We start from the raw sequence: 60,607 nt of genomic DNA on the forward strand, positions 1-60,607 counted from the left end.
ACCGCGGCGCGCAGGGGCGGAGCAGCAAAGTTTGAGAAACCGCCGGCCAGGGTCAAGAAATACCCAGTATCTTTTTGCCGCACTTTGTTGGGTCCGAAAATGCCATGGTCAGGGCATATACCGTACCCCCGGCCAGTTGGGCACGCGCACCGGCACATGACGGGAGCCCGGGCGAGGGCCAGCAGGCGCGCGTGGCGCCGCACTGTCCATGGCGAGGTGTGGGATCCACCGCGCCGCGCCCAACCGGCAACGAACCGTGAGAAGACAGCAACGGCTAGTTACGTCCGGTCGCAGCTGCTACATACGGTTGGCAGATCGCCGCCGCGGCCTTCGATCGATCGGTTTCGCCGGGCGAGGGCGTCGCCGCTGATCGTCACCCGGGTCCTCTGCTCTCCCGTCGAGAAGCTTTGCTTGGGTAGGAAGGGTACTGTGCCGGCAAGTTGAGGCTCGCTTGCACGCACGCACGCTGGGATTCCTGGCCGTTGCCGGGGGGGCAGGATCGCAGCGGCACCCCTGCCTGCCGGATCGCGGCCGCCGACTCCTCCCGGCCGGCTTCCCTCGCACGGTTTCCACATGGGCTTGCTGGGGAATGCAGGCGCCCGAGCGAACGGTCGATCGGCCGGTGTCGTCCAATGTACGCACTGGAATTCGCGAGCTGCGGTACGCCGCGTCAGAAGCTCTCAGCTGCGCGTACGTGTACCCTGCGGGCAAGTCCGTTCGCAGCGTACGTAGATAGATCTCTTGAGATCTGGATGAAGTTAGCTACCGGCTACTACTGGTAGTAGCAAGTACAGAGGATGGGTGTCGTGCGAGCAGACAGATCAATAGCTTGCAGGACTGGGCGAGTGCCGTCGCATTCAGTTCCACGGCGCCGATCGAGCCGGGCGCATTCAATCCGGTCGCGTTCCTTGCGAGGACGGGCACGGGCGGGTTAGTTCTGTTCTGGCCCCCGCCGGAGCTGCCTCGCCGTGAAACGAAACCAACAGTTCCGCACTTGCACGAGACCGTTCCCAACCACGGAACGAGACCGGTGCACGGGCACGTACGTTGAGCACCCGGCACGCATTGGCCCCGCCGGAACGCGCGTTCGGCCGGCGTGTGGTACGCGTCTTCTCGATCCGGCGGCGGCCACCGGCCACGGCGCCGTACGCCGAGGCCGGCAGCCGCCTTGACGCCCGGCCCCGTCCCTCGCGGGCAGAACTTGTCCGGCCACGATTGGCCGGCCGGGACGCGTACGCATGCATATTCATATTCATATTCATTCGCTCATGCAAAAGCCGTTTTTACACTGACACCGTGCGTGGACATCGCAGAGCCGGCCGGCCGGCCGGGTACCCCTTTTCTTTTTTTTTCCCCTCTCCGGCGAACAAGGCTGCAGCGGAGGAGCAGTAGTTTACGGCTCGCCACGCGCGTCGCCGCGTGGGGGGTTGGTGAGCTCTTCTCGTTCCGGGTGGCAGCAGGTCGCGCGCGCGCATGTCAACGACATGCCCGCACGGGGAGGAGGGCCGGGGGTCGTTCGGTCCGCGCGTCGGCGCGTGGCTTTCCAAACCATCCCTTATTCCCGCTGTCTTCGAGGCACCTGCGCGCCACCGCCGGCCGGCCGGCCGGTGGCGGTGGGGAGGGGAGACAATTATGTACAATTCGGAGCACTTTTACGAACATATACTACCTCTGGAATAGGTGAAGACATCGATTGGATTGCGTTCTGGCTGTAGAACTAAGGGAGAAAGGCTATCATGGCTACCTCGTTCGGATCGTGGTGTTCCATTGACATGCTCGCGGGCCGTCACGTGTTCACTGTTCTCTCCGTTCCAATCCAAATTATAGATCGTTTTGTAGAAGAGGCAAAATGATATGAGTTGAGAATTTAGGGAAGATAATAAGTACTAGCGCATTTTAACGCCGATACTGGACTGCCGTGCGCAGTGGTTCGGCGTGCAGAGCTAATAGTCATGGCACTGATCCATATGATTTAGTTACCTTGCACCATGATGTTTTACCAAAAATACACTAGAACCATACAATATATGCAACGACCCCCACGAGATCCCAAGTATATTTTGTGGCACCATTTTTTCTATTTCGTACATACGTTTCCATACATAGTGTCACACAAGAACAAATCGGTGGTGAAAACATGCACGCACAAACACCATCTCTTCGATTGTTAGGTCGAATCTGAGTGGCTAGATGCAAGACGAGAGTTCGGCCGTCTGCTGGACACAATCAGTACCTTATCACGCGCCCGTAATCAGTCAGGACTACTGCTACCTGCTAGGCATCTCGGCTGATCAACCGTTGGACGCTGCTAGCTGCAAGGACGATGCGCTTTGCATTAAACCACTTCAACCACCACCGGAGTTCAACTTCAGTCGCTTCGCATCATCTCGGACAGACTAATAATCACGAGTTTAATGGGCGAGCAGGTACACGCACTGTACAGCCGAGCTCCTTAAACTTTCAGTAGATAGCAGCAGCAGCTGGTAAGCGAGTGCAGCAAGCGCATGGGCATGGACCATGCTGCTGAAATTCTTTTAGCCCCCCCGCGACCACGCAGCAGAATCTTTCAGGTACCCAACACGGCGATCCGAGCCATAGAAAATCTGAAAGCGCACCGCCGATCGAGCACTTGTAAATTCTAATGGCTATCGGGCAACAAGATTAGCGACTGCTACGGAGCATGCGTCACAGGGATGGCCTCCTCCAATTTGCGTGTGGTATAGATATACAAAGCCGCGGCCTCCAACTTGTGCGACAGGGTAATATTCAATGCCGTCGTCCAAAACGATCCACTGTTTGGGTACAAGGAGAAGATACTGCTTGCTTGCTGTGCTTGCATGAGGGTTGCAGGGCCACTATACAAATCTTATCCCATCACTTCTTTTACTGGTGGTGCACGCGTAGCGGTCTGGCGGAGAGATACCGTACCTCCTCCGGCTCCTATTGGCCACTCGCAGCCTAGAAACGCTCACCTTTTTTTTTTACTGCGTCAGCATGGAGCACAAGCTGCGTATACTACAGCTGCACAGGCTATAGATAGATGCATGCACTCTAATCTGAGTATCTGACTTGCTGAATAAAGTCTAGTTCTGTTGAAATGCAGACCAGTAGCTGGGTTCGTGCACTATTGATGTATCACAACAGTACACAGTTTGGTAGTGGAGTCATAGTATCTTGCTTGCTAATGCCTTCTTATTAATTGGATTGGACTTGATGAACTGTCAGCCTAGGATGCCTACTCTATCTGCATCACACCGATGGGTGTGATCCGGAGCCAGGCACGTACTACCAAGCAGCGGATGTAACAGTATTAAAACTGCCGGTGCAAGCAGTAGTGGGCAGATAGTAGTGTGGTCAATCAGCATGCAGTACCACCAGAACCTCACCTGTTTACTTGTTTTTCTGCTGTGGACCCAAATTAAAACTGCTCTAGTTTAATTCTGCCGAGTCGTTACGGCTTTCCATTCAAAGATGCAATTTTTTGAGGTCAAATCCTAAGCTATAATCTTTTTAAAGTATTCCCCAAATCCAATCACTTCTTGCCACGCAACAGAACTTTATGATTTTTCACATGAAAAGAGGGTACACGCAACGACCACGCTAGCTACGAAATAAAGGCTGCCCAACAACAGTAACCGCTAGCTAGCTGCGCAGAGAAGGGCACTGCACATAAATCTCTCAAGGACCACGCTGCCGTCCTCGGTTCAGAGGTAAAGCAGCTGCGTTAGTTTCTCCATCCATTCGTGCTCCCCAGAAGATCGGGAAGGATATACGCACGTACGTACAGTGCAGTGCGTGTGAGTGTGATGCAGCAGCACGTGACAGGGGAAAAAAGGCACCATCGAGCTGGTGGCAAATTCAAGGCAATACAGGTAGAAGAAGTTACACCTTGAATCTTTCTCAGAACGAACGCAACCAACCTTAGATATCAATTGAAGTTGCAGCGGGTAAGAGGGAGTTTGGCAAGAATCTGTGGAGAGCGTGCATTGATACAAATAAGTTTGGAGGCTGTGCCGGGTCATGTGACTACAAAAGGAGTGGAGGGGCCGGGACAGCCGTGACTGTGAGCCGGGTCATGTGAAGGAGCGTTGTGGTGGCCAATGGGCATGGTATGTGGAACTCATGTGAACGGGCATCTGATCCGAGCGGTGCTGCGGTGCATGATGCGTTGGGCATTGGCTGCTGGCTCGTCACAGAGAGCATATGACTCCTCCCAACACTCTGACCCCTCTTCTTTTAATTTACAGATGGTACTATAGATACATGCACGTAGCGTGCAACTTGTGGACACGGCGTCCGTCCCATGGAGCAAGTTTGAATCCCTGGCCCTTGTGTTGGCTAGCAGCAAAATGAAACCGGTGCACCACATCAGCAGATACTACGGTCTTGGTAACTTGTACATTCACATATCATTTCCATCACCTTGTTAATGTTAGATCGGTAATGTAGATCCAAGTGTTGAACTATCAAATTTTCAGGCGACGTGAAGAAGACATAGGATCCCTTGTAATCCACGACCTAACGCTCGTGTAGCCAAAAAAGAAAAGAAAATAAAAGAAGAAGGACGACACTTTTTTTCGATGGTGAACTAGGTAGGCTCACTTGATGTGATCTCGTGGACAAAAGGCGACCTTGAACACTACTCTAGTAACTCAGAGCATAATAACAGTACGGACGATCACAGGAGTGGGTAGTACTTGGCGCTGAAGACACTTACTCTCTTAACCAAACCCAGCAATCTAATCCTCAATCGGTAACCAAAACAAAAAACAATCACGGCCGTACGCACGCACGCCGGCCCATCGGATCTGCAGAGAGACCAGCCAATAATGAGCCGCTGAATTGCGCAAGCACCCCCTTTCCCGGCTGGCGAAATTCCCTCCTTTCTCCCCTCCGGCACGCTCGTGTTCTTCCGCCCTTCGCTTGGAATCGAGCTGGACGTTGGCAGCTAAAGGCCACGGGGGTTAGCGTAAAGTGACCGTGCCCATCACGGCCATCTGATGGCGTGCTCATGGGATGGGATGGGAGTCCTATGATTATGATCGGGGCACGCATCGGATTCCATTCCATCCCGTTCCAGCATGCACCAGCGGGAGGTGGAGACGGGAGAGGAGGGAGGAGGAGCTGGGCGGCACGTGCGAGTGGGGGCGGGTCGCACATGGGCGGGCGCCTTGACCTTAGGGCTGGACACCTAGGAAAGCAAGGGATTTGTAGCCTGTACTTGCCTTGATGCCATTGCCTGTTCCGCTGATGATGGGACTTGCTTGTGTGTGTGTGTGTGTTTTCTTTTCCTTTGGTGTCCTCCATTTGGTCACAACTCACACGCGAGCACGTGACAGCGGTATGGCTGGCACGGGTGGAGACTCTTCCGTGTATACGTTCAAAAGGAAAGTAGTCGCTAATGAAAAGGATACTGATCAACTCGCTAGCTTTTGTTGCGCATGGCCTATACTCTCGTGTGCATCGATGTAAGACGCCTGTGTGCGTTACCGTAAGCGGATTGCGTTGCATGCAGAACTGTCACCGTTGGGGGCGAAAAGCTCACAACCAAAGGCAATCCACGGCCGCCGCAGGCTCGGTCTGAGGTTGTAGCTTGCAGAGGTTGTCCTACGCAGGGCAGGGGCGGATCATGGATCGCCATAGCCTTGGGGCCCTTGCGAGGCGGGGCAGGCAAACGACTAGTACGAGAGTAATGGATAGGGAACGAACCAGTCGGGGACAAAAAACCGACAGGCCGCCTATGGCGGAGATTCCCGTTCCAGGCCCGGCCGGCCCCGGGCGCAGCACGACTCGCGCCAAGATTATTACCCGCCCTCTTCCAGCCGGCGCGCATGGCACGCCCTGCCCTGCGGCCTCGTCCGGTCCAGAACCATCTTTACTGCCCCCCTTTTCTGCCGCCTCTTCAATACCGGGATCGCAAGAGGATACGAGAGATTGTGTGTGGGTGGTGCCGGCGGCTGGGCGAGTGGAGTGCGGGTGGGGAGAAAGGATCGCGATGGCATCATCCGCCGCGCTCGCTCCGCCGCCGTCGTCACATGGACCGGGCGCGGAGGGAGGGGAAGAGAGAGATGGCTGCGCCGGCTTTCCCGGGCAGAGCCCTCCGAAAGCGCACCGTGGCTTTGAGTGCGGCCGGAGCAAGGGATGATCGGCGGATGGTGGCTGGCGGCGCCTGGAAGGAAAGGTCCGTGCCCAGCTGCCGGATCGGCGCACGGGGAAGGGAAACGGAGGCAGATGAAAGGACCCGGTCTCTTCGGTGCCAAACCACCTGCACCTGCCTGCCCGCTTCTTCTTTCGTCGGGAGCGCGCGCGCGGCCTGCTTGATGATGATGGGAACGTTTCGCTGCTCCGTTCTTTTCGCTCGCTTCCAAGCCAAGCCGCTCTGCCCGGCTCGATCGGGGAGGGTTCCCAAATCTGGGGTAGCGGGGCGTGCGCCCGTGCACGCCCGGATGAGGATGGAAAGCTGAAGGGGTGGTGAAAGCGAGGAGGACGGTAATCATGGGATCGCGGGACAACGGACAACCGCGCCTCCCTCCTCGGCAGCCTGCAGTACCAGCAACGCCGCCTTCTTCGGTTGGCGCGTGCGGTACAGGACCGCGTGCTCTCTCCTCTGCTCCCCTTCTTTATTTTAAAAGGAAAGAGTAGAGGTGGCCCAGGCCAATGGCCCAAGCTAACGCCCGGCCCAGAAGCTCTACTGGGCTATCTGGACTGCTGGGATGTTCACGGCTCAACTGACATCCGATCGTCTGTTTAGCAGAAGAGATGGAATCATGAAGAAGCGGACATGCAGTGCACTGGCATCGCTCCATTTACCAGCCTAACACAATGACAACAAACAACATGAATAATGGTCATCAAAGAAATGCTGAGACGGCATTTCTGATAACTTTACAATGGCTCCGATTATTGGTTCATTTATTCCGTTCAATACAACAAGGGTGTGTAGTACAGAACATCACCGGATCACCTTCGCCTGGATCCCCTTGCCTTGCGTTCAGTGCCCCTAGTACGCTTTGTCTTGGCTTTCGGTACGGCGCACTTGGGGCACAGCCAATCGTCGTCGGGGACAGCGTCCAGGGGAGGGTCGCAGCAGTCGATGTGCATACCGATCCCACAACCGGTTTCACCGTCCTCGTCGCCACAGATCAGCATCACCTCTCCCCGGTCCTTGCGCCCGCACGCCGAGCAACTCAGGTCCTCCGGATCGTCTTCGTCTTCGTCTTCCGACTGTTCCGTCTCCTCGGTGGCCATCTCGTCCTGGTTCTTCTTGAGTTTCTCAAGGGACTTGTTGGCCAGATTGTTCGTCTTGAAGAGAACATGTCGATCGAGGGGGTGGCCAGGCTTGCAGACGTACTCAACCAGATAATCAGCACTGACACAGGGAATACCGTGCCTGATGAATTCCTGAACCCATGCGTCTGCTCTAGGTATGCTCGCTGATACCACGGCAAAGTCAACTCCAGAGTCTAGAAATCGAGTGTATGGTGGTGATGTTGCCAAAATGGTGCCATCACCAGCTTTTACAGCGCGCTTCACTGTATCCTGGCAAGAAGAGGAACACTAAATTTAGACAGAACAAAACAAAATCAGTCTGGCAAGTATAAAGTTATATAGACACCTACAATGTGAATTAGTTTCCACAGACACCAGTGTTATAAGTCTTGCCAGATGAGTTGATTAAGCAAAGAACTCTTACCAGCGTTGGTAATATGAGCTGTCCATAGACAACGATCTGCATTCCGTAGAAGGCACCATGTCCCATCTGTTGCCTTATATTTCGCCATTTTCTGGGTGCGTCAAAGCTGATTGTTTCTCCATCATTAAGGCCTGTACCAAACCATTCAAATGGTTCTTCATCCACAAACTTGCCTGCCTCAATGCACGACGTCAAGTACTCTCTTTTGAGTATCCACCTAATTGGAGAAAGAAGCTGAGAGCATTCAGATTTTGTGAAAAGACAGAATTTTGCTACACAATCCTAGAATGATGATAAAATGTTAACATAATAAACTAGCAAATAATGTTCATTTGTTCAGTGAATCCATACAGTTGCATGCATATCTCACACTGATAAAGGGCCATACAATAAATGTTAAGAAATACTTTAAGATGTAGAATCTTAATAACCTAGATCTTTGTTCTAACCTGCCTGCTGCAGCTGCTGCAAAGAACTTCTCGGTTCTCCTAAGAGGATCTGGGGCAATGAAATGTGTTGCTTCATATGTCCAATGATGTGAATCCCTACAAACTCGTCCCTTCAGGCGTCTAAGAATTGAGCGATACTCCCTTCTCTGCTCACGATCTCCACTCAAAATAAATAATGAAGGTTCACTCAAGGTCAAGGCTCCAGATTTACTTCCTTTTACCCTTTGGTGTTCACTGAGCACTAGTGTGCGTTTCTCAATTGATTTTGCATCAGATTTGGAACACAAACTGCCAGTTCTATTTGATTTAGAGTTGAGATTACTACAGTCTAGTCTGTTCTCCTTTTCATGATATGAAGTTGGAACTTTATTTCTTTTGCTGCTTCTCAACTTAGAATTGTGTGGTCCTTCTTGCTTGTCTACAGTGCCAGAATCTTGGCAAAACAATCCAGAAACATCCCTTATCACATCCTTATTGGATTTCTCGGAGTCCTGATCAGCAGTTACTTTGTTGATATTGCATGAAATCTTTTCGGCTCTCTTTGATGAGACAGCTTTTGCTACTGATGCAATGGCAGTACCAACTTTGCCACACTTACTACCTGACTTGTCTTCTACAGTTTTCATTTTCCTCTTGGGAACTGCATTCCTAATTCTGGCATTCGATATGGTCTTGGGGGTAAGTGTTCCACAGTCACTAGCACTTGCACAACTAGAAAGATTTTTAGGGCATTCTTCAACATTGTCTGAGGGAAACAAATCATCAAACAATGAACCAGTCGCCACTGTCTCGCTTTTGTCAACCAGTGTTTCATTGCTTGTGTTGGTGTCAGATTTCCGTGACCTCTTAGCAGCTTTATTACTTACTCTGGTGCTTGGTATTTTCTTCGGCGAATTTCTTTGATGTTCATCAGCATTTTGAATGTCAAAGAACTTTTTGGGGTTTATCTCAATATGTTCTTGAGAATTCACCTTACTGAATTCCAATCCAGAAGCTAGCCGTGCGTCATCTATCTTGGCGCAAGCATTTCGTGTCCTCTTTGCAACAATATCTGTTACTCTACAAATCAGTGCTTTCTTTGGAGGATTTGTTTTGAGTTCAGCTGCACTTGCCGAGCTGCAGCCACTTTTAGAGGCTGGATCAGCATGTTCATGAGGAAAACCAGGCCACGACTCAGAAACAACTTTCTTACCACTGTTAATAGGTGATCCTTCAGCCTCAATACTAGCACCTCGAGGCCTCTTGGCACCTGCATTCCTTCCGACATGAGTTGCTACTTTCTTTGAATTACTGGTTTCACCAAGAGCATTTCTTGAAGTGTCTTTAAATCGTTTTTTGCCTTCTTTCACACTGGCAACAGACACCACTTTCTCAAGTTCAGAATTTGATGCCACTGCCACTTCATTATCATTGACTTTGAGTGGATCAGTTATCTTGGTGCCAGCATTTCCAGAAGAGGAAACGACGTGTGAAATACTTGAACTGCGTACAGATTTGTCATGTGCCTGATCCTTTGTGCAGGCACTTCCTATCTCGTGCAAGCAATCTTGATTCACTGCATTACCACTACCTTGTGTATCTTCCCTGTCCTTATTTTGAAAGGAGAAACTGGACCTTGTCCTTCCGTCTTGAACAGTGGGTGAAGGACTCGTGGATTTGTTTTCTGCCATTGCTTTGAGTGACATTCTTGCTTTCGGCAAAGATTTTACATTCTTATCACTTGAAGAAGATTCAGGAAGCTTGATTCCATTAATGGGACCACCATGCTTGATAGAAGTCTTCCTAGATCTTGTTTTTCTGCTTGTAGATAAGCTAGATTGTTGCTTTCCAAAACTTAAAGCATTAGCTTCGGCATCAGATGCATCACTGAGCCAACTAACAAATGGAGAATCTAAAGGACCAGTTTCGGAAACCGGATCTTCCTTTTGCAAGTTTAGGCTAGATGGGGACACTAAGCTTTTCCTTTTCTGAGCATGTGCACCATCTAGTCCATCCGCAGTCTTTATATTTTCATTGCCTTTCATGCTCTGAACGTCAGCATGCTCAAAAATCTTTTGATGTCCCATTTGTAATGAAGAAATATTGGAGTCAGCTCTTGGTGTGCTTTCTTCAGCCTTCTTAGGTGATGCCATATGGTTAACTGAACGCCCTTCTGGTAACAATGACTTCCGAGAGGCCTTTTTAGAGTTCCTTGTGTTCTTGATGCTGTTGGATTTGGAATCACCTCCTGATTTTGGATTGGACTCATGATTGGTGACCATGTCATCAGTAGTTAACCAACAAGCACCTGTGACATCAGTACCTGAGGGTCCATCCTTCTCCTGATGCTGCCATCTGTTAACTTTTGATGAATCGAGATCATTCACAGACTGATTTCCTCTCGAAGGGCTGGTCAATAAGACTTTAGCAACATAGATCTGGTCATGACTGGTAGAAGATTTTCCAGAAGCATTATCCGTATGGACATTTAGAATGCCTGGAGTCCCATTCAAGGTATTTAAATGATAATTACTAAAAACAGTCACTTCCCTTGAGCTTGGAGGGCCTAGAATACCACTTGCAAGGTCCTGTGTCTTTACACCAACATATTTTCCTTCAGCTTCCTGCAGAGGGCTATTTATGTTCCTTACTACAGAGTTATCTCTCTTTTGACTGAGGCCGAATGAAGTTTGAATGGGTGCGAGGACATCATCCATTGCAGAAACTGCCAATAAATTAGAGTTAGGACTGCCTTGGCCTATAGTATCATGTGGCTTGCTGTCTGCATATTCTGTGTTCATGGTATTACCAGGGGTGTTCAAATTCCCTCCTGCAACTACCTGTCTATTGCCACTGGGAGTGATAGGTGATCGCTTTGATGCATCGACATCAGGCTCCACAAAAGCTTCCTCGCAATTTTTTGATTTGGGGGTGCACCTGACATTGGACCTATTGTTCAATGGCCTTGGACCTGCAGCTTCTGCTTCATGTTCAGAGTCATTGACTTGTGCATCCATTAACTCTAGATCCCAAGTACTGAATAACATAAATAGCCAGAATTAGTTTTCAGCGCATTATAAATCTGTCAGATCAGGAAATTCAAAAGAAAACTTCAAAGAACAAACATGCAATGTTACTTACCTTTTACTATAATCATCGACTGGGAGAATTTTCCATGCCTTTAAGCTGAAATAGTGAAGAGGATGAATCAAAACATAAGCAATCCGGTTAACAAACTGGCTTTCTAGTTAAGTTAGGAGAGGCGGTTGTGAAATACCAGTCTTCCAACCACCGGTGATTAACAAGTTTGATGTTCACCTTTTTCGCAACCTCATACTTCTCACCTAGCATTATATGGAAAATAGAGGTGTCAAATTCAACTGCACATTACAGAACTATCTAGAATCAATGTATCATTGTCAGAAATCCATTTGCTTAACATATGCCTACGTTACAAATGTTAAGGTCAGGGTAGGTATACAAGGAGAAAAAAGTAATGACCAGAAGCGTATACATCTCATAGACATGTTATGATTTATCTCGATGGATTACTTTGATGATTTTTTTATGCATAATTTCTGGTTCTAAGTTATGAATTTCTTTCGGTTCTTCACCACAAAAAAGTGAAACATGGTTGGTGAGGTTAAACCTTTGTATGGTTAACATAAAAAATTAAACACGCAAGGTCCAATCTATTATGGAATGCTGATTCTACAACCAAACCACAGATGATGAGCTACAAATGTACATTACAAACAAACTTGGAAACACAGCTGCCATTTCGAATTAGATATAGAATTTTTAGCTGATCTTTAGAATCACTTATTAGAAAGAGTACTGTGCATCTCACATTAAAGAACATGGTAGCCAATATAAGGACAGCTTTGTTAAACAAGGAGAAGGCAACACCTATAAAATTCCTTGGAACGAAAGGAAGCAGAACAAATTGCTTATTGTAACAAAGTTCAGCATAATATCTATATGTATGTCACGGATTTACCAATAAAACAAACAACACACCTTCAAATTTATAGCAAATAAGGTGAGTGACTGCATTTGCTAACAAAGGTTTGGAGAATCGTGCTCCCATCAAAGAAACCATTTTCTGCATAAAAAATTAGAAGATTAACGCCTCAATATAAGTTAACATAACAAGCGCAAGTACAGTACCCAAGAGCTTATGTGTGAATGCAACACATAATTTCTTATTTGGATGTGGAATGTATAACAAATTTAACTAAATTTATGCATCTACTTCATCCAGTTCCAAAAAGGTGTTGCTCTAAAATTTATGCATATACATCCTCCAGATCCAAAATGTGGCATTCTGAGTTGTGTGTGTCGAACTGTTTAAACTATGGATACGGATATCCCATTATGTGAAATCATTACATTTGTTACCATATTGCTAAAACTGGGAGGCTGTTACCGTTATGTATTCGCGATAGTTTTTTTGGTAACCCGTCAAGCAAATAAGCAGTGATTGCGCACCCGGTATTCCCTTCGAATGTCTCACCGGCCAATAGATAACCTGGCAAAAGCTAAACATTACCAGGTCACAAAACTAAACCATGGCGCCAATGCAGAAATGGAGCAGATGCACCCGAACAGTTAGCAGCAAAAACCAACCCTATCAGCATCAGCAAGCTCCCCGCAATCCAAGCTGTCCTCTACCCACTGCTCGCTGACGACCTTCTTCCCCTCTGCACGCGCGGCCACGCACGTCGGGTCATCCTGCGCCGAAAAATAAAATCAGAGCCCGTCTGCCAGCCAAACCGCCAAGACAGGTAGAAACCAATTTGCAAATCCAACTCACGTAGAAGAGGTTCGACACGACCACGTGCGTGCACCCGTTGCCCGACGGCCCGGCGTCGGCGCCGCCGCGCCGCTCCATCTCCGACCGGTACTGCACACGGAAAGCCGTCGGAACTTATCAGCCGGTGGAGCAAATCAAGCCAAATCGTCGCAAACCCGCAGCCAAACTGAGGCAGCGAAAGTGAAATGCGAGGATGAGGCGTGGGGGAGTCGCGGACGCACCTGGGACGCGACGTCGCTCTCGAATCCGACGAGGAAGAAGCGGACGCCGTCGAACAGGTGCTCGTCGCCGATGTCGTCATCCGTGCCGGGCGAGGCCATGGCCGGGAACCGAAGGGGGTTAGGGTTTGGGTTTGGGGATTTTTCGCGCCCGAGCTCGTGCGTGCGTGGCTTACAGGGGAAGATTCGAGAGCCGGTCAGGAAGAGGGAAATCAAATTGGGATCTCGATTTGGAGGGAAACGAAACGAGTTTTTTTTTTTGGTAGGCTTCAACCCGTCAAGGTATTTCGGTCTTTGGGCCTCGCTTTCGTTCTCTTTGTTTTAGCTGGGTGTAGGGCCTGTGCGGCTTGTCGAACATATGGACCTGGCTGGATTGGGCTTTTTGTCATATCCTTGTATCTATGCCATATATTCGTGTACTGTAGGTAGTAATTTGTTTTTAGAAAAAGTGCAGCAAATTCTTAATCGCGCACTTATTTTGCTACCTTTTAGTGCCAGTAGCTCTTAATTGTAGGTTGTAAGTTGTAATCTCTTCTCGCATTATTTATGAAAAAAATTGTTTAGGGCAGAATACATCATTGGTCTTTTCTGTAAGGACACTTAAGTTTTTTTATCTATAGAACACCCGTTTTTAATTTGCATTGCTGATAGTTTTGGCTTTTCTTTACTGCCTTAGACAAATTGCCCTATTATTTCCGTTTTTGCATACATTGGCCCAAATGACTTACATCAAATAAGGAAAAATAATATAGAACTTGATGTGGTATATTGGTACACCACATTCTGATCACGACCCATGGTAATTCCTATGTTTCCTGCTAATACAATAACTTCTCAGTAAATTGTAGGTTTGTATTGATTTAACCTATATGATCGATGTCCTTTGCAAGATTTGTCGGTTCAGATCCTATATGTTTCTTTATTAAAATTTGTTTAAAGAGAAAAAAACGAAAGGGGATGTAGCTCAGATGGTAGAGCGCTCGCTTAGCATGCGAGAGGTACGGGGATCGATACCCCGCATCTCCACTTTATTTTTTTTCCCGTCTCCTCCTTTTTCCTGATTGATGATAATGCTTTGCGGCCGAGTGAACTCTGAACTATATGCTCAGTGCTTGCCATCGACTGCATCTTGCTAGTCTTTCAGAAGCATTAAGCTACCGAACAATGACATCCTGATCTTAATAACGGACAATTTGCAAGGTTCGTTCGTCTTACTCTTCCGTGGATCTCCTTCCTTATGCAAATGAGCAAATCTCAAGCCTAGAAGTTAGCTGCCTGGAACATTGTCAATTTGTCATCCGTCATCACACCAATGGATCGCCATGGCGCCATCCTATCTGAAGTCAATCTGCCAGTTCAGAACTTCAGATGATCTGCTTACATCTCCGACCCCCCTCATGCCTGTCGAAGAAAAGAAAATGCGAGGACCGTGCAAGGCTCGCGTCCTTGCATTCTTTTATCTGGACCAGCCGGTGCACAGCTTTGCTTTGATTTCCATTCGCAGAGCTTCCATTCGTAGGCGGCGTCAATGGATGCTGAGCGAGCACGTAGTTACTAGTTAGTATCAGCTGGTACGACAACCAACTGCCTACTAGTGGATCCACGCAATAGCCAAATGCCGTATGCTCTTATGGCTAAAATCAATGCTCTTATGGCTATGTTTGCATCAGAGTATCAGACCACGCCCACAGAAAAGCCTGTTCAAGGGAGATCCGCAAAGGACCGGTTTCGTTAGTAAATCTTTTGCAGTCTTGGTAGCATATGTACGCACTTTTGTTTAGGCCCGAGGCAGCTGTACTTCAACGTGAAAAAAATAATCTAGTTAGGATGAGCAAGAAAAAGGTTGTTGATCGGCTGCGTGCACCTACTTTTTCAACTTGGTGAAATAGGAAATGCCGGTTAGGTAGCTGCTGCTACGTACTACTCCAACCGGCGTATACAAGAAAGGATCATTACTTTAGTTTTCAGTTTAGAGTGCGATGTCGGTTTCGGCAGAGGAATCCAGGCCTGTATATATTGATCAGCGTGCTCGTCTTAGAACCACAGCCACAGCCCACAGAGGCAGCTGCGAGCAATCGGCTTCGCGTTTCTGCAGAAACGAGATTTGTCACTCGCTGCTTCTGTTAATGGCTCGCCTTTCATCCAAGCTGCTACCCGTTTCTACTGCAGCTGTGGTTATCTTGTGCGTGGCCATGACTTCCTGCAAAGGTGACAGAGCAATGCGCGCGAATCCCATCTCCGGTCATTGCAATTTACAAAAAGCTTACCGTGTTGAATTTTCCCTTCTTCTGTTTTTTTGGCGCGAACAGCACAAGATGCAGTCCAGATCGTAGCAAGAGCAGCTCTGTGCTTTGATAACCACACGGTACGTGCCAAGACCAAAACATATGAGAACGAAACCATTGGCGTTGACCCGCTGTCTAGCTAATGTCTTCCCCCCAAACACGTGCCGTGCAGGTGATCAACAGCTGCCTGAAGCAAATGGGGATCGCCACCGGCGCCGCCGCACCAGGGGCGCACGGTGGCGTCGCCGGCCCGCATGGCAGCGCAGGCTTACTGCTGGACAAGCTCCCCACGAGCCCGAACGCGGGCGCGGCGCTGTGCGGCGCTCCGTGCTTCGGGCACATGATGCTGGTGGCGGACTGCGTGGACGGCATCCTGTCCAACTTCCAGGGCTACAGCGCCGGCCTGATGCAGGGCGTCCGCGCCGTCTTCCAGATGTCCTGTGCCGGCGCCGGCGCCGCAGGCGACGACCCTCCCGCCGCCCATGGTGAGATAGCTGTAGCGCCTACGCCGTCCAAGTGACCAAGTATTTATTTCTCGTGACGCTTCCGCGTTTCCTTAATTCGCGGCGTGCAGGCGCTCTGAAGGGCGGCGCGCGCGGCAGCAGCTCTGCCGCGTCCGGCAAGGTGGCCCGGAGCGCGTCCGGATCAGGCGCGGCTACTGCCGGTGCAGCAGTTCCCGCGGCGAACGGCGCGGCCGGCGGGCCTCGTCGCGTCGGCAGCCTCGTATGGGTGGGCATCATCGTCGTCGTGGCCGCACAGTATGGGGGCTGATGCTCTAGCTGGTCCGTGAGTGAAGACAGCGCAAACAGGGGTAGTACTACTTGCCATCACTATCTGTGCCGACCGTGTAACGATGTGCGTTTAGCACGGGGGCTTGGTCTTGCGATTCCAGTACCAGTGTACTACTATGCCAGTCTATCAGACTATCACACTGTGACGAGCTGTTCACGTGCACAGGGGAACACCTGGTTGTTACGGTTCGGTGCAGTTTCTGCGGCATCCATCAAGTATTTTCCTTTTCTTCTATTAAAAAAATAAAGCAAATAAGGACGGCTTCTAGAAGTATTAGTAGCCCTTAAACAATGCAGTTAGCTACTTAGCTTGTACAGCGCACGGGATTCGTTTGCTAACGATAATAGTATGGCCAAATCCAGGGAAAACGAGAGCGAGCACGCATGATGCGGCACGCCAAAGTCGAGTCAAGCACGGCGCAAGCCTCCCTCCCTCCCTCGTCTTCTGTTTCCCACCAAATAGGCAAACAGTAACAAGGGAACATCAGGTCCGGCCAAGCAGTAACAAAAGGAGCAGCTTTGTGGGTACTATACTACGTTTTTGAGATTAAAGGAAACTCCCGACCTCGAACACTCATAGTTAAATATCTACGACCAATAGAAAACTGCAGAACGCATACTGCAAAGCAAACAACTTTAAACCAGAGGCTCAACTGACGATTTCTACGCCTAATAGCCAGCAGACACTAACAGTACTCAGACTGCCAAGCAAAAACTGCTTAAAAACCAGAGTCTTACGTAGTCTAGCATTTCTGGCACAAACCACTGCTCAAACAGCCGTTCCCAAGCAGCTCAATTCAGTACCTGTTGACATGTTCCACTATCGTCCAACCTACTGTAAATTTGGGCTTTCTATCTTATCTCCAAACATGCATCCATGAACCGTCAAACTATCGCGGGGAAAAGAAGCGGGCAGCTCGGGTAGGTTTGAACTCAGCTCGATCGCCGGCTTACTTCTTGCTCGCATCTTAAATCACTGACAATTTGCGTAAGCCTGAATGAGAGCCCGGCCTGTTAATGCCCGTTCGCCGATGGCCGACCTCTCTGCTCGCCGCGGCCGGCGCTGGTGCGGCCGTCTCGCGGCCGTCCTTTGCCTCTGCGCGACCTTCTGCGAGCCAGGTCAGGGGCATGCTCACCATCGATCACCCCGTGCGTCCACACCAAACAAGGAGCGCGACACGCACGTCGCCCAAATGAATCCAAGCTACATGGCCGCAGATGACGCCCCGGTGGATCCCCTGCTGCCGGACCTGCTGCTGCCGGCGCGGTCGCTGCAGTGCTTCGAGGACGGCCAGGTGTACAGCTGCTGCGAGGGCGCGTTCAGGCTGAACCCGTCGGGGGTCCTCGCCGTGCCCGCCGGGGCGGTCGACCGCTACTGCGGCGGCGCGTGCGTGGTGGAGACGGAGGACGTGCTCAACTGCGTGGCCAGCGCGCTGGATGGGTTCGCGTTCTACAACGGCGCATCCGTGGAGGACGTCCGCTACGCGCTCAGGCGGGGCTGCAGCCACACCGTCAGGAGAGGTGACTTCAACGATCTGGAGCCGCACCTGGGCGACTACCCGGACATCTACGGCGACGACGAAGGCAGCGGTGGCAGCAAGGTTGTTAAAGCTCCTCTGAAGCTGCTCGCCTTTCTCGGCGGTGCCTGGCTGTTCCTCCTTGGTCACTGAAGACGCAAAAGCATTTTCAAGTAAACATACAAAAGCGTTGCTTGTTAGCAGTACCAGATTTAGTTTAGGCCATTCTATAAGTGTGCTATTCATTCCACGAGTTCACATTTTGTATGGTAAAGAAATGGAAAAAACATCTTCTTGGAAATTATCTGTCACTGTTGATTTTTTTTTTCAACTATCACCTTTGATCAAGGCTCCCACATGAATCTCATATGGACAAGAAGTATCTTCACTTCGAACCGACAGTCAGGCAGACTTCCTAACTTCAAACTGGAAGATCAGAGGTCGGTTATCTTCTCAAACTTTGTATAGATGACATTATCTCTTGCAGAATTGCCCTCAGCAAGAGCGGTCTGAACCAAGTTCTGCAGAGAGCGATTGCGACAGAGTTAAAAAAAAATGATGAAAGGAAATTTCCCAACAAAATATTAATGATGCAATCGTGCAAACCCACCGTGAAATGGGAATACGGAAAATGCTTCTCGAGAGGTATAGCAGACTGCCAAGGATCGGATAAAACAGTATTGTTAAGCCTTCCATTCGTGAGTGTGAAGCTTGAAACTGTAAATGCCCAGCGTGTCAGCTTTTCTTACCATCTCGGTTGTCCCACATCCAGTAAAAAATGGCACAACTGAATTCTTTGTGACTACACATGAGGGTACAACCACCTCCACAGATCAACCAAGCTATTGTTTGGTCGGTGCTCCACTACACACAGTTTGATAATGGAAACTGCTTACGCGGGGTGCCGGAGCGGCCTGACTGAAGGGGTCGACCTGGCTTGGCCCTCTCCACGGCACCTTCCACATCGCAGCGAGGGTCGCGGCAACGAGATGTGATCAATCATGTTCACTGGCTTTGTCGGAGAAGGATGCCTTGACGTTCAGTATCCATCTCAGATTGCATCGGTCACACCACCAGTGGCCTTTCGTCCTTCATATTTATTCTGTTGCTGTTGGGTCCGGAATTAATAAAAACTTTGGTCACAGGTTCAATAGCTAGGGGTTGATGGAGAGCAGAGAGATGCCTTCTGATCCGTTGGAGTCACCAACCGAGACTAAATTGGGGACTCCAACCGGAACAAAATACGTTCACGGGTCCAATAGCTAGGGGCTGGTGGAGAGCACAGAGATGCCTTTTATCCCGGTTGGAGTCACCAACCGAGATTAAATACACTAGTCCCAGTTGGTGACTCCAACTGGGACTAAAAGATAGTATTTAGTTCCGATTAGATATCCCAACCGAGACAAAATACGTTCACGGTGCAGGCTCAGGCTCCGACCTCTCTTTGTTTTATTTAACTCTAGCTCTCCTCTATCCTCCCTCAACCTTATCTCTTCCTCCCTCGACACTCCCAGCCACTGCACCCTCAAGCTTCCTCCCCCTTCCTCCCTAAGCTTCCCTCTCTCCCTCCTCGGCACGGGCGGAGGCTAGCGAGCCGCCACTAAGCGTGGGCGCAGGTCGACGAGCAGCAGCAGCCGCCACTGCGAGCGGCCAGGCGCAGGGGCGGGGGCGGGGATGCCCGACGTGCGGCCCAGCGTGAGCGGGGGCCGGCGAGCCACGGCCAAGCGCTGGCGGGAACGGGTGCGGATGCGGGTCGACGAGCCACCACCACCGCACGTGGCCAAGCGCAGGGGGTGGGGATGGTCGCCGCCGTGGGTGTTTTTTTTCCTTTTCTTTTACTTTTCTAAAATAGAGATGCATGTGGGATTGTATGGAATGGATCTATCTTGTGATAGATTTTTTGAATGATTTGCTGGATCTATTGATTTTCTATCGGCCGATTCAATGTTTTGTAATTGTTTCTTCGAATGATTATCGGCACTACTGGTGGGGGATGCTAGAGGAACGGGAGGGGATGCGAGCGGCGTGGATGGCCTGGTCCGGCGAGCGACGGCCTGGCCAGCCCCGGCGGACGGCAGCTGATTTTTTTTGTTTTCGAAAAATTACTTTAGTCCTAGTTGAATAGCTACCGGAACAAAAATGTTTGGCACATTAGTCTTGGATTTAGTCCTAGTTAAATAGCTACCGGAACAAAAAGTTTAACACATTAATCTTGGATTGACAGTCCCGATTGGAAAATAGGAACTAAAGCCAGTTTCCAATCGGAACTAATGAAAAAAACTAGTACTAGCGCACACAATCACCCGGCAGCCGGAGACAGGTCGCGAACCAAACACGTGCGCTTACCTTTGGTTACCCGCCGTCGATCATATATGCCTTGGCTTGCATGTCGCCATGTCGGTATTCAATCAAGATGCTATTAGCGCGCGATCAGAGCCTCTGATGAGGGAGTCCGTCAGCGAGAGAGATCCTGACCACGGAATACGGATTCATCACCGGCTGCGTGCTCGTGAGAGATCGAGCAGGAGACAGGCAGCTAGCTAGCATAGCGGACCGTTAGTAGACCGACCGAGCTGGACGTAATAAACACGCACGCGGCGGTGACGGTGTGCATGGGCGGCGACGACGACGGCCGGCGCGCGGGGCCGTCGACCGGCACGGTGGATCGATCGGCACGGCACCTGGGCTCCTGCATCGCGTCGAAGTTATCATCACCTGCATGAATCGCTCGCTGCGGCTAGCCGGCCGGGCAGTGTGCTGTTCCCTGGTAATAATTAACGACCCACCATAGATCACATGCATAATGCATTGCGTGTTGAATTTCAATAATCAAGGCGATGATACAGAAATATACCTACGTAGAAAGCTAAATGGCCTCTCCAATGGCCATGTTGTCTTAGCTAGTTGTACGCAATAAATGCAGCCATGGATCCTGGTTCTGTACATTGTAGGGTTGGTTCTACAGAGAAGTAACCTAGTTCTATCTACTGAACCTGGTTTCAAGAAATAGAATAGAGAGAGGGAGAGAAAGAGAAAGAGAGAAGTGAGGAGCGTGGGTCCCGTTTATAGATTCAACTCCTAGTTCTATAGACCCATCTAAGATCGTCAGAGCTTCAGGGAGATAAGTCTGTCAGCGCGAGAGGCATCGCGACCGTCCATTCATCATTGCCTGCTCGCGAGAGACCGAGAGGCCTTGAGACAAGCAGCTAGCGGCCATTAGATATCGACCGTAGCTGGACGCAACACGCACGCGGCTTGCGTGCATTACATGGGCGACGACGGCAACTAACCCAGCGGCGCCGGGCGCCGACCGGTACGGTGGATCGATCGATTGATCGGCAACCTTCGACCACGACATCGTACGGCCATGGCACTGACGCTGTCGGGACGCGCGCGATCGTTAGAGCCTGATGAGATCCTGATCGAGCACGCATTGCGCGTGAGAGCAGAGAGGACGAGAGCGAAGCGACCTCTACCCTACGGCTAGCCGGACGTTCATAATGGCGACGACGGCAACCCGCCGGCTGGGCCGGGCCGGGCCGGGCCGCCGCCCGGTGGATCGAACTGGCATCCCATCGACGACGACATGTGGGTTACAGGCGTGCGCGTGATGCGTCGACCGATCTTATCGCCTCTACGAGCACTGCCTGCGGTTGGCTAGCCGCCGGGCAGTGCGAGATCGCCGTCGGTCCAGTCACCCGCCGGCCCATATGCATCGCCGTCGTCTCATACCATGCCCATGTTTATTTGAGCACGTGAGGCGCCGGCCCACGAGCGCAGAGCGCTCCAGCGATAGGTGCAGCTAGCGCTGCTGCGCTGGTACTTGAGCGCGTACAATGGTGGAGGCAGCCATGATTCCTGACGCCTACTAGACAGGTCCTGCTGGGTACCAGTTCGTGGCCCCGTGGGTTGTGTGCTGGGCTATGCTATCGGTGCTCTCTCTCCTTTTTCTTATTCCGATCCTCTTTAATTTCCTTGGAATCACTGCGGTCGTCTCCGGTGAAGTAGATGAGCGAAGAATGCGATCCTCCGCCTCCGTCACATTTGCAGCGGTTAGTGTGTGAGCGTGACTACAGGCCGGCCGGGTAGCTGTAGATGCACGAGGGAGAAAACCGAGCCATCCAAATCTTTTTCATGAAAATGTATTCGATTTAACTGGACTTGGGCACTTGGTTTTGTTTTGTGAAAAGAAAACGATGGCACTCGGCTTAGGTTTCTTATGACGGAACATGTGTTTGCACGAGTTAAGTTCTAGACATTTTACTAGATTTTGTTCTATGATTGATTGGATAGTATATGTGTTAATTAAGTGGTCGCGAAGCATACCTTCCCTGTGTGCAGTTATGTCCCCAGTCTTGTTTAATTAGATATGCGCTAGGATACACCCACATGGCCATCATAAGTGTGTGCCAAAAAAAAAGAAAATGAAGGATTATTACAAAAGTATATGGTTAATCTACAGTTTCTAAGAGATAGTTATTCTCTTTATAGACTTTCTGGTCTGCAAAATCAGATCCTGTAGTGGTGAAGTTTTAGACTTCAAGCCGACTTAGATGTTTGTTAGGTTCATAATTGTATATATGCATGCGTCTCTAACTGCTCACTTAATTTTAAAAAAGAAATTTTATGTCATGTGCAACACAAAATAAGATTTTATTTTTTAGGTTCCTTAAACACATTTTAGTGTCCGTTATGGTTCAAATTCTAGTGTCCATTACTTTTTTTTGGTAGTGTCCATTACTTTGATGTGAGTGAGTTTAACGGTCGTACGCCTCACTAGTTAGCCAAGAGGCCGAAAGCTATACTCTTCATCTAAACAAAGGCTTAAATGTCACACATACAGTGCACAGTACGATTCCAACTACAGTTTGACAAGAAAGAATCTGGGATTGAAGGATTCGAATCTTCGAGTACCGGGACCAAAATGATTCACGCACGCTTCCAGCAGTGTCCGTGCACTGGTGGCAGCGGCGCCATTTCTTTCGCATTGACACCCGCGCCTCGCCATCCCTCCACATGTCCCAGTCCAGCCGAACGATTCGTCATGTACTGTATCGCGTCGTAGAACAGCCTGCCGGGCATGGTCCCCGGAGCATGATTCCTCGCGACAACGATGGCAAGCGAGCAGGGTCCCGGCCGCCGTCGACGGGCGGAGGGAGCCTAGGTTGTGGAGTAAACGACAAGGCGCTACAGGAGAGCGGGCGGAAGGAGCACGCATGATCGCCGCGCAGCGCGCGGTACAGGGCCTGAGCCCCCCGGGAACGGGCGCCATCGTCAGGGAGAAACAGAATCGGCACGTTTCGGTTAGCCCTGCCCTGCGCGGCTGCGCCTGGTTTCGCCTTAATGATTCGCTGGGGGAGGACCGAGGACGGGATCTGACTCGCCCGACCGGGCAAGCCCCGAATCCTGGGGCGAGAAAGTGGCGGCATGTGCCGTGGCGGTCAGCGACGGGTATTATTTCGATTCGAGGGTTCGGCATGTGCCGTGGCATTGAAGGGAGATGCCTTCTTCCAAAACCATGGGGGAAACGAGGAGAAAGGACCGTGACTCATGGACCGTTGGGCGCGGAGGAGCGGCTCATGAAGCCTCTCTTGTCGCAACTCGACGAGACCAGCAAAACAGCAGGCTCGGATCGATCAGCAGAGAGATTGTTAACGATGCATGATGGTGTCTTTCTGATTGCTAACGATGCTAGCTCCTTGGTTTCGCGTGAGTTTTCTGAATCCTAAGATGGATGCCAACAATGGGCATTCGGGACTCGACGGCCACCTCTCCACTCCATCCAAGAAGACGATGCCGGGATTTTGGGGGGGGGGGGGGGGGGTGGCGGCGTGTGATCCTTCCAGGTCTTCCAGGGCGCGTCGCCAGAGGAGGCATGCGCCATTTCGCCCTCCACGTCTTGAACGGCCGGGGCAACCACTACACCGCCATGGCTGGCCATCTGGCAAGGCTCTGCGCGGACGTTCGGAGTTCGTCTCGCCCGATCATGTAGCTTTCGCCGGGATCGTCGTCTCTGGGCCCGGCCGTCCACGTTAACATTCAATCCACGGTTGATGGCCAGTGGTCCGACTGATGCGGCGGCGACATGGAAAAATGGTAGAGGTCGGTTAGTTCGTCGCTGGTCCCTGCAAAAGAAAATCCGATGGCTCGCTAATGTGGTAGTGTAGGTTTAACTAGAAAAATAACTTTTTGATCAAAAAGAAACTAGAAAAGATCCGGTTCGCTGTTTGATGTGTTAGGGTGTCACATCAAGTATATTGTATGGCATTGTTACGGAGTACCGACTACAGACGAGATACCTTTGCTTTAGTATTCTCGCAGTTTAAAATTATAGGATTTATTTCATTTCGTTGAGAGAAATCTTTGATGTTACTAGATTTGTACTGAAATATATGTATTTTGTAAATATATATTTTTATCCCAAACAAAATACTAATAGAGTAATTTTTCTCACTATTTTGACCTAAGAGCATCCCAGTAATATCCTCTACTCTAAGCCCCTACCTTTTCTAGCAAGGTCTGGCCCCAATTTTTTGGAGCTTTATTTTTATGTTCAACTCCACTAATAGCCCCTACATTTTAGCCCCCACATTTTAGCCCTCACTTCAATATGTCAGGTGGGACCCATATATCAGAGTCTAATTTTTTTCTATCATAACACGTGGGACCCGTTCTCCTCCCTCTCCATCCTTTCTTCTATCTCCCCGTCCCGGTCCAGTCCCGATCCAGAACGGCAGAGCTCCGAGTGGCGCCGGCGGTCGCGAGATCCAGGCGGGGGTAGTGGAGGCCGAGCAGCGGGCCGGCGGAGCTCCGGGCGACCAGGCCGGGGTGTCGGAGCCCGAGCAACAGGTGGCAGAACTCTAGGCAGGGGCGGTGGAGGCCGAGCAGCGAGCCAGCAGAGCTCCGAGCGTCCAATTGAGAAGGTTGGAGAGCTTTTCCATCCGCCGTGTGCGCCGTCCCCCATGCTCAAGATCTGGGAGGTCTTCACTGAGCAGATGACGTGTGTGGCAGGGCGGACGAGCGGGGGCGCTCGGCCGGCCCGTGCGGCGGCGCAGACGAGCGGGCGTGCCACGGCAGACGCGTCATGGCCAGCTTGTGCGGTGGTGCAAAGGAGCGGGGCACAGGCGCCGGATTCAAGCGAGCGCGACCCAATCGGACTTGACTTTGGAAGATTCGCGCGCGGGAGGGAGAAACTGTTCAACACAAAAGTAGGGAGGCCTCTAACCACCCGTGGGAGATGGGGATGGATGGAGGGATTTGGGTGCCTAGAGTAGGGATCCAAGTAGGAACCCTGCTGGAGCAGATTTTTTTTCTCTCGACCTCTATTTTTTGAGTAGCAGCCTAAGTAGAAGCCTTGCTGCTGGAGTTGCTCTAACAAAATGGAATATACCTCGTACAAAACAGACAAAGCAAGCAGCTACTAGCATACCAATCTTCTTTGTGACATGACATATATAATTGTCATGGTAGTATGGAATAATATTGAATTAAATATGATAACCATATGCTACCTGCAATTCATAATATTTTGTTGTTTTCAATTGAGCATAAGAATTAAGGTGGTGGATAAAATAAATATCTTGCCCTCAATTAATATTATACAAAGTGTGCAGGCATGCGCAAACAAAACAAGCTAGTTAACAGTACAATTAAAGATGGGTGAGACTGAAAAAACTAAACCAAAGCCGAATAACAAAGTGTTTTAAAGGTCCTATAAAGAAGGCTAAAGCAATAATATTTTGAATCAGAGAGACTGAGAACGGGGTTTGGGATAATTTCATAATTAGACTTTTACGAACATCAGAATATTATGAATTAACATGTTTTGTATGCAATAACAATGGGATTTTATTAAATTTAACTTTGGGCATGTTATGTGTGTCCTCTAATTACAAAGCATTTTTTTGGTGGGGGTGGGGTTGTGTGCGTGTTGGGGGGGAGGGGGGAGGCTCTAGAGCCTCCGTCCCACCCCACTCCTATACCATCGAGGCATTTACTCGACGAACCACGAATAGTAGTCACCGGCTCATCGCAATCGGTACATATGTTGATAGCTCGCCTCTTGTTTCTGCGCCACAACTCGTTTTGACATCAACGCTACGCTCAAACCCGTGTGCATAGTGTCGACATCATAACATTTTATTGCGAATCATGTTTGTCGCAAATCTCCGGTCATTAGCTCTACTCATTACTATTCACTTTAGACCTATATTTTTGAACTTTCTACTCTATCTAGTCATAGGAGAGTGGCATTTTGTATCACATACAATTAACCTATCGAACATTAAAACTTTGATCATCTCTAACTTTGTGTACATTGAAATTCATCTAGAAAAGGATTTTTTTTGCAGGTATCTAGAAAAGGAATGAAACCACCGTCCCGCAAAGAATGCAACCCTAAGAATTCTCAGATAGATCAGTAGTCTTAAGAAATGAACAAGGTGCCCGAGGTAATGTTGTTAGATTGCTTTCCAGGCGTTTGCCTTTTGAGTTTCTGTTGTCCACTAAATACACATGAAGTTGGAAAGGAAATGATCGGTCAATTAATCTTCATATAAGGAACAATCATCCAATTAATCCATCAATTTTCCGCGCGCAAACTATTGGCTGGTCCAAACACGACAAAACATTCTTTGTAGGACGAACTTTGAATGCTAGAGGTGCATTCTTTGTGGACAATAGTGATACGCTATAATCATTTTTTTCTCTCTGGTTTACAGAGACTAGTTAAAGTTTCGCACTTTTGTGACCGTGGGGAGTTTCTTATTGTAGTGCCTCTATCCAAAATGCATGCCATGTAAACCATATGCCGTCGAAAGCATTTATCTTCGACACGCGTAATTGAATTCGCATCCCCTTTATTTTTTTGCAAGAAATTGATATCGCACTTTGATGCCAATAATTTTGCTAGATTTAACCCTCTAAAGTATTGTCAGATCATGGTCAAAATACTTGGTGTAAGCAACCAGTACTCCCATGCCAACACTGGTCAAGCATGTGCGCAAGAGGGAGACACGTAAGGTCGTAAACCAGACGGGACGTGGCGATTGGTGGACGGCCACTAGACTTCGACCCAAAATTCTACTTGGATTAAAATTAAAACGTACAGCGTCGTAACATTGACGACTGATCAAACTAAACCATGATATATGAGAAAGCAAAAATCGTGACAGGGATGCAAACGGGATCTGCAGATTCCGTGCCGACTCCTAGGATCGCGCTGCGGCCCCGGGGGGTTGGGGGGGGGGGGGGGGGGGGCGGGGGTTGTAGTGATATTAACGCGGTCGCCAGCTACCTACCGGAGTGTCTCGCAAGTTGCGAAGTGTCACCGGCTGGCCGCCGGCAGCGTCACGCCTTAATCGTTGACGAGCCACTGTGGCGGCTTGAAGGCCCCTCGCGATCAGCCGGACATCGTGCCGTCTCAGAAAGGGCGCGCTTTACTCTTGCATATACCTCCGGCGCGGTGGTGATCGATCGACCGGCCGGAACCGCGGCGATGCGGCGCCCCTCCAGTCCACTCGTCCGCGGCCGGGGAAGATGGGGAGCTCCATGGCAACACATCGCCGGAGACGGGGGCGGGGCCATCACCTATTCACCTGGCCACCGCTGCGCCCACAGGTGGTTCTGCAGGCGCCGTAGGAACACGTACGCGCGAGGGGCACCCTGCCTGCCTACCTGGCGATCGGGATTAGTCAGAGTGACTGTGCTACAGTTGGTGATCTAATTACTTTAATGCCCCCATACGTTCGGTCCTTTTCCAGGTGCAGAGAAATTTGCTCGAAACGACACGCGGTTGCTAGTAGTTTGCGACGAACAGTCAGGTGGTTGGAGCAGGAGGCTAAGGTTAGCACGGGAATTCCGCAGGAAACGGAGATCGCGGCGTCAGGGTAGCCAGAGCGAGCTGACACCCATCGCATGTCCCAGTAGTCGAGGTCGCACAGTAACATCTCGTACGCGGCACCCTGTTTGATGGTTCCGCTGGGCGCTGGTTCTTGTTTCTTGCACCGTTCCGCTGGATCTTGCCTCCCGCCGCGCCGGGACCGTGAGACCTGCCCAGCCACGCCCCTGTCCTCGCCGTGTCAGCATGCGGCCGAGTGCTCCCTCGTCTTGTCATGCTCGTGCACTGGCTCCGTTCCATCCATCTACCTCGTTCCTTCGTTCACGTAGAAACTGTGCGCTACTCCAATTATTCCGCTCCAGTCTCGAGCGCATGCAGTGCCCATCACCATCATCACTCGCGAGCCAGTTGCAGCCGCTGATGGTAACCCTACTCGCCGCTCGCTTGCGAACAATGGCGACATATCTACCATGGCGATCGACGACTGGCCACTTCGACTCGATCATTCTGGCGTCCGAGGTACACGTAGCCGCGGAGCTGGCCGTGTGGTGAAAACACCAACCAGCAGGTAAACCATGGCGAAGCATGCAGGGCGTGCGCGCGCGCGGCGGCCGATCACTCGCTGTACGTGTGCGCGCCGGGACCAAATGATAGGGCCGGGTACGGTGGCCCATCGCGTCAGCGCCGTCGTCGTCGATCGTATCACGGCCGGATCGGAGATCTCCGGAAAAATAAAGCAGCTAGCTCCCCCGCTGGTAGCTCCTGCTAGCTGATCATCGCCACCCTTTTTCAATGCCTCTGCCCAGCCGCAGCCAGCTGATCTCGCCGGCCAGCTCCGCGACAAAAAGCCCTGGAATTTTGTATAAAAAGCTGCTGCCGGTGGGCGGCGACGCCTACGTGCTCGCCTCGGCGTCGCGTAATCTCGCCGGCGATTAGGTGGCGAGACAATATAAATTCTGCAGAGACATCTCGGCGCGAAGCTAGAGAATTCCCCGGTGCCGTCCCCGTCGAGGCGCCCGGCCGCGACAGGGTGGGCGCCATGAATGAAATTAGAGCGCGCGCCGGCTCGCCAAGACTTATTCGTCGCACACGCATTATAATATAAATATTCTGCACCAGCCACCTGAAGAACTCACGGTTCAAAGATTGAACACGTACACTTGGTGCCAAGCCACCTACGGAAAGTGCAGTCCCGCTCTTCGATCCCTCCTTATTATTATTCATGCAATATTCACATTCGATTAGCATGTTTGTGGAAATAATAAAGTCTCGTGGCAAGTTGTGCTCGCTTTTAATTGCGCTGCCTGCCAGTCCAAAGATCATAATAATAATGAAACAGCATTGGACCATATATCACGTCGCGTTTGCAGGCCTCTCCCTGTCCCGCGCGCGTTCAATTGGGCGAGCAGGAACGGGAGATATGCCGTTTACAGGAAAGCACATCGCAGGATTATTATTCAGAGATGGCTTTTACATGCATGCATGTAGAGATAAAAATAAACAGAAGATTTGTTGCCATGCAACATGCATACATATAGTCTGGCTGCTAACTACTAGTTTATCTATGAAATTTTCGAAGACTACCTAGCATGTTTCCCAAAAGCTAGGAAAATTTTTCTTCCTATTTTTATTTTCTTTTGCGTATGAAATGTGTGATTAAACTAAGAAAACTATTTTGCATTATAGCATCCATAGACCATATAGCATTATGAATCTAGAAATAATATCACAATTCCAGGACTGTGGAGCTCCATCTAACCCCATGGTTTTTAAACAAAACAGACCATATTTGTGGGCTCTATAACTACTAAACTATAATACCTAATAGAATTACACACATTATGTGTTGTTTTGGTTATTAATAAACATGATACATAAATAGAGACGCCTAAAGCGTCATAATCTGTTATTTACGAACAAACGGACAATTAATCATGGAACACGCGCTTTGTATCACTTTCATTGCTCTTGTTCGGCGCTCTTTATTATGACGGGAGTTGATAGATTTTATTGACAGTTTTAACTTTTGACGGAAGACAACGTATCCCACTTATACTTTTAGTTCTGTCCTAAGTCAAATATTTTTTAACTAGTACGGCATTCATTTTTTTAAAAAAAAAGAAAAAAAGAAGGCTTGTGACGGATACTAAAGTTCAACCCCTTATTTTCTTAACAACTCATAAGTTGCACATGCTACTACATGCTCATAAAGTAAGATATATGAACTGAAATGCTTTGCGCTGATAATAAAATACACGTCTCCGCCCACTCCAACCATATATCATGAACACAAGACCTTCAGTAATCCCTCACACAGAGCACCCATGAACGTGAAAAGTGTGCGTAGATCTTATGATTATATGAGTTGAGACCATTATGCGTTGTGTGTATGCGCAGTACACCAAGTCCTTTGTGATGTACATTTGGGTATGCAAGTAATAGATCGAACGTCATATTTGCAATTTATTTCAGGGAGAGCAACTAGACAGCACGCCTCCGGTCCAAAAGATTTTTTTTATATTGCACCATTAGTTCCCTAAAGTACTGTGCATTCCAATAATTTCAACTTTTTGGCGGCTTCTTGCGCTGTGTGCGCGTGTACGCGCACGATTTTTTGGGAGAGAGAGAGAGAGAGAGCGCATATGCATACTCTTTCACAACCAATTCACTAATAAAAAAAATTCGATCGGATGGGATACGATGGCTCCAACCATTTTTTATTAAAAGGAAGCAACCGGCTTCAATTCTGATCACTGTTAATCTGAAAAACATAAAAATATGAGTCCATACGCCGTGCTTCATGGGGCAAACGCTCGTTTTGGCATGCGCGCGTCCCCTCTCTCTTCCGCCCTGCTGTTACGGGGAAAAAGACGAAGATGAAAGCAAGGTCTAGCCATCCAGTGCTGGACGGTGGGTAGCTAGTGGCCGTACGTATAGGCGCCGTCGTGCACCAGCACCCGGACCCGCACGTGTACGGCGACGCGTCGCGCGCGCAGCAGAGCTACGATCGCGCACCTGCAATGGTGGTTAGTTGCAAGGTGACCGGTCGGGATCGATCGCACTGTGTGCCCCGCCGTACGACCCTGGCCCCCTTCGTTCTCTCGCCCCCTGGACGCTGGACCTGGAGAGCACCGGGCGCCTCACTGCGCGGCCATCAGGCGCGAACAGCACCTGTAGACAAGCGGACGACGTGACCGCCGGCAGCCCGGTCGCTACGTGTACTTGCCTACTCGGACGACGTGCATCTGCCCGTTTCGGTCGACGATCTAGCTACAAGAGCTCGGCCGCCGGAAGGGAGAGGAGCAGAAGAGTGCCCTGACTACTACCGGATCGGAGCTGTAGCCCAAAGCCAGGAACGTGGTAAAAAAAACGTGCTGCTACTTACTAGCTCAGACGATCGGCCGTCCAGCACAGCAGCGGGAGGCGGCTCTTTCACTCGGCGCAACAGCGATCTTAAGCTAGCTGAACATAATCACCCCTCTCGGGTCACGCGTTCCAGCGGAACTTCTCTGGTTTTTTAGTAGCTATCGATCACAGCGGCAGCTCCACCATCGTGCATCTTCGCCTGTTCATCAGTATTCCAGTGTCAATGTGGGGCACGGCATGATCCTGCTGCTGCTACTAGACTGGCTGGCTAGTGAGCCACTGATGTGGCCGGCCGGCCCCGGATCAACGACCGATCGGGATTATTAGCTAGACATGTACAGTAGTAATAGCGACTAGCGAGTACGTCGCTACTGCATAGTGTAGAACAGTAGTATACTTACTGCACACGTACGTTCCCGGGCCCCGGTAGCTAGAAAATACGACGGCGCGCGGGCGCCGCCGACAACGTGGTCGCCCGCGCGGCCGCGTGAGGGGACGGTGGTGCGGCCTCGCGCCACGGCGCCCACACGCCCACGTGCCCGCGCCACCAGCCACACGGCCCGCGAGCCGCCCCCCACTTACCATTCCCCACGTAACGAACCGGCCGGTCAGCAGCGTAAGTGCTGGAGGTAGTAGCGTACCTGGACTCCGAGCGCCGCTGCTATATTATGGCGCCGCCCGCGCGCTGCCGTCTGGCGTGGCCTCGCTAGCCAGCACACACACACTGCGCACAAGAGACGAGCGAGCTGAGCGAGAGCCCCGCGGCCAGCGCGCGGGTGACCCGGCCGCACGCGCACCAACTCCCTTGGACGCACGCGAGCGGCCGGACTGAGCGCAGAGTGAGGAGGAGGTGGAGTAGCTGCAGCACCGGCGCGGCGGCGGCGCGCGCGGGGTGCGATCAGCGGCCGGGCTGGGAGACCACGCACCGCCGGCAGCTAGCTCTCAAGCGAGAGCTATTAGCTTAGGCAGCCGGCGAGACCGGTCGACGATGGGGAGGGCGCCGTGCTGCGAGAAGGTGGGGCTGAAGCGGGGGAGGTGGACGGCGGAGGAGGACGGGATACTCGCCAGCTACATTGCCAAGCACGGAGAGGGATCCTGGAGGTCGCTGCCCAAGAATGCAGGTAACCAAGATAATACCAAGCTTAGAGATACAGGATGGTATTATTAACTCTTCCTGCATACATACGTTCTCGATCGATGCATATAAGTTTTCAAAGAGTACTGTATATCTATGGGCAGATATACGCATGCATGTCGTCTCCGATCCCATCTGCTTATATATGCCTCATATATAGATATATCGCATCAGCAGCTCTACAGCTCCGTCTTGTTCGTCTATAACTTGAAGCTGAAAAATCGATCTACTGGCAAGAACATGTCTGTTAATAAGATGAGCTAGCAAAACAACATCTTGTTAACTACGTCCTGTGTTCTTGTGTATGTCTCCGCTGCAGGGCTGCTTCGGTGCGGCAAGAGCTGCCGGCTGCGGTGGATCAACTACCTCCGGGCGGACGTGAAGAGGGGGAACATCTCCAAGGAGGAAGAGTACGTCATCATCAAGCTCCACGCCACCCTTGGGAACAGGTAACGCCCTAATCAAAACTACTACGACCCGCTGAGAGTGAGTGTGCACCCGACCCGACTACAAAGTTCACAAAGCGTCGCGTAGCCCCCCTTCATTCACACGAATCGCTGCCACGTACGCCAGTCGACCCAGAAAAAGTCCGGTACTATATGTTAAAAGGTCCATGGAAAATTTTATTATCTAAAAAGAAGTCCCTGATAAAGAAGTCCTTGGCATGCAGAAAAGTCAACACGTACGTACAGGCTACTCCAATGAAATATCTTTACAGTACCTTAACTGGTACTCCTATATATGTAGTAGGTAGCAACTAGGAGAACGAACGTATTGTCCGTACGTGCTTTAAAATGTTCATTTGATGACTGCTCCGATCGGTTCAAAGTTGAGACACTACCACGTACACCCTACACACATCAGTAGCTAGCTGCAGGCAGCAGACACACGCTGCTGGAGTAGCTAGCTAGGGAGGGGTATACTACGTACTATGCAGCAGGCTGGGCAAGACTGCATGGCCGAAAACATGACGACCAACCATCCCTCTGTTCATGTGTTTTACAGCACTACTGTTCAAGTGTACGCGGGCTCTACGCACGCTCGGTCTACCGGGTGCATTTAGTTCCGGCTGTCGGTTCGGTTTGTCACTGCTGCATGTATAGTATGTGGCAGGAGGGCGTGCTGCGTGTGCGGTTTACCTTACCAGACAGATGCATGTGAATTTCCGAGGCCACGTACGTGCCTGCATGGCGTGCCCCGCGCGCCAGAGCAGAGCTCGTTCGTTCGTAAATAATAAAGTAGCATTGTTAAACAAGGGTCAACTCAAACACACAAACTTTTAACTTGTATGATCGATCGGCTACCTTGTTCTTGCATATATCTATCTATCAAACGAAAAGCAGCATCAGCACGAGGAAAGCACGATCTAGGGGGTCTTTCTCGTGTCCAAATAAAGACTAAAGGAGATTAGAAAGCAAATGGGTACTAGTATTTGATAGCACCATTGTCAAGCACATTACAATCACAAACTACACACTCGCTCGCTGCACGTATGCATGTAAGCAGATCCGGAAGATTAGGCCGACAGATCTTTTTAGATTGACAGAGCACGTCGCCTACTACCGCAAATGAAACCGGGTCCGGTCAGTGCTCCTTTTGGGAAGGGTGTAAAATAAGCACCTGCAGTTCTAACTGTATATATGCATGCACGCGAGATCTGACGCGCAAAAGGACCGAAAAACTATAGCAAACCTAAAAAAACGCTGTGGAAAGTACAATCGAGCTCTATCAATCGCGCCCGGCTAGCTATCACGCTACAGGGAAGGAATTAATCCCCGGCCGACCGGATGTACGAGCCCTGTGCATGATTGCCCCGCAAGCGCGATGGATTCAAGTACACGAAAATTCAATTCGCCGGTCGGGTGACCCCGAGCACGTACGGAGCTGAGCTGCTGTGTCATGGCACTGTAGCGGCACACCGATCGCCGTGTAGCCCCCTACGCACGGCTCGCTCGGTCCTGCCCGACATAGACTCGGTCGTGCCGTAGCAAGACGCGAGCCGCCACGCACACGCTTCGGCGACATTTTCCTGACGACGAGCCGGCAAATGATACATAAACCTTGGCGGCGGCCGGCGACCGGGAGGACCACCACGAGAAACGACGGTTCAGATCGGGCCGGCCACGGCCAGCGCTCCTTCTAACTCCTGACAGCGCGCTCGCTCGCGGCCTCGCGGGGCCGGGCCTTGCCTGCGCACCTGCCGTGCCGACCCGTGACGGTCTTCTCGAGGGCGGACGCGCGCGCTGCCTGCCCCCTGGGCGGGCCTTCCCGTCCCCGTCGCCGCGCGGGCCGGGTGCTGCGCAAACCGCACTTCGGCTGGCCGCTGTTACCACCTTGGTCTAATCGCATGCTCGTACCAGTCGCTGTCCGTGGCCCCCCCTGCGGGATTAATGGCGGGCCGGGGCCACGCCGGCCCGTTAATGATTTCCGGCCTTGACGTTGACGGTACTGCGAGGGGCGGGGGACCCGGCGGAGCTTTCAATTTCTTCCAGGCTGCGCGCGCCATAGCCCGCTCGCTCTCTTCCTGCTTGGAGCGGCCAAGCGATACGCATCACAGCATCAGCCAGCTCCGTAGCCAGACGCACACATGCATGAGCATGACTGTTACGGCGCATCATGCCGCTTTGGCCGGGCCAGCGAGACGTCGCCTTCCGTCCCCGTGTGTTTCGATGGTTTGGTTCGCCCTTTTCTTTTTTGACCGTGGCGTGTAAATTAAATATCTGGAAACATGATGAGGTGTAGCTTATTAAATTTGTTACTGACCCGTACGTGCCGTGCGATTTGGTTTTTGCTCCCTGTCCCCGCAGGTGGTCCCTGATCGCCAGCCACCTGCCCGGCCGAACAGACAACGAGATCAAGAACTACTGGAACTCGCACCTCAGCCGGCAGATCCACACGTACCGCCGGACCTACACCGCCGGCCCGGACGCCGCCATCACCATCGACATGAGCAAGCTGCACAGCGCCGACAAGCGCCGCGGCGGACGGACCCCGGGCCGCTCGCCGAAGAGCGCCGCTGCCACCGCCAGCGGCGGCGGTAGCAAGGCCAGGAGCAAGCAGCTGCCGGACCGCGATAAGAAGCCTGAGGCGGCGGAGTCCGGCGAGGAGAAAGGCGCCTCCGGGCCGGTGGCCGCCGCCGCGGCGTCAGCGGCGTCGAGCCCGCGGCACAGCGACGGGGCGCGGAGCGCCGTGGTGGACCCGGACCGGAACCAGCCCGGCAGCAGCAGCGGCGTCGCCGGCGGCGGGGGCACCAACACGCCCGAGGGGCCCTGGAGCGAGGACGCGACCGGGCCGCTGGTGCTGGACCCGACGGCGATGGAGTTTGGGGGCCTCTGGGAGGCTGAGAGCGAGATGGAGGCCCTGCTGTCGAGCGGCGGCGGTATCGGGCCTGACCATGATCCGCTTACCGGGTTTGAAGCGGTGTGCGAGGCCCAGGTGGACGACCTCCTCGACATGGACTGGGACGGCTTCGCGGCCCATCTCTGGGGCGAGCCTCCCGCCGCTGCCCACCAGGAGCAGCAGAACGACGACGACCGAAGCACGCTGCTCCAGCCCGATGAGCCGCAGGCCGCCGCTGCGGGCTGCAGCAACAACCAGGAGGACGAGCTGGAGTCGTTCGCGACCTGGCTCCTGTCGGACTCGTTCTGACTTCTGAGAGCTCGTTCCGTCGTCAAACTGATGAGGTCAAGCAGGTGTTCATGTGATCAAGGCAGGCAGCTAGGTGTTCCTGTGTACAGTCTCTTGTGAAGTTTTAGCTTGTAGTTGTAGCTAATAGGTGCCGTTTCGTGCCTGGAATGGACTTGCTTCAGGTCAAATTGTAGACTCTAGTGTTAAGGGTTTGCATCGCATCGCATGGCGACATGCGTGTAAGGGTCGTTCAGCTCTGCATCTCTCCCAGTGAAGACCAGTAAAAGCCCAGCTGTAGTGGGTAGCTGTAGTCCTTCGGTTTTCTGAACAGGGAGGGAAACGATCATTCTGGTATGAAAGCTGCACGTGAAGACTCTGCCACAGAGTGAGCGAGCATCTCTGAACTGTTTGAAGCCGAATCAGCTGTGGAACGAACCCAACTCTCACTGCTCTAAAATCAGATAGAGTACTCTAACAAGCAGCTAGCTGATCACATGAGCACAGCGCGATCACTCGTGTTGGACACGGACACTAAAGGCCTGTTTGGTATCCTGCCTAAGGCGCCACAACTTGCCTAACCTTAGTCGTCCAAATTGAAGAACTAACCTTAGGCAGAAAAGTTAGGCAAACTGTGGCACCTTAGGCAGGATACCAAACAGGCCCTAACTGCGCGCACACCGCAGTGAACAGTTGTGGCTGTGGCCCTAGATCGATCTCATCACATGGTTCTGTGCTGATGCGAAAAAAGGTCGGAGGAGCAGGTCTGGTACGGTGCGTGCATGTACTACTAGCGGATAAATTCAGCAGATTTGCCCCTCGTCATCAGATCCTCGCTCTCTGAAATGAGACAACGGTGCTTCTCGCCAAGACGCCAACGGTGCTCAAGCTGTGGGCTGGTCACCTGGCGAGAGATGGGCAAGGATGAGCAACACCCGGGAGCCGAAGTGGAGATCCGGGTCGGGTCAGCAGGTCTGGGACTCAGGGATCAGGGGTAGGGCAACAAGACGAGCCCTCCCATGGTATCTCAAGCAAACCAAGCTGAACTAACCCAATTTGGAAGCAAAACCGAACCAAACCAGGAGGCTACTAGACACCACAGTCAATTTGCCACCGAAACCAAAACAACCCAAGTAGCAAAACCAGATCATCGAGACGGGCTCGGCATAACCATTACGAAAATACTATAAGTACGACCGGAAAAGCCGACTCACGTACGACCGACGTCTTCTTTTCACAGCATCATTAAGCAAAGGGGCCAGCTTTTAACCTCTTACATGGGCCCGATACTATGAAGCACAGGCCCAGATCCATCATTAGCTGTATCTAACGTACAACGCTTGAGTATTCTAACCCTAATATCAATCTTGACCAGAGAAGACCTTCGCGGCAGCAATACACGCTGACACAAACAGGTTCTTGCGGCTGCCTTGATCATCTTTGTACCACGAAAAGCAGGACATACATGCAGGAAGCAAACAGGTTTGTCACCGCACACGCCGATGTCTTTTTATTGATCTTTCTACCACCAAATTACTGCGTGCTATGGTTCTTTTATTTTCTCTTTGAGTTTCCAGTAATGCCGTAGCAAGTTGTATGAGTTGATTATAAAATTGTAAAATAGAATTTTTTTCTCACCTATTGTAGGCAATGGAAGCTCATTTGTCTTCAGATAATGACGTGCAACAAGAAGTGTCAGATGAAGATGATTTTATTGCTGAGAAGGTTGAGGGTGATTCAGCTAATCAATTAACAGAGAAACAAATCCTGTTACAGCCTATGAAGGGAATGCTATTTGACAGCGAAGATGATGCTATTAGCTTCTACAAAAATTATGCAAAAAAGATAGGATTTTGTGTGACTAAAAGAGGATGTAAAAAGAATGAAGATGGCAAGGTGCGATATTTCACACTTGCTTGCAGTAGACAAGGCAAGGCTCAGTATACCTCAAAGGATACATTCAAACCCAACCCATCGACAAGAATGCAGTGTCCAGCTAAAGTAAACTTCTATCTTCAGGGTGAGGAGTTTTGTATTAGCAGTGTTACACTCGACCATAATCATGTTGTAAGTCCAAACAAAGCAAGATTTCTCCGATGCCACAAGAAGCTAGATGTTCATGCCAAGAGAAGACTAGAGTTAAATGACCAAGCAGGAATTCATATAAACAAAAGTTTTGGTTCTCTTGTTATGCAAGTCGGAGGTTATGAAAATCTTGAGTTTGGTGAAAAGGAGTGTAGGAACTATTTGCAGGATGTAAGAAAGCTAAAGCTTGGTGCTGGAGATACTTACGCAATCAATCAATATTTCCTCCGTATGCAGTCAAAAACCCAAACTTTTTCTATGTCATGGATGTTGGATCAGACTGCAGGCTAAGAAATGTGTTGTGGGTTGATGCTAGAAGTCGAGCTACATATGAATTCTTCTCAGATGCTGTGACATTTGATACTACATACTTGACAAATAAATACCACATGCCATTTGCTCCTTTTGTAGGCGTAAATCATCATGGGGAATCTGTTCTCTTAGGCTGTGGTTTGCTTTCTAATGAAGATACAGATACTTTAGTATGGTTGTTCAAAGCATGGCTATCTTGTATGTTAAATAAAGCACCGAATGCCATAATTACTGACCAATGCAAAGCAATGCAGAATGCTATTGAAGTAGTATTCCCTGATGCTAGGCACAGATGGTGTTTATGGCACATCATGAAGAAGCTTCCTGAGAAGCTTGGTGGGTACACAAAATATGACGATATCAGGATTACATTGTTAAATGTAATCTATGACTTGTTAAGTAAAGATGATTTCGACAAGGGATGGATCAATATGATTGATGGTTTTGGCCTTCATGACAATGAATGGCTTGGTGGATTGTACGATGACAGACATCTATGGGCTCCAGCTTATGTCAAAGACACTTTTTGGGCTGGAATGTCGTCGACACAAAGGAGTGAGAGTGTGAATGCTTTCTTTGATGGCTATGTAAATTCTACCACTACATTGAAGCAATTTGTGGACCAATATGACAGTGCATTAAGAGACAAGGTAGAGAAATAAAACAGGTCCGATTGTAAATCATTTCAGGAGGTGATTCCATGTATTACACATTATGAATTTGAGAAGTAATTCCAGGCAACGTATACAAATGCAAAGTTTAAAGAGTTTCAGGATGAGTTGAGAGGCAAAATATATTGCTATCCGAATTGTCTTGAGAAAGAAGGATCAAATTGTACTTTCAAAGTGAGAGAAGATAGAAAGGATGGAGAAAAAATGGTTGTTTCAGAGTTCATTGTTCTGTTCAACAAAAAGGAAGGTGACATGAGGTGTGAATGTCGACGTTTTGAATTTCGAGGAATACTATGCAGGCATATCCTTTCTACACTTCCTCTTGTAGGTACTACCGAAGTCCCTCCCAAATATATTCTACAGCGATGGAGAAAGGATTTCAAGCGTAAGCACACATTCATTAAGTGTTCCTATGATAATCAGCTTGATACACCAGTTATGAAACGTTACGATAATTTGTGCAAGCACTTTAGTGAAGTGGCAGAGAATGGATCAGGATCGGATACATTGTACAACTTGGTGATCCATGGTCTTAATGAGTTGAAGATAAAGATTTTTGCACACCAAGACAGCCAGGAAATTTAAGAACAACAGCAACAACCCATGTCAAAGAATGAAGAAGTCATTTCAAAGCAAGGAGAAATTGTGTTGAACCCAATAGCAGTAAAATGGAGAGGTCGCCCTCATGTGTTGAGAAAACAGTCTAAATTTGATATAAAGAGAACAAGAATGAAGAAGCAATAAAAAACAGGTACTGTAGGGCAAAGTCGAAGAGGAAGGAAGGCAAAAAACCAAAACATCTTAGAGGATGGTCCGAGTGAGAATATTCAAAGCTCACTACAAATGGAGGTAATCTTTTTAACAAAGCTTATATTTAGTCATTCCAAATATTCTTTAGTTTATTATGATTCATTTACAACTTTATGCAGGATCTTCCGTTACATCAACTCGTAGAACCATCTCATATGACCTCTTATATGGACCTTCTTGAGGTGCTTCTTAATTATGATACTACTTATTAGCATTATGATACTAATTTACATAGCTGAATCTAAAATTCTGTTTACCTTTGTAGGGAAAAAGTGATGTCATGGACTTTCTGTCCCAAAACTAGGAATAAAATAAGAAGAACAATCAGAACCCGGAAGATAGTTCGTTTCATACTGGCTTGGAACTAATACTTGTTAATTTCTCTCATCGATCAAACAATTTGCTTCTAGTTTAGGACATAATTGTATCTTTATTTTTCTGTATGCAATCCTCATGTGAAAGAATTCTGAACAAGTGTTTTGCTATGATCTTGGTGCTAAATTATTGCTGAATTTGTTATTTCATTCAATAGAAATAGTAGACAGCCTGAATGAGTCATGTATACAGTAGACACATGTGGCATCGGGCTTGGTACCACACTGGGTCTGCGCGGCTTGGCATCAGGCCTGCTACGAGACTAGCACGGCAAGAGGTAGGAGCTGGCCGCTTAGCTTAATGACACCGTGAAAAGAAAACGTCGGTCGTACGGGAGTCGGCTCCCCCGGTCGTACATATAGCATGTGCTATACGTACGACCGATTTGGCCATCCAATTTGGCCAGACCAGGCCCAGAATTCCTACTCAACTTCCGGTAGATTTTAACCTACGAATCTTCCATTGGCTAAGATTGATGCGAGGACAATTTTATAGAGGAAAAGGTTTTTTTTTACCTTCACGAGTTTGTATTTCCTTCTAGGATGGTGAAACCGTTCGTCTGGATTTCTTGAACTCGTGATACCGGACACATAACCTCCCAGTGGTTTTACTTCTTTTCTTTTATATTTATTTTAGTCAAATCTTTAAAAAAATCATAATAAATAAAAAAATTATAAAATGAAAAATTCAATTTTGTTAGACTCCTTGTGAGTAGATCTATGCAGTGAATATATGATAAAATTAGTAAAAGAATTGTTGTACTTTTAGATATATATTTTTCTATAATTAATTTATAAATACAGTTTTTATGGTCCAATAATGGTGAATTTTTATAGTGAGCTAATCATTATATACTTGAGCTATATTCTTATTTATATTCTTATTTGATCATTTATGTTTGAGCAACTAAATTCTAAACTATATTAAAAAGATTCTTCGGTTTCTCAACCCTACCCGTGATATGCGTCCGGCAGCGAGCAATGGCGCAGCGCGAGCTGTTGTGTTGGACACGCGGCATTAACTGCACGTAGGCTGCAGTGAACAGCGCGGGCCAGCGGGTCCATCTCACATGGTTTGCGAGGTGTTTGAATCCAGAGTTCTCTGTTTTAGCACCGATTAGATAAATTAAATAAAGGTTAATTGTAAAACTAACTGCGTTGCGGCTAATTGTCAAAACAAATTCATTAAACCTATTCCTATTTAGTTCATAATTAGCATATATTCACTGTAGCACAATATTGCCAAATTATGATCTAATTAGATTTAATGAAATCTCGTGAATTAATCTTCATTTATGCAATAGTTTTATAATAAATCTATATTTAATATTTCTAATTGGTGTCTAAATATTTGATGTATCGGGATTAAAACTTTTAGTTCGGGAATCCAAACTGGGCGTGTCGATGCGAAAGAAAGGTCGGAGAAGCAGGTCTGGTACGGTGCGCGCGTGTACTACCGGATAAGTTCAACGGATTTGCCCCTCGTCATCAGATCCTTCTGCTCTCAAATGAAACAACTATAAGCGCTCAGATAGGATGCTGGAAACAAGCATTACCGGCCTTGTAATGCTAGTGTCTGGTGTCTTCCTCACATCGCATTGTCTCCTAGTATCATATCCTTCTTTTGTTCTGACAGATTACACACAGGTCTTCGGCTGTGCATCTCGCCAAGACGCCAACGCTGCTCGTGTTTGTCGACGTGGGCGACCATTAACCAAGCGGATTCCACACCGGCGAGCGAGGTGTCCCGGATTGCAGGGGCACCAGAAACCATGACGGCTCTGGCCGAGCACGTTCGCCCGTCCCGTCAGGTCTCGCTTGGCACTGCACACCGCCAGTGCCCGCGCACTGTGCCGATCCAGCTCGGCTGGTTGCTTGTCCGCCGGCGTTCGGTGGCCGGTCAGTGTCCGCGGCGGCTGTGGCATCGGCAGCGAACGCGTCCGCGACAGGGCAACAGTGCCCGCGTGCCCAGCACGGCCGGGGCAGACCGATCGATCGGCCGTCCGGTCGCGGGATGGAGCCTTGTGTGGCTGGCCTGGCCCACTCCAGGTTCCCCAATGGGAACGTCTTGGTCAGGGTGTTCCGATCCCGGCGTCAGATTCCTCAGATTCAGGTCATAAACTGGTGGCAATCTGTCGCTGTTGTTACTATCTCGCACTGCAGATCAGCAGATGGACGCGTCATCATGCATCCTTATCGTCGCCCTGGAACATGCTCCACGCAACACTTGCCATGATCAGCGTCTGTCAATCGATTTGCAAGGTACATTCTCTTGCCTAGCCAAGAAAGCAGCAGCTGTGTCTGAATCTGAACCGACTCGATCGTCGATCGGGTTCGCTCGGGCTGAGGTTCGCTGCCTGCCGATGCTTTTCCTCGGCGCCCATGTGTCCGCAGACCCCTCCGGCAATTATTTTGCCATCGATCGATCTAGCCAAGGTGCACGAAAGCACTGGCTGCTGCTGCCTGCTGCATTGCATCTCCCCTCCCCCTCCGATGGCCAAATAATTGGGCGCGCGTACGAGATCCGGGACCGATCGCCGCTGCAGCAGCAGTGCCAGTGCCACCATGCGCTTGTCAGCTTGCGGCCAACGATCACATGCCTCCACATGACACCCCCTAACCCATGACGTCTCACCGCTCTCGCTCGACCAAAGAGCTTGCTGTTTGCGTGCCCACCTTTCATGGACGGCCATGATTGATCGGCTTCCATCTGATGATGCGGACGGACGACCGAATTGGATCGCTCGCCGGCCGGGACTGTGGAAGAATGCCATGATGAAAATTTGTCAGTTGCCACCGATCGCAACGCGAACAGCGGCGAACTCATCAAGATGCTGTTCCAGGGGACTAGCGCTTCGGCTTGGTTTGGTGTTTGCTACTCGCCGGTGCATTGTACGCGGCCGTAGCGCAGACAAAAACCGAGCTGTTAGCTAGAGACTGCCATGCAGGCCGTTGAATAACGAATGATTATACGTGTACTTCTATGTGTGTTTACTCGAGATATTAATTGGGACACGCGTATATGTGCACATTTTAAAGATAGAAGAGAAAACGAGAACAGAACGAACAGAAGCTCGAATTATAAAATATTATTGAATTGAAATTCGATTTATATGAGTTCCGCCACCGTCTCATTCAAACACAACAAATCTCCAACCAACATAGCCTTTACTTGCCGCCTCTCCCCGGCCTCCCCCTCCGCAACTTTACCTCCTCTCACTCACGATAGGCTCTACATCTAGGAATTCTCCCACCTATAATGGATCCGGCCTAACTATGTTTGAAAGTGAGATAAATAGAAGATTGGGAAAGTTTAACTATGAGACTTATGGACACATGACAATATTGGATTTTTGTTAAATATATCAAAGATTTTTTTTTTGCGGAACACAATACGTACACATCACACACGCACACTCACCCTATAAAAACACGCACGCAACCTTATCCCTACGAGTACCTCCGAAAGACTAAGCCGGCAGATCCTCGAGATCGACGAAGCACCACAGTACCTCGCTGTCGATAGGAAGTTCCTCTAGTTAACATCTTATTACTCTAGCCAACTAGTAAAATGTACAGTCACCTACAACGGTTAGGTGCTTGGAATACAATCGTTACCCAAACTATCAAGAGAGGACCTCCATCGTCGCACAGCCTATGATTGTTACATGTCTCAGAATTCAAGTTGAGGAACATTATTGGTAGGGATGCAAGTGGGTATCTAATGATATTTTATAGATCAACTAAATAATTATGATGTCATGCTATCCTAGTTTATTTTTCCTTCTAAATTAATTATGCACAATGCCATCCTAGTTTATTTTATCAAGTTTTTAGATCAATCTAATGACCCAACATAAATATAACTTATATCCCTAGTTATTGGGCCTCCGAAGCTCGTGTGGCACAAAGTACAATCTTTGACTGATTTTGTTTGTAGTTTTTCTTTCTTGTACAATTTCTGTTATATAATATTCCCTCCGTTCGAAATTGTATATTATTTTAAAATATATATATATATATTTATGCACGTAAGTATACGCTATGTCTAAATACGATACATAGCAAAATTATATACATAAATTTGCTAAAATAACATACAATTTGAAACGTCAAATATGAATACCCCATTTGCTTTGATATAACAGGCACTCTCCCGATATTCAATAAGCCAACCATTTAGAAAATTCTAGGATGATTTTACAATTTAAGAATAATATTCCGCGCGTCGTTACAAAACTATTTCTTGCAACTGGAGCAACTAAAAAAATATTGCACCGCTCTCTGTTGGGCAGACGAGATTCGAGAACTGCATTTTCGTCCAATAGGCGAACGGAGGGACTAGTATACAATGACGTATACTACGTAGCTAAAAGGTGATCCAATGCGTACTGTATTTCGGTCCAGTGTGTTGGAGAAAGGCGGAAATGATTCGGTATTCGTTACCTGCAATGATGCTCAGAGCTCGGATCTCGATCGATCGGTGCCCTTCGATGCCGTACCGCCTGGGAGAGAGCGGATAACGCTGCACGTCAGCGAGGCGCCGAGCCCCCGCAGGACTCAGGTGGGGCCGTGCCCGTTTTGTCCGCACGCGCGTCCCGGATCTCGAAACGCCCCGCCAATGATGCGCGGCGGCAGCGGGCGGAGGGCGAGGCGGCCACCCCACGACCCCGACACGGCACGTGCGCGCGCGAGGCCCCCCGCTCCGGCCTCCGCCCATGTGCCCTCCTCCGCATTTATTTACGCACGGGCCATCCATGCCCCGCCCCGCCGGCCGCCCCCGCTCGTTCGCCGCACCGGCGGCGCCGTGCCGAGAACCGCAGTGCATGGGATGGGAGGCGAGACGTCCAATCCGTCCCGGCGACGGCGACGGCGACGGCGACGGCCAGATCGCCTTCTCCTTCTTCATGGATGCCAAAGGACATGGCGGGACGGCCTGATCTTCCCGTGGATGCCGATGGGGTGTGCTGCCGTGGTGGGTGTGATTATGATTATGGTGGAGGAGGACGTACGCCTAGGACGTGTGCGATCGCTTTCGTTTCGTACCGCAGCTGAAAAGCGGGGGGCGGCGTAAAGGTGGTGCAAAGGCAGTTGCAGGCCTCGTACGCCTCTCGGGGCAGCAAATGAAATCGCTGCGCCCAGCAGTAAAAAGCCCCGCTGGTGTGCCACTGCCACCGCACCAAGTGTGCAGATACGAGAACATCTCCAGCGTTACACGCGCAGATTAGGGATTACCGTGTTACCAAACAAACACGGTAATATCTTTATATATGCATCTAAAATTTTAACAAAAATATGAATGGATAGTTCATGCAAGCATCTACCGTCATGCAAAATTTGTGATGCGATTGAAACTTGTGCGATGAGAAATATAAAAGAGAAATCAGCCTATGAATAGTAGCGGGTTACGGGTCTGAAATGAACAGTTGCACCCCGTACTATTGACATACTGAATTCTTTTTTTCTGTTGCATCTTGTACACTTTCGGTTGTATCTGAATTTTTGCATGATGGTAGGATGTGACATGAACTATACATTTATATTTTTATTCTTAAATCTTTTTGAGTAACGTAGATGCACAAATTTGAAATGGTAACACGATAACACCTAAGTGCTTGTAACAGCTGAGATGTTCTCGTGCAGATACAGCCCCCGTAGGAATACGCGTACTGTACGGCGAAAGTATCGCACCCGCAGCTCCAGCTGGATGCACTCTACGTCCGTGCTGCATGCCGTAAAGCAACTGCGAGCTGCAGACGTGCCACGTATTTAGAGTAGTACAAACTTGCGGCAGCGAGTGAGGTTGCTTTCACGATGCCGCGGCAGTACACGCTTTATACTTTGGTACACTACCTTGCACACACACAAGGCGCCATCGACTATTCTATTTTCGCGCCATATTTCTCGACCACATCTCTTTCCCTCTCCCTCCCCTCCATCGATGCTCTGTTCGATGTGACCATTGGCAAACTACCATCCTCTCCGAAGGAGGGAGGAGAACTCACTGACATTGCTAGACCGCCGCCTATACAGAACGCACGCAAAAGAAACCAAGAAGAAACTGCTCGCTTACATGACGAACAGGGGCTAATCAAATCAAGTCGGCCAAGAACTTTTCTCGCGCTCTTTGATTTTCCCTTTCCTTTCCATTTCGCCATCTCGGGGAGGCTTGCTTTCTGACGGCACCTGTTTCACCGGGAGAAGACGGGGTTGAGGGTTTTGGTGAGCCCGTGGAGCGCGCCGTAGCCGCGGGAGCTGAAGCCCAGGCAGCCCAGGAGGCCCTGCCGGTACGGGAGGAACGTGCGCCGCCGCATCTCCTCCGCCTGCGCCCGGTTCGGCGCCGCGTACAGCCGCTCGTGCGCCGCCGCCACCGTCGTGGACCGCCGCCTGCGACCCCTGCCCTGCCCCCGCGGGCGGGCCTCCTCGCAGCCAGCCGCCTCTGTCGCGGGAGGCGGGCGAGAGGGGCGGAGCCTAGCGGCGAGCTTTTCCCTGGCCGCCCAGGAGGGCGAGAACGCCCACGCACGCTCGGGCTTGCTGGCACCGGCGGATGCGCCTGCCGCGGGGGCGTCGTGCGCGTGGGCGCTGCTGCTGCCGGGCTCGCTCCTGCTGCGGTGCAGGAGCATGTCCTTGATGAACACCCACCGCCGGGACCCGCGCGCCGAGGACGCGGCCGACGACGAGGAGGACGTGGAGGAGGACGAGGAGGAGCGCGACGAGGCGGTGACCGGCGGCGCGGCCTCCTCCCGCGCGGCGCCGGGGGAAGGTACGAGATCCGGCGCGGGGACCAGCGCATTGATCAGCTTGAGCCGCGGGGACGCGCCGCGGAGCGGGGACATGGACCGCGCGCGGCGGTGCACGGACGCGCTCCGCGGCGTGAGGTCGCGGCCCCGCGCCGGGGCGCCGCGCCCGCCGCCGCCGTCCTCGTCGTCGTCGCTGCCGGGGTCGAGATCCGGGAGCGGGGGCAGGGTGAGCGGCCGGATCTGGCCGTTGTGGAAGAGCTCGTCGGCGGAGATCATGGGCCCGCCGGGCCCGCCGAACTCGAACTCCGCGTCGCCCGCGCACCCGCGCCCGCCCGCGCCGGCGGCCGCGGAGGCCGAGGACGACGTCGAGAAGAGGAGGTGGTGGATGGGGCTGGCCGGCGCGCTGAAGAAGTATCCGCCGCCGCCGCCGCCGAAGGCAGGGGAACGGCCGGGGCTGGACGGCGCGCTGGCGAACGGGGTGGAGCAGGAGCTGTCGATGTCGTCGTCCATGGCGTCGGCGCCCGCGGACGCTGCGTGGCGCGTGCGGCGTGCTCCTCGCGCCGGGTTGACCTGGCTGCAGTGAAGTGGCGGTGGAGGGTGGTGGGAGGCGGAAGGAGAATGCTGGAGAGAGGCGGGGAGGGGAGAGGAGAGGTTATAAATGGAGGTCGAGGAGAATGGAGTGGGCCCGGCGCACGGCACACCGATGGTTTTGGGCGTGGCGATGGGACGCAGGGGTGGTCAGCGACTCGGCCAAGCGGCCTGGCCGGATCGGGTTTGTTGACTGCAGGGGAGTTACGTCTGCTTGGGCGGCGTGCCGTGCTATCGGAGGAGGGAGCTGCTGCCGCGGAAATACTAGCGCGACATTTCAGACGAAATTGCCTGGCTAAATTTGCTCGGTACTCAGTACGCAGTTGACAGTACTCGCCATGCAGGAAGAGTCTGAAGTCTCGCCAACACCATCCAACTGGTAGCTTTGGAAAGGTGCGCAGATGCTTGGCCGGATTGAGTACTACAGGTAGGTAACAAGCTGTAACGGAGTTGCGACGCGTCAGAATTCAGAAGTTGGATCGATCATCTGCAGGCCAATTAGGACAGGGGATAGCACAGTGTCGCTGACATTCAGACATTGAGTGGCAATGCACCGAGAAGTTGGGTCGATCATGTGCCAGGGCAATCAGAGTTGTGTCGCCCCCTGAGAACCGGGATCCTGGTTACGCTGAACAATCATGCCAGTGCCGGCCAGCCTTTGTACAAGCATGCACTACGACGCCAGCTCACCGGAGAAGCCACCGTGTTCCCATGGCGCTACTCTGACTCGCGAACAGTTACTCTGGTGCCTGTAAGAAGCACGTCCTCACGGTTTGGGACGGTACACGTCGACCGTACACGCAGATCCACAGGTGCTAACTGTTTTAAGACGGTCTGAAACAAGGTAAGAGACCACGCAACGCAATAGTGTATCACTTGTCAGGAACACTCGTATCATCATCCACGAAGGTGACGCCACAGGACACGGATCCTGGTAGTATGAGCAAATAATGCAGGGCGATGCATGATGGCTTCCAGCGCCTACTAGACCCGTAGACCCAGCCTCACTCGGACGCGTCCAGCTCGAACTGTCGGCGAGCCCATGAAAGATCTGATCGCGCTATAATGCAACGCCCGAGTTGTGCAGGCCACATTATTCCGACACCTACAGGTCCATACCAATGCGCCACAACGTGGGAGGCGCGATGCCCTCCCCTTCCTTGCAAAGGCAATGGTTGCAGCATACGCAGGCAAGCTTTGCATTGAACTAGCACAGTAGAAATGGTCATGGAGTTGCGGATGACACAGGTAAAATCTTCAGGAGCCAGGTCAAGCAGGGCAAGCACATTCAGTAATCGAGCTGAAAGCGATCCATGAACTGTCTTTGCAACAGGGTAAATAGTAACATTTATCACTGATTTGAACAACAGGTCTGGGTTGACAGAATAAATGGGGGGATATGTAACAACTGAACGAAACAAAATTTCAGAGCAAAAGCTACAGCATTCATCTCAAATTACAAATTTACACTCATGCCGTCGTCTCACGACCATGTTGCCGATCACCTCGTCGAGCAGGGAGCTCAGTATCTCGCTCTCCACCTCCTCGCCGGCCCCGCTGCTCATGTCCTTGTCGACAAGCTCATCCTCCACCCATTCCCCCATGCTCTTCCAGCTGGTGATCTCGTTGCAGACTTCGTTCTCTATGCCCCTGCTCAGCGCTGCCACCCCTTTGCTCCATGCTCCATATCCTGCCCGGAAGTAGGTGCTGCGTCTTGTCTCCAGGCACTCATTTACGCAGTCGAACAACAGCCGCCGGTAGCCTCGACGGCCAAGAGGCTCTTTCCCTTGTGTATATACATGCATATTCTCCAATTTCTCAAAGAGGAGCGGGTCCAAAGTTGATTCATCCTGACTGACAAAGAGTGACGCTAGTTCATCTGTTGTCAAGTTGACGTGGCTTAGCACATCTTCAACGTACTCCGGCTCTGCGTGTCTTGATTTCTTCGAACATTGGGTGACATCTGAGATATCTGAAGTATCTACTGATGCGGAAGAGGGCGAGTCTGTAGTCTTTGCCTCAATGTCAACTGATGGTGGATTCATCAAGAAATTCCCTGGGATAGTCTTAACTTCAGAAAAAGATGAATACGCCCCCTTACTCCCTGTAAAAAAAAATGAATACTCTGTAGAGGTAAATAAATATCAACAGTTCAATTAGACATTGTAGAATTTCATGCTGGGGGAATTACCATCGCTGCTGCCTGAACACTTGGAAGACCAGCAACTCTAGCTTAGAAAGGTGGGTTCAAGCACGGACAGGGAACTCAGATCTTCATGCTCCTGTTCCTTCCATGCTTTACTTATACTGCGGCATTCTTCTGGTTCCTCCACCTAAATCAAAGAGAAATCTGCATTAGAACTGCAACTACGCTAGAATGTGGCACACAAGGGGTCGTGCTACTAAGAGAACGCTGAAATTGATTACTTTCGACAGTACAAGTCCAATGTTACCACGAAACCTTTAGCATGTCCAACCATAAAAGAAAGTAAACTGAGGACTCCCTGCCATTTTTATCATTTGACATATTATTTCTTCCTTGTTGCTGGAATCAAAAGAGAGCTCTCGTGCATATTTATTATAAGCATTCTTCATAGAAGCTAAAACGCAAGCATCACAAAAAAAATTATATTACCCCAACCACCAGAAAATGCAACAGTGCAGAAAGTTCAAGAGGAACTTAAAATTCACGCTGAAGCTTGGTGTCATGTCATGATTATGTCAAACACAACATATTGATGAAATTCAATTCCAGATCATGAAGTTGAATTCCAGATCATGAAGTTGACATTAGAGTAGCCCAACAGAGAAAAACTACTGATGTGCATTTACTCATTTCACAAGAAGGTTTTAGTAATAACATTTTGCCATAAACATAATGTGCAGTGAGCAAGTACATGAGGTATACTATTCTATTATGACATAAAATCTTTTTAAAGCTCCACTACAGAAAGAAATAACGTGCGTTAACTGTTGTTGTGCAACCATGTTATTTACAAAAGATAATGGGTAACCCAAACAGATATTTACCTTTAATTTACTGCCACGAAAAATTTGGCCTTTTGTTGATGGCTGGGCTGATGGGCAATAATCATATTGAGAAGGTTTGACTTCAGAAGGGCTACAGTCGAATACTCCGCTTTCTGAGCCCCAATTGCTGCAGGAAGAGGTTGGTTGTTCCTCCAAGGTAAAAGTAGCAGGCACAACTGTGTCACCCCTTGTGAAGGTGATGGATGGATCAATTTTTGATGTTAGCTCCTTCAGCTTCTTTTCTAGGAGAAGGGTCAATGCATCACCATTTACAAAGTTCAGACACATAGATGATGGCCCTTCAGTCTTACTATCTGAATCATCTTTATCACATCTGGCGTCCAGATTGAAATTGCTTCTGGAGTCCCATTTACCCGCCAACCTGGAGTGTCCTGCTGATGGTTTGACCAAGGGTGAGGTGAAGGTAAATGACACAACATCTGTAGTGTCTTTACTTTCCTTGTCCCACTTAATGTGCTCATCCATAACAACATTAGGTTGAACCTGCTTCTGAAGTTTACCCACTGGTTTTTCAGGCACAAATGTACCATTCTCATTGGTGGAGTTCCTCTCTATCAAACGTTTCTTTTATGGGAAGTCCTTGCTGTTTGACGATGATCCTTCCCTATCACCACTTATGCTTTCCACAATGTCTTTTCTGCCACCTACTTTAGATACCTTGCTTCCATTCTTGATCTTCCATTCTCCTGCCATCACCTTGCTTCCATTCTCCTGCCATCACCTTTCTGCCTTGCTGCGTTGAGACAGATTTGTTCGGTGCTATCTTGCCTCTGGTCACTAGAGAATTCTGTTTCTGATTATTTTGCTTGACAGGGGACAAAGTGCCAGATGATGATGCCTTCTTTTGCTGCTTGTTTCTCTGGTGACTAGATTGACTCCTAAAAGGTTGGTTTGTTCTATGGTCATCGTGCTCTTTCTGAACTCCTGAATTCCTCCCAGAACTTGCACCTTCCCTCTTCTGCACATTGTTCTTTGCTTGGACTGCCAAAGAAATAGACTTTCCCTTGTTATTCTTTGAACAACTAGGATTGTTAATCTCATAAGAATCAATCGATGGTCTGAATATGACAATATCTTCTTCACTGTTCCAGCTCCGGTTCATCTGCCGCCCTCTGGACAACCTCATATCTGGCAGCTCAGGAGTGTTCCTGGATGACTGTGCTATCTGCGATACAGTCCTCTGAGAAGCAGATATGCTTTCTCTTGGCTCCGAAACCCTCAAAGGAATTCGTGCTGGGCTGAATGAACAGATTTTCTCCCTAGAACTGGATTGCGCTCTTGGCTGAAGAATCTTGGCTGCTTCCTCCATGATCTGAGCAGCATTCCTCGCTGAACTGAAACCTGGATTCTTGATAGGGGACAACAGTCTATGATGAGACATTGGTAGGGGCTTTGTGGACCTCGGTGGCAATGCTTCTATCTGGAACATTTCAATCGGGCTGCTTGGCATCTTCTGTGCTCTGAGATATAATTGCTTCCTCATATAACCATCAACTCTTCGAGGAACATGACTGAACTGGTCATTCATGGAGTACTCAGGACTCCTCTTGAGGCTTTGGCTGTCCCTGAACGATCTTGTGTCACGGAATGTGTGCGGTAGGGTTCCGGAATACCTGAGGTGGGCAGGGCGTCCAAGCCCATGAGCCTGGCCACCACACCAGGTGCCTTCATCTCACGCCCTTCCTCATCTGTCACTGAAGAAGCACAGCTGTAGTCGCTGCTCCCATTGAAGCTTGTGCCACCAATCCCCTCGTCATCATCAACCTAAAATTTATCCAGCAAACGTAGGTCAATACAACCCCCTTCACCAGCGCAACATCATCGAATCGTTCGCGACAAGCGAGACCTGGAAACATCACTCACCAAATGGAGACGCCCGGATGGGAAGGTTTCTTCACTCCTCCTGACCAGCTTGGCGCCCTCTGCGAACAGATCACACGAACAAGATAAGAAATGATAAATCAGAGAGACAACAGCTCTGCCTGGAAGGTTCAGTCAGAGAGGATTTCTTACAAACACCTACCTGGCGAGTTGGAGAACAGCTTCTTGCGTGACTTGCGCTTCCAGTCGAACAGGTTGAAGATCCCACCAGCACCTCCGCCGCCGCCAATAACCTTCGCACCACCCTTCTCCGACCCCATCGGCCCTAAAACTCCCTACGCCCAATAAAACTCCTCTCTTCTCCTCAGCATTCGATCCGTGGCAATCCCTGCGAGAAATAGAAATCACCGATACAGCCTGGTACACATCAAACAACAAATCTATCTGAGCGGAACGGACCACCAACTCACGAATCTTATGATAAAATCACGGCATCCCCTAACAGGTGCGGGCCAGGATCTAGGATGTGTGTATTCAAAATTTCAAACGGTGTAAAAATAAATTGCAGCAGGTTATCTCTTTTTCGCAGCAGCTCTTTGCCAAAAAATCTCAAATCAGATTACAATCAATCGAGATAACCTGCTGCAATTTTTTTTACACCTTTTGAAATTTGACAATTTTCAAAACAAAGATCGAATTTGTCGGTCACGTTGCGCTCAGGCCTGCAGCCTGCTTGCGCGCCCGCATGCTACAGGAGCGGCGGAGGTCCTGGACGGAGCGGCAGGGCCGCGCCGAGCGTGCTCGCGACTCAAGCCTCAGCGCCTGCCGGCCAGACCGCCGCTGGGCGCTGACTCGCTGCTGGGTGCGGCGCTGGCGGCTGGCCTGGCCCCGCCCGGCCGCCGAGCCGCTATCCGCCCGCGCGACTGCAGCTGCGGGACAGTGGGGGCTGCAGGCGTGCGGAGTGCGCCTTCCTCGCTGGCTCACGGCCTCGAGCTCGAGGCGGTCGCGCAGCGCGGACGACGCGGAGGCTACCAGCGGCGGCGGCGGCGGCCGGGAGCATCAGATCGGGGAGGCCGCTTAAGGCCTATGCTACTGGGAGAGTTGATCCGAGACTGGTATAAAAACGCACGCCAGAAATAGTGGATTTCAAACTCGGGGCGGCGGTGGGCCCCGCCGAGCCGTCCGGGAGGTGGAGACTGGCGCGTGGGGCAGGAGCGGGCATGGGGCCCGCCTGGCGGTCCACGGAGCGCAACCTGGCATGGATGCGGTCATGCGGGGTGGGTGGGGAAAACGATGTGGGGGGGGGGGGTGTTAATGTCGCGCAGGGCAACGGCTCTTTTTAAGCGCAGCATTTCAAATTCGGTTCGAGGTGGGCACACGCCGCGCGGATCTTGACGCGCGAGATGGACGGAGGAATGCGATCTGCCGGGTGGCTTTCCCACGACGGGGTGTGGTTGGGCTGTCTCGGTACGAGAAAGGCTGTCGCTGCACGGCGCGCAACAGCGAACATGGTGGCCGCTGACGTGGCGTCCTGTGATTGGGCGTTCGGCGAGCGAGTCGACGGGGTCGCTGTGCTGTGCGGGAGCGAGGTGATGACTGATGAGATCCCAGGTCAAAGACATCTGGGGTCTTGTTTAGATCGTAAGTTTATATAACAGTTGGAACTTTTTGCTACTGTACCACTTTCGTTTGTATTTGATAAATTTTATCTAATTATGGACTAACTAGGCTTAAAACATTCGTCTCGTGATGTACAATTAAACTGTGCAATTAGTTATTTTTTTTACATTCATTTACTGCTCCATGCATGTGTTCCAAAATTGATGTGATGGAGAGAGAGTGTAAAAATTTGGAATTTGGAAGCGATCTAAACGGGGCCTGGGTGGCCGGCCCTAGGAGTTTTTTTTTTTGAAATAAACGCCCCAGGAGTTTGAAAAATGATTGTGCTGGGTCAGATACGTCACGCACGGGGTGGATGTGGATCCATGACTGGTGGGGCCAGCCTGCGCTGAGCCGTTGGAGTGGTTTGCTCGGCACGTGCGCTGCATTGCATCCGCACCACGGCACCAGCCATTGCCACCAGCGAGATTTGAATGTAGAAACCAAGACGTTGCGGGAGGGGAAATTCGAGTGCAAATGATTCTCGAAGGCCCCCAGCTCCTGGAGGACCTCGATGTTTAGTTCGGATAACTCGAGTGTTTGCTCCGTTTAAATTTGTTTTTGGGATATGCCTGTTCTCAGTTTTAGCTCACAAATTTGCCTCGATTTGTCCCGTTCTGGTATTCACTTGCTGCATAACCCAGTGGGGTTTTGGGATGAGTGAACCCATTTTTGCATGGAGCAAGACGGCTGGGCACTTTTCTTGGATTCGGTCGGGCGTGCATCGTGATGATGGTAAGCCCTGAGCATTAGCAGTGGGCCTGGGTTTTGAAGCCGAAGAATCAACGATGTCAGGTACGGTCCGTGCGCACGGAAAGACCATGGACAGAATATAGGCCGGAAAAGTGGTAGAGCGAGGCTAGCCCATTTCCCATAAAAAGCCCAACCACCGTATCGGTTCGAAAGAAGTGAAAACTTTTGCAACTTTACAGCAGAGGGCGCCGACAAGATGCACTGCGGCCGTCTGCGCGTAAAGTCGTAAACCAGTGGGGGGATACGTTATGAATTGTTTGATACATAAGGGCACATAGCCAAATACGACCTTGCTTTCTACGTTTGCTGTACTTAAAAGGAAAAGCCGCAGCAGCAGCATCCGAGAGGGCAGCCCATGACAATCTGCGGTCCCGTAAAGCCCAGGTTCGTTCCACCATGCGGATCAAGAGGCCCGTGTAGGACCTGTAGGTTACTCCTGGGCCGCTCATTCCACAACCCACGACACCACACCGCGCACGAGAACCCGGCACGTGTTGCTGCGTCCTGCTCCTGCCTCCTGCTGCTGCCATGCCAGCACGTCGGCCGTGGCCCGTGGGGCGCTGCTACTTGCTAGCATCCACTCTGCCACGACTCATGCGGCGGACATGATACGTGGACACGCTGGACACCAACAACTTGTTGGAATAATGGGCTTGGCCCACTCATTCTATTACAATTAAAAGAATTTAAAGCCTACTATTAATGCTAGGGAATCAATGCTTAATTCCGTACCGGGAATTGAGGAGGATCTCAACCGACTTAAAAGGTGGACTTCGTGTACACCGCTTAAGAAGCCGGTAAGAGGAGGACGGTGAACCACACGCGCGCGCGCGCTCGCTCGCCTCGCTGGGCCGGGCCGTGGCCGAGGCGCGGCGCGGACGGCCGGGCGGTGCGCTGAGATGAGAACGTTTTTGCAGTAAAGAGCATTAAAACAGAGTGTTAATGTCGATACTAATGACCAGACATTGAAGGCTCTTTACGACGTCCAGGTTCGTTGAACCTGAGGCACATTAACTGCCATTCGTGACGTCCAGGTTCGTTGAATCTGAGGCACATTAAGGCACATTAACTGCCGCTCATCAAAGCCATTCGTGACGTCCAGGTTCGTTGAACCTGAGGCATCTCGAGCCTATATAAGCCAGCACAATTAGGTTTTTGGGGAGCGTCTTGACGCGATTGCTCGCTCCCTGAACGACTCCTTCGTCTACGCTCGTGCGAACGACTACTTCGTCTACTTCCCGGCGTAACCGCTCGTGCGAACGACTACTTCGTCTACTTCCCGACGTGACCGTTCGTGGGACTGCACTGCGAACATCTTCCTGCAACGACATAGTTCGGCTACTTCAAGCAAGGCCAGTCGAATAGCATGTCTATTCCAGCTGGTAACGGCGCAACCGGTGCCTCCGGCACTGGTCCCGCCTTGGGGTACTTACTAAACCTACTCTGGTTTAATTCTTTGTTCATGCTTATTAATGAGAATAACATGAACACGTGCACATATATTGTACACACCTTATCACTCATTTATATCATGAAATTGATATTAATATTTGGAATTAAAATATACCGAAAATTGCCTAGATTTCTAACAATCCAAAAACCTAATTTTGTTAATAGGCTTTCGGTATCTAGCTTTGCTGCATCAATCAAACCACCACCTTTTGATGGTTCAAATTACAAACGTTGGCAAGAGCGGCTTATACTATGGTTAACACTATCGAGAGTGATCCATGTGAAAGAGGGTAAGCCTGAACAATTCTCTCCAGAGGAAGAGAGTGCGTTCGATGAGGCTGATATCCTCTTTCGAGGCTTGATCATTAGTGTTCTCGGTGATAACCTGGTGGATTCTTATATCCGGCTGCCAACTGGCAAAGCATTGTGGGATGCTCTTGAGGCTCAATATGGAGTATCTGACGCCGGGAGTGAGTTGTATATCATGGAGCAGTTCCTTGAGTACAGAATGGTCGAAGACCGTTCTGTAGTGGAACAGGCTCACGAAATACATACTCTGGCAAAAGATCTCAAAAATTGCAGCAAAGAGTCCCCATGTGTGTTACCCAATAAGTTTGTGGCCGGAGGTATAATCTCTAAGCTGCCACCTTCTTGGAGGGACTTTGCTACTTCTCTAAAACACAAGAGACAGGAGTTCACAATAGATGGACTCATAGGGACTCTTGATGTTGAGGAGAAGGCGAGAGCAAAGGACATACGTGGGAAAGGAGTTGTTGGTGCTTCAAGTGCCAATCTTGTTCAGAAGAACAACTCCCACAAGAACAAGAAAAAGCCACCGCAGAACCAACCAAAGACTAAGAAGACAACCACTTTTAAGAAGAAGAAGAAGACGGGAGCTTGCTATGTGTGCGCTAGTACGGATCACTTTGCTGCAAAGTGTCCGAACCGCAAAGGCAACAACTCCGCCAACATGGTTATTAGCGAGACTGGAGGAACATCGGGGTACGGTAATTTATTACCTACTGTTCTTTCAGTCTTTGGTTCACCCGATTGGTGGGTTGACACTGGTGCTAATATTCATGTTTGTGCTGATGCTTCTTTGTTTTCTTCTTACCAGACCGGCGGGACTTCCTCCTTGCTGATGGGGAACGGATCGCATGCGCGTGTTCTTGGTGTTGGTACGGTAAATCTGAAGTTTACTTCGGGGAAGACCGTGCAGCTGAAGAACGTGCAGCATGTCCCCACCATCAAGAAGAATCTAGTCAGCGGCTCTCTACTGTGTAGAGATGGTTTCAAATTAGTCTTTGAGTCCAACAAATGTATCTTGTCTAAGTTTGGTACTTTTGTTGGAAAAGGTTATGAAAGCGGAGTCTTGTTCCGTCTTTCTTTGTCAGATGTTTGTAATAAAGTTGCATACAATGTTATTAACGTTGATGAAACAAATGTTTGGCATTCGAGGCTTTGTCACGTTAATTTTGGTTGTATGATGCGCTTAGCTAATTTGAGCTTAATTCCAAAGTTTACTTTTGTCAAAAATTCTAAGTGCCATGTATGTGTTGAATCAAAACAAACTCGTAAGCCTCATAAGACCGCGGAGGCAAGGAGCTTGGCACCCTTAGAATTAATTCATTCCGATTTGTGCGAAATGAATGGAGTGTTGACAAAAGGTGGTAAAAAATATTTCATGACTTTGATTGATGATTGTACTAGATTTTGTTACATCTATTTGTTGAAGTCAAAAGATGAAGCTTTACACTACTTTAAAATCTATAAAGCTGAAGTAGAAAACCAACTTGAGAGAAAGATCAAAAGAGTTAGGTCAGATCGTGGTGGCGAGTATTTCTCAAATTTATTTACTTTATTCTGTGAGGAACATGATATTATTCATGAGAGGACGCCTCCCTATTCACCTCAGTCAAATGGGGTTGCCGAAAGAAAGAACCGCACTCTAACGGATTTGGTTAACGCCATGTTAGATACAGCGGGACTTTCCAAGGAATGGTGGGGTGAGGCTATATTGACTGAATGTCATGTCCTAAACCGTGTTCCTACAAAGAATAAAGAGATAACTCCATTCGAGGAATGGGAGAAGAAAAGGCCAACACTATCATACTTACGTACATGGGGTTGTTTGGCAAAAGTGAGTGTGCCAATAACCAAGAAACGTAAGCTTGGACCTAAAACTGTGGATTGTATCTTTCTAGGTTATGCTATTCACAGCGTTGGATATAGATTTTTAATAGTGAAATCTGGAGTACCTGACATGCATGTTGGTACTATAATGGAGTCCAGAGATGCTACATTTTTTGAAAACATTTTTCCCAAGAGAGATGAAACAAGTTCATCTAGGCAAGAGTTCATCGAGAATGATGGCTCTGCTGAGCCGATAGAACACAATGAACATACACTTGTAGAAAATCCTGAGGAGGATAACAATGATGCTCCGAGAAAGAGCAAGAGACAAAGGACTGTAAAGTCTTTTGGTGATGATTTCATTGTATACCTCATAGATGATACACCCAGAACCATTGAAGAGGCATATTCATCTCCTGATGCTGACTATTGGAAGGAAGCAGTAAGGAGTGAGATGGATTCTATTATGTCTAATGGAACCTGGGAGGTCGTTGAACGTTGTAAGTGCAATCAAGCTCTTTGTGGGTTTTGGTGTTGATGACCACCTAATTAGGGAACTAATGAGATTCATCGAGATGATATGCAGGAAATTTAAAAAGAGGATGATGTACAGGTTGGAGGATCCCCAAATTGATATGATGGCTATCTTGACTCATGAAGGCTTAATTTATTTTATATTTTGAATATTGAGTTTAAGAAAAGCCGTACTATAAAGAGGGATCCAAGATCAACTGTCCAACTGTTCAAATGCTCAAATCCTGAAAACCAAATCCTCGTACTCAACCAAAACAGCCAGCAAAATTTCATATCCAGCTGAGTTGTTTTGATGGGTGCGGCAGTGCCGCGCCTTGGTGCGGCAGTGCTGCACTTAATGTACCGCTGGGACCAGAGGGGTATAAATTCCCCAACGGATACAGACTTCCTAACAGTGCTTCCCAACGTTCATATTCGCAGAAGACAGAACCAGTGCTCTCTCTCTCTCCTTCATTGCTCCCAACTCTCCCCTCAAGCGGATCTCCACATCCCACCACCAAATCTTGAGGGAAAAGGCAGCAAACTTCGATTGGAGAGCAGATCTACTGTTTCCCCCACTCAAAAGAGCATTTGGTTCACGTTTGGCCGGCGGATCTAGGGTCTGTTACTCTTGGAGTTCGCTCCTAGCCGGCTAGTGGTCGCCCTCGAGCTTGCCCCTTCGTGTGGCAGCCTTGGGAGGTCTGTAACATTCTCTTGCAGCTAGTAAAATCACCCCTCATCTCAAGAGTTCACCCTCTTGACTTGAGAACGAGGAAGGGCCGACCTTTGTGGTGAAGCCCAAGCCTTTTGTGGCAGCCTCAACAACGTGGACTTAGGCCAGCCTTTGTGGCGACGCCGAACCACGGGATAAATCCTTGTCTTGCGTGCTGATTTACTTTATTGGTTAGTTTCGTTCTTGTTCAAGGTTTGAGGCCGATCTATTTATCTACTGCGGTGTTCCCTGTTCTAGTTCCATATATGTGTTGCTGACACCTGCAGGAAGCCTAGGAATTAACTCGATCTACTTTTGTTTCAGCAGTTTTTGAATTCTGTAATTTGTGTTCTGTCTGAGCACGGCAGTGCCACACTCGGCACGGCAGTGCCGCACTCTCCTCTAACAAGAATTTGGAGTTGAGTTTTTGCAGGCCTATTCACCCCCCCCCTCTAGGCCTCTTTACTGGTCCAGTGATCCTACAAGTGGTATCAGAGCTGCGTTGCTTCGTATACGCTTCACCGCGTGAAGTATGGAGACCGGTGGAGGTTCGAGGAAGATCGGTGGCAAGGGAAAAGAAGTTCGCATGGAGGATGTTGGTAGTAGTAGTGAGTTGTCACTATCTACAGCCAGCAACACCACTCTCAAGGATGCTCCCGAAGGAAACACCACCGATGCTACGAGAAGAAAAGAAAGAAAAGAAAGAAGAGAAGCAAAGCTCAAGAAAAGAGAGGAGCGTGAGCAAGAAAAGAAGTTTCAAGAGAAGCTGAGCCGCAAGGAAGCTAGAAGAATCACAAGAGAAGAAAGAGCCAAGAGAAGAGAAGAAAGGGTCAAGAAGGTGCATGAAGCATCATCAAGTGAACTATCATCTAGTTCGGATGATGGTGATGATGATGTATCATACCATGTCTCTAAGGACAGCAAGAAGGGTAAGAAGAAGAAGAAGGATGAGAGCAGCAGCAACAAGAATAAATACTCCGCTGTATCCTTCAATTATTCTTCTTATTTCACTAACCGCGATAAGAAGTCTTTCATTAATGTACCCGCGGGCAAGTTGCCTCATTTTGATGGGACCAACTTTGCCAAGTGGAAGCACTTAATGAGAGCCTATCTTATTGGCCTTCACCCCGGTCTTTGGGAAATTGTGTGCAGTGGTTTTGAAGAACCGGAGGATCCCGAAGCTCCCACAAATGATGAGCTAGCTGCTGTCCATCTCAACGGC

The 60,607-nt window shown here is 49.9% G+C and overlaps 4 protein-coding genes, 1 long non-coding RNA gene, 1 other non-coding gene and 1 pseudogene across 6 annotated transcripts; 4 read left to right on the forward strand and 3 right to left on the reverse strand.

Moving 5' to 3' along the window:
- Positions 1–6,834: 6,834 nt before the first annotated feature.
- LOC112873803 (BRCT domain-containing protein At4g02110-like) lies at positions 6,835–13,304 on the reverse strand. Its single transcript, XM_025936862.1, has 10 exons — positions 13,159–13,304; positions 12,938–13,027; positions 12,751–12,855; positions 12,551–12,652; positions 12,142–12,226; positions 11,399–11,465; positions 11,263–11,307; positions 8,143–11,157; positions 7,694–7,910; positions 6,835–7,539 (listed from the first exon to the last, which is right to left on the reverse strand). Exons 1-10 carry the CDS (start codon positions 13,255–13,257, stop codon positions 6,961–6,963), a joined length of 4,404 nt encoding a protein of 1,467 aa, XP_025792647.1. The 5' UTR covers positions 13,258–13,304; the 3' UTR covers positions 6,835–6,960.
- Positions 13,305–14,108: 804 nt separating this feature from the next.
- On the forward strand, positions 14,109–14,181 carry TRNAA-AGC. Its single transcript has one exon. It is a non-coding gene; the product is annotated as a tRNA-Ala (tRNA).
- A 1,059-nt stretch (positions 14,182–15,240) lies between these two features.
- LOC112874246 lies at positions 15,241–15,695 on the forward strand. The gene is made up of 3 exons (XR_003224920.1): positions 15,241–15,363; positions 15,465–15,520; positions 15,613–15,695. It is a non-coding gene; the product is annotated as an uncharacterized LOC112874246 (long non-coding RNA).
- Positions 15,696–17,243: 1,548 nt separating this feature from the next.
- LOC112877914 lies at positions 17,244–18,022 on the forward strand. Its single transcript, XM_025942286.1, has one exon. It carries the CDS (start codon positions 17,263–17,265, stop codon positions 17,899–17,901), a length of 639 nt encoding a protein of 212 aa, XP_025798071.1. The 5' UTR covers positions 17,244–17,262; the 3' UTR covers positions 17,902–18,022.
- A 13,610-nt stretch (positions 18,023–31,632) lies between these two features.
- On the forward strand, positions 31,633–36,073 carry LOC112877753 (myb-related protein P-like). The gene is made up of 3 exons (XM_025942112.1): positions 31,633–32,073; positions 32,407–32,536; positions 34,895–36,073. Exons 1-3 carry the CDS (start codon positions 31,941–31,943, stop codon positions 35,733–35,735), a joined length of 1,104 nt encoding a protein of 367 aa, XP_025797897.1. The 5' UTR covers positions 31,633–31,940; the 3' UTR covers positions 35,736–36,073.
- Positions 36,074–45,483: 9,410 nt separating this feature from the next.
- Positions 45,484–47,336, reverse strand: LOC112875858 (trinucleotide repeat-containing gene 18 protein-like). Its single transcript, XM_025939857.1, has one exon. It carries the CDS (start codon positions 47,211–47,213, stop codon positions 46,155–46,157), a length of 1,059 nt encoding a protein of 352 aa, XP_025795642.1. The 5' UTR covers positions 47,214–47,336; the 3' UTR covers positions 45,484–46,154.
- A 1,278-nt stretch (positions 47,337–48,614) lies between these two features.
- LOC112873736 lies at positions 48,615–53,182 on the reverse strand (annotated as a pseudogene).
- Positions 53,183–60,607: the final 7,425 nt, after the last annotated feature.

This window comes from Panicum hallii, chromosome 9 (genome assembly GCF_002211085.1).
Source record: "Panicum hallii strain FIL2 chromosome 9, PHallii_v3.1, whole genome shotgun sequence".
NCBI classification, from domain to species: Eukaryota; Viridiplantae; Streptophyta; class Magnoliopsida; order Poales; family Poaceae; genus Panicum; species Panicum hallii.

Excerpts from the sequence above, each read along its gene's own strand:
- LOC112873803 (XM_025936862.1), bottom strand. The coding sequence starts at position 13,257 with ATGGCCTCGCCCGGCACGGATGACGACATCGGCGACGAGCACCTGTTC. Across the intron at positions 11,308-11,398 it reads CACCGGTGGTTGGAAGACTG|CTTAAAGGCATGGAAAATTC; the intron begins GTATTTCACAAC and ends TCACTATTTCAG. Across the intron at positions 7,540-7,693 it reads AGCTCATATTACCAACGCTG|GATACAGTGAAGCGCGCTGT; the intron begins GTAAGAGTTCTT and ends TCTTCTTGCCAG.
- LOC112875858 (XM_025939857.1), bottom strand. The coding sequence starts at position 47,213 with ATGGACGACGACATCGACAGCTCCTGCTCCACCCCGTTCGCCAGCGCG.
- LOC112877753 (XM_025942112.1), top strand. The coding sequence starts at position 31,941 with ATGGGGAGGGCGCCGTGCTGCGAGAAGGTGGGGCTGAAGCGGGGGAGG. Across the intron at positions 32,074-32,406 it reads GTCGCTGCCCAAGAATGCAG|GGCTGCTTCGGTGCGGCAAG; the intron begins GTAACCAAGATA and ends TCTCCGCTGCAG. Across the intron at positions 32,537-34,894 it reads CACGCCACCCTTGGGAACAG|GTGGTCCCTGATCGCCAGCC; the intron begins GTAACGCCCTAA and ends CTGTCCCCGCAG.
- LOC112877914 (XM_025942286.1), top strand. The coding sequence starts at position 17,263 with ATGGCCGACCTCTCTGCTCGCCGCGGCCGGCGCTGGTGCGGCCGTCTC.